The 54,712-nt window shown below is 40.0% G+C and overlaps 1 long non-coding RNA gene across 3 annotated transcripts; it reads right to left on the bottom strand.

The window, feature by feature from the left end:
• Positions 1 to 9,182: 9,182 nt before the first annotated feature.
• LOC148225117 (uncharacterized) lies at positions 9,183 to 51,772 on the bottom strand. 3 transcript variants are annotated; one of them, XR_015802606.1, is made up of 5 exons: positions 51,601 to 51,772; positions 39,711 to 39,867; positions 39,374 to 39,543; positions 26,263 to 26,654; positions 25,639 to 25,706 (listed from the first exon to the last, which is right to left on the bottom strand). It is a non-coding gene; the product is annotated as an uncharacterized LOC148225117 (long non-coding RNA). The 3 variants fall into 3 exon arrangements; XR_015802604.1 differs by lacking the exons at positions 25,639 to 25,706; positions 26,263 to 26,654 and adding an exon at positions 9,183 to 10,407; XR_015802605.1 differs by having other exon boundaries at positions 23,080 to 26,654.
• Between the last annotated feature and the right edge of the window lie 2,940 nt (positions 51,773 to 54,712).

Here is a 54,712-nt window from a genome sequence, read left to right as displayed (position 1 = left end):
ACATTTACTACTCTTATCAGAACTCAGTGAGAAGAGTAAATGCTCAGGACTTTTGAAATTCTGATATTTTTTGTCCTTGATAATGTGTTTCTGTAAGGACATTATGCAATTGATCAGCTTATGTTTCAAACAAGACAGAACTCACAGCCAAAATCTATAACTTTAGAGGCACAATACCCTAGTTTATATTCAACACATTAACAGGTTTTACAGGAAAATGCAAAAGAAACTTTTTCAGCCTCAAGTAAATGCACTGGAATTTTTTAAAATCACCATATCCTTCTTTTCCTGATATCTCTTTCAGCAGCAAAGAAAGTCAACGGGAAAGTGATTATGGGTTGCATCAACAAGGGCATCACCAGAAGAAATAAAGAAATCATTATTCCACTCCACTCAGCACTTGCCAGCCCACACCTGGAACACTGTGTTCAGGTTTGATCCTTGTTATTCAAAAAGGATGTGAACAGGCTGGAGAGGGTTTAGAGAGGGCTCACAAAGATGACCAAAGGACCAGGAATCCTGTTCTATGAAAATGGCTGAGAGAGCTGGGTGTGTTCAGCCTGGAGAAAACAGGGCTTGGTGGACACCTTATCACCATGTTCCAGTATTTAAAGGGTGGCTACCAAGAAGATGGAGACTCCCTTTTTATAAGGAGTCATGTGCAAAATACAGGGGCTAATGGGTCCAAGTTTTTCCTGAGGAAATTTCAGTTGGAGACAAGAGGAAAATTTTTCACAATGAGAACTACCAGACACTGGAACAATCTCCCCAGAGAAGTGGTGGATTCCCCAACATCAGCCAGTTGTAAGATCCAGTTGGACAGGGTGTTGGGCCATCTTGTCTAGACTCTGCTTTTGCCAAGAAAGGTTGAGCAAGATGATTCTTGAGGTTCCCTTCCAACCTGGTACTTCATGATTCTATGAAATTCTTAAATATTTTCATTATTTATCCTTTCTGCCTGGCCACAGTCCATAATTTCTCCCCATTGGCCATGCTCTACCAGGTTAGCAGACACAGTACCTGGCTGTTTTTCAGTCAGGTACACAAGATCTGAGGGAAAAAGGAGTGAGCAGCCAAAGACAAAAAAAATGAGAAGATTCCTAGCCTCTTCCACTGCCCTTTAGCACATAGCTTCCCTGCAGCAGAACATCCTATTATTCTGCTTCATAAAGCAAAAGTGGATCATTTTCCCTGGTGTAATATTCTCTCATTTAAAAATATGCTTAAGGCAAGGCTGAATATTCATATAATGAAGAATTTAATTCTATTAATGAGATGGTTTAACTCAATTTATTTTTGCTTGGGAATGTTTAGCATTTTAAAACGAATGGCATTTCTAAACACGTTGAATCTTATATTGGAAAGAATGGAAAAAGAAGACGAACTGAAGGAAAATATATAACCTTACTTACCTCCTATCCAGCCTTCTCCTCAAATATTTTCATGTGCCATTTTGTTCTGCTTTAGAGTGAAAACAAGCTTCAAACTAGTGAAATTTCCTATAAAACTAAAATTCTGGTTGCCACCTTGCTTTACTATTTCCCTATGTCAAAGTGCTAAATAAAGCCTTTGAAGCCTTCCCAGGGACACTAAAGTGAAACAAACAGTTGTGGTTAAAGCAGGCTCTTCTCCCTTACTAATTCTCTTGCATAGTTAATCCAACTTTCCAAATAAGAGAAAAGCAAGCAAACAGCATCTTGTAGTGTTATTGGCACTTAATTGATGAAGGAATATTGCATCCCTCTCCATGAAGATTTGTGTAGTGCTGGCAAAGACAAGGATCATTTCAGAGGCAATATGTGCTAGACAGAACTGATGTTTCTACTATATATCTTTTCCTCTGATGACAGAAACTATAAATGTTATGAAATGTCCCCCCGGGTAATTTTGGTGAAAGAAGTTTGTTCATACAAAGAGCACATATATCAGAAAAGCAATAAATGAAGGGCACAGTGTCATTAAGCTGGGTTTTCTTGTTGGAATTATGAGCTGTTTGTAACAGGATCTAAACATAGGCATTAGCCACTGATGGAACCATCAGCAGAAATACCACTATTTGAAGGCCTTTTAGCAATTTTTGTAACACAGATAATAAGAGAATGTACTTTAAATGCTCATTTCCAGTCAAACAAACTCTTATACAAATGGCTATATACCTTTAATGGCACTTTTTGATTTTCCAGGCTTGCTGCAGCAACTGACCCTTGGTGAAGCAAAACTGACCTCAACAAAGCCAAAGCTGGTAAACACAAATGTACTGCAGACATAGAAACTTGTCACTGAATTTCAGGTACATCAACTTTTCTGTGGCTTCATCATGATTGGTTAAGACAACTTCAAATCACAGAATAGAATTCACTTAATTCGTACATTGCTTTGTATCATGATCAGAATTTGTTTAAATTACATACTTCAGGTTAAAGGCATGAGCTGGGTGAAAGAGGATTATTCAGTATTGATGGGCTTGGTTTACCTTATATCCTTTCCCATTTTTAAATCGTCTGCAATTTGAAGTAGTAGTTTTATGTGGGGGAAAGTGATTTCTGAATCTTACTGTCAGATCAAAGCTAAAATGGGTCATCGATTACCAAAGGATAAAACAAGCACATAAAAGCGACCAAGCAACTCCTCATAGAATTGATTTAGAGTTATTTCTGCCAAGGATTTGTATATCCTTCATAGCTCAACAGGGTTGATCTGAAAAAAGGCAACCTAACACTGTCTTAACCACAAATCTTCACTTACCACTTGTTCTGTTTATTCTATGACTCACAGAGATAAGATAAATAGGATAATTACCAGAGACCATAATGCTGTCAGCAAGCTGGAACATGCTTCATTACACCACAACACAATCACAACTTTGCACTGAAGTAGCTGTGATAGTGCCTGTAATGAATAGAGTTAAATTGTCATTTATTATGTTGGGCAGTCAGATTGGTCATAGTTTGCAAAGTGGCAGTTTAGAGGAAATATGGAATAATCTCAGTTCATTTAATATATGCACATAAGTAAGAGTGATACGTTTTGCACCAGGGACAGCTGAAATCTGTGTAGTCACGTAGCCCTTAGGCTAGAGCAGGGCTGAGATATTGGCTCGTGATTTTAGGGGTTGCTGTAGGTCCAGAGAGGCTCTGAGACCCTGTGCTCCAAAGCTTTCCCACTGGGATCATGGGGTGTCTGTGTGTTTCCAGGGACTTTTGCCTCTGGGACCCTGCTGGATCTGGGTGCCTATCAAGCCCGTTGCTGGATTAAGCTGGCACTTCATAGCAGTGTGAACAGTTTCAATGGTGAATAGTCTTTCTTCTCTTTAATTTCTTTTCTAAGTTTAGGGTGTGCTAAAACAGGAATGCACTGAGGGCAGCAAGTCTAAAACTAATACAGTTTGCAGTGCAGAGTCAGTAGTGACATTGTGACTGGATTTGGTGAGAGGATTATTCATTTTACTAAAGTAAGCCCCTCAACATCCAGGAGAGTGATCCTTCATCTCTATTCCTTCCCAGTGAGACTACACTTGGAGCACTGGGTCCAGTTCAGGGCTCCCCAGGATCAGAAAGACATTGCCACACTGGAGCAAGTACAGTGGAGGGCACCAGGACTGGTGGGGACTATGTCACATAAAGGGTAAGGAGAGGTGGGGAAGCTCCTGTTGGAGATTAGACAGCTACAGAAGCTGAACTGGGTAGTACCACAGACCTTTTGGCCCTGGTACAGTGAAAGCTGAGGGAGAGATAAACTCAAGACAAGAGCAGAAATGAAGATATTATATCTGGTCGCTCTGATCCTCTGACAGTGACTGCTTTGACAAGGGAAAATGCAACAAGGAGTTTTCTGGTGAAAGAGATACTAGCATAAGAAGAATAATCAGAAGATTGTGTTTCTAAAGATGACCAGGACAAAGGGGTCTGAATGGAAAATGTTATACGAACATTGTAACCTATAAATGTGGGTAAACTGTGTAATAAACTGGCTTTGCTTTGCTAGAATAAGCAGAATCCGTGTCTATCAATCCTCACAAGCTCCCAGACATTAAAGGAACTATTAATGATGGGAGCTCTCTCTTCTCTCAGCTTCAGCTGCCCACTTGGAAGAGACACAGAGGCAGAGACTCTTCCCAGAGATGCACATGACAGAACAAGCTATGATGTGTGAAATCCGTAAAGTAGCAGCAGACACCTCTAACCATGGGGCTCAATTCTAGGTATAAAAAGGAAATAAGGAATGAGCACATACTCCATTTAATGTCCTGTGTGGAAAATGGACCACAATGATGAGAATATGGCATATAGTGCCCAGCTCTTGGCTTTTCTTCCTCTCATGACAATGCTTTGGAAACCGTGCCAATATATTAGCAATTGAAATAGTGTTAATATTGCAAAAGGGGGTTTTATTGAAAGCTACTCACAGGCATCCCAGCTGTAGTGTGTCTGCCAAATGTATAGCTTGTTGATAAAGTAAAATACACTCTGGACAATGGGAACCCACATGTCAAGCAAGATATCCTCTCTGCCTATGGAAACATGGGTCTGAGCTGGGGTGCCTCTCCTTTACTTCCAGAGCAACACACAGGAGCAGAGGAGATACAGGGTGAGAAGTGAAGGCCTAAGAAACTATGGGAGGACACCAGGAATCTATCAACACCACCAAGACTGCAGAAGGCTGTTGGGGAATGGGTCTTCATATAAAACCCATGCTGCAGCTCTACCTTCAGCCTAGTAAGTCATGACTGCAAGCATATAAGCCTGGTTCAGATTGCATGTCTGGTAGAGAGATGCTGATCTACACTCATCTGAGTGTGCTGAGCTTCCTCCCATCTCGAGGGAGTGGTAAACCTGCCCTTGTGACACAGCTGGAAACAAAGAGACTTTGATTTCTTTCTCTGCATGCTGTGCAGGGTGAAGCAGCATGGAACACTTGGCAGAAGTGGGCTGGTTACCAGCCCCATGTACAGCTTCTCTGACAACTTCTGCTGACCAAGGAGAAGAGGAGTCATCTTCCCTCCACAGAACTCTTCCATTTGGCAGTCCTGTTTTTTGGGAAAGGTACCAATAGCATTAGCCTTTTTTCTAGCCTTTCACGCTTAATTATTAAAATGCCTTGAGCCACACTGAATAATTAATACAGACTTTGTTTATGTCATGAGAGAGAAGTTGTTGCCTTGGAATAATGGTGTATAACTTCCAAAAAACAAGGACTCGGTAAGGAGGACATTTCTGAGTTTGGTCAGTTACACGAAGCAGGTAGAGGCAGCTGGTGTTTCTGCTCTTACTCTTGTTTGCACTTGTTTGAAGCTAGAATACCATGCTGAAGGAAAAAGTGAAAGCAATGGCAGTCTTCCTCTAATCCTAATAAAATCAGCCTCAAGTGATCTTTCACAGGGAAGGTAGAGAGGATTTACAAAACAAGGAATTTCTTCACTATCACTACTTTCAAAACAATTTCAATTTTTGAAGGAAGCTCATTATTGACAGCAGTATATATTTGACTCTGTGGAGACAGAAATCATTCTGATGTGCCAGTCCTATGTGCTGATGAGCACTCAGCTTTGCCACCCCAGTTACAGCAAGGAAGACCTTGCAGGAGGAGGAAAAAGATCCAGTGAGTTTTACCAAGCCAGAGGTCAGGCAGTGTGGGCTTCGTCAGAAATAAACCAATGGTGCTGGAAAAGTTTTCCTGAAAAGTCTCATGTTCCAGAAAATACCCTCTTCAAGCCACACTTTGCCTGTCCTCTCCTCTTACCCCTCCTGGTCTTTCAGCCACCACTTGCTGCTGCCATACCCCTTGGACCATCTGCTGTGTTCACCATCAGACCTTGAGATGGCTCCTGCTGCCCCAGTGATGGACAAGTACCTTTGATCCTTGCTTGCAGAAGAATAATCTCCTGGGAAATGGATATTCTCTAGCAGCCAGTTGGATTAAAAAAAACCTCTCTCATATTTTTGGAGAGTAGTTAGGTTCCTCCTGGCAGTGGGAAATAATGTACCAGTAAGAGTGGGAAAATCCATTGTCTTGGGAAGGGTCAGGAGGAGCTCAGAGTCTCTCAGCAGCTCTACAGTGCTTAGGCTGATCTGGACAGACAGCTCCAGAGCATTTCTGACATATTTCATGCAGTGGAGAGGCAAGCAGGAGCAGAAAGTATCCCTGACAGAGACCTCTAGAACACTGATGGGAAGTAGAAGTGTCATCTGCAGTCCTGGCAGTAAGAGCCCCTATGGGGAGAGCTGGAAACCTGTATCAAACCAGCATCAACCACAGTGGCCTGGGCCAGCTGTGAAACAGACTCTGTGTGATCCTCTGCCCCTCTGACACCTTTGTCTGTACCTGTTTTCTCACACAAAAAACCAGCAAGTGGCCAGCACTACGAAGATTTTTTTGAGGCGGCCTTTGATGCATGGACAGAAACAAAGAACTGCATTTGCTGCAGCACTACAGTTCCTAGTTGCTGATTCCTTGTACCTGCCCAGTTCATTCTCCACCATCTTTCCAAGGCAATTTTTGCAGAGGAAGGAAACTGACATTTCCCTGGCACTTCTGATTGCCAGGGAATGTCTGCAAGCTGTCCTCCAGCTCGGCAGGGTAAGGTGACTGTCAACAATCAAAGCAAAATGTTAAATATCGAGTGATCCTGGAGCGAATAAAATGAAATTCAGGATGAACCAGTTTGAAGGATGACACGAAGAGACCTCATGTATGGTGGGAAGGTGTTTCCCAGACAATGGCACTGCTGAGGAACACCTCACAAAATTATAAATCTGCATCTGGAGCAACAGCAGTGGAAAAGGCACACACTCTGAGTGAGCATCATTATCACATGTTGCACCATGAGGGAGATATTTCCTCCCATTCACCACTGATGAGATTGCACATAATTGCCTTCTGGCTGAGCAGAGGATTCAGGAACAGGATACTCCAATGCTGAGAGGTTTGGGAAATCAATCACCCAAAGATCTTTCCACTCAGCTTAACACCGACAAGGCCAGATCCTCATCCAGGCAACACTTTCATTGATTTTACTGGGGTGTTTTGCTTGCAAAAGGTTTTTAGCATGCAGGAGACACAGCCTGCTGGAGCTAGGGGACATCCCAGTGCTTCATGGGGAATTTACAAAGGAAAGAAACTCCCAAGATTTTTTTTTCTGGTCAAGAATGCAAAAATAATACCTTTCTCTATCAAGCAATATGTTTGTCAGCAACTGCTGGTCTGAAACCTGACTTCAAAGCCACAGGCATTGATAAAAGCCCTTTTCTTACCTGTCTGTATGGCCATTAGGTTTGCAGCTAAAAGCTGATGGATGCACCAGCCAAGATTAGTAAAGCTGTCATGCAGAGTGAAAATTCTTCCTGTTGCAAAAGCCTTTTTTAGCCCATTTTGCCTTTGGGAAACAGTCCAGGCTTGGGTCTTATTTTTTGAAAGAGAATTTCACTGAAGATTTGAAGGTAGGTTCTCTGGGGTTTAGGAGCCGAGCAAATGTTCCCTGATCCTTGAAAAATATTTCCTGCAGGCCTCTTCTGCCTCAGAAGGCTTCTCATTTGAGAGCTAAATCCTTTGCCATGGCTGGGGAGCGAGAGGAGGTGTATTTGCAGGAGGCTGATGCTGTGCTCTGTGTTTGTGTACACAGAGTTTCTGCACACAGCAGATGCCTGACCTCGCCCTGGCAGCTGCTGAGCGCGGATGTGCTGACGCCTGTGAGCTCTCACCAGCTGTGCCCTCCTGCCTTGGAAGGGGCTTACCAGGGTGAGGGGCCAAAGTACAGCCTTTCAGCAAGTGTTGAAGCTCAGGACTGGTGTGTGAGAAGAAAAATAGGCCCTGAAAAGACTTTGTTTTTAATTGAAATCGGAGGAAACTGATAGTACAGGAATACCAGTGATGTCTGTACGTAGAACACAACAACATCCTGCTTTAAGCTGAAGCTTTTCATCTTCAACAGCTCTGATTTTTCTCAGTAGATGTGAGAGTTGCACTCGGAGCAGCCTCCATATGCTTAATTCACATGGCACATTGATGTTCAGAGTGCATTTCTGAGCTGCCCTGCTGAGAGCAGGATGCTAACACTCAGCCTGAGTAACAGCATCACGTCACATTTTTAATGTTATGGCATAGTTAAACCATTCCTAAACTGTGGGCCATAGGTCAGCTGGCACTTACTAACACAGTAAGTTAGATGGCATCCACCTCATCTCCATCCTGCTTTCAGGGACAGACTTGAAAGTAAGGGAATCTTTTGGCTGATGAGAAGTATTAATAGATGACACTGGCCCACTGTAAGAGGCACAAGGTAATATCATGTTTGTGACCTTCACTAATTTTCCCAGTACATCAATTGTGCATGCAAACCCTATGCTAACAGTCAGGGGGAGAGAGCTTTCAGCTGTGATGTCTCTCATCTGCATTTTTTTCTCCCTGTGTTAGGTAGGTTGTGGCAGGGGGGAGCAAAGCATCCTTTGGCCATATCAGAGTGCTGTTCCTAATTCAGCTTTGGAAGTTACATTGAAGAAGCAAATCTATAAATCCTCAGCACAGGACTAGCTGAGTGAAAGCCTTAGAAGGGAGTTAGGCTGTGAGCTCCTGGTAAAGGAACATCTCACTACAACTGGCAGTAAGAGTTTAGAAGGTAATAAAGAGTTTAGAAGCAGTAAATTACAGAGTACTTTGAGGAGAGTTTTTTACAGCTGTGTTGTGTTTGGGGAAGAACCAGAAAGGGGAAGAATATCCTCATAGAATATCTATGAGGACACAGACTAAAAAAAAAGAACAGGGCACTATTGCTAAAATGTTTTCTGTGATCATATGAGTAAGATCAATGCACATGACTTGCAAATAATAGAGACAAGATCATTCTTTCCCTCCCTCCATGTTTTCTTTGGTTATATTTATTTTAATTACAAATTATTCTCAAATGAGAACTTATTAAAATCGTAATGCATCAGACAGTGGATGTTGACCAGGGTAGACATGGCAGTTTAGCTTTATAAGCTCTTTTTTAGGGGCCAGCCATGCAGATTTTCCCTGTCTAAGTAGTGCAGTTTTTGCTGAGGTACCTTACAATGTCTGGTGAGCCTCTCCAAGCATGAGGGGAAATCCTGTAAGCCTTTTGTCTGCTCTGGCTTATAAAGGGCAATGTACACCGACCTGCTTGAAGTGGAGAGATGAGAAAATACAAAATGTTAAAACACTCTTTTTCTTTTAATTCACAGATATTTTGCAGTGCTTATGACCAGGTATCTGAAATGCACCCACAGAGTATCTATTCAGTGCAATGTTATCTGGCAAAGGAAGTGGACTCAACCAAAGCAGAGTATAATCCCTGCAGTGCTGTATCTTGGCAAAGAAAATCTTCTTACTTTGGGCTTAGAGATGAAGGTTTAGTCAAGCAAAATCTCTTCCTTTGTTTATTACTGTTCTGTGGGTCATAAAAAGGGACATACTCTCAGTGTTTTAAACTATCCACAGAATGTCATAGCAATGCTCTACTTTGTACACATTAATAGATTAGACTGAATTGCCACCAAAAAAAAAAAAGTAAGAAACAGCAGCCTTGGTTCCATAGAATAATTATTCTCAATTAGATATAACATTCTGCCTAAACATATTCTCAAAGGGGAAAATGTATAAGAGATCTTTCCTCTTCCACTTTAACACTAGTCAGTCCTAATGGGGAATGAAATTCTGCAGAACCCTGTAATTTCCCTAAAAGCTCTCTGACTGAAAATGCATCTCATACTGATGTCTTCATGCTTTCTTCGTGTACTTGGCACAGCAAGCAGACACAGAAAAGACAGGAGAGGTTTTTCCCTGGCTCCTTACTTAATCATTTAAACAGATAAACCAGCTACTGTATTTTATTCAAAGCTTGAGGTTATTTATACTATCATGGGTATGAAAACATAATACGTCGGAATTTTCTGCTGGCACAAAACCCTCCATCAGGCTGTGGTTGGGGCTGCTGGAGAGCTAAGACTTTTTCACATTTAAAAACTATTACTATCTCTGTCACCAGGAACCTCCAGACCAGCAAAGTCACAGGCCAGACTAAGTCAGCCTTCTTTTCGTCTGACTTTGTAAACAGATTTTAATTATTATAATTAAAAGGCTGTCAAGAAGTGTTTCATAGACACAATATTTATAGCATTTATACATCCAGTGATGGGTACTTGAAGTGAAAGAGAAAAAATATTCCCACATTTTAATAATAGTAGCAGAAGTTCAAGTCACTCTGGGAAGTCGTCTTGCAAAAATGCCATCAGAGGGACTTGACTTTAACCTCTTTGAACCTTCTCAGCTTCTATTTTCATGCTTTTCTGAAGATCCTGGTGTTCGCAGACAGCATTGTCCTTGCCAACTTCAGCAGCGAGTACAGGCACTTTCTTCCAAATGCCTGTGCAAATGCTACTCCCTGCAGGAGGAAGCCTTTGAAAAAAAAAAAAAAAGATATATTTAATATTGTGGAATAAAATAATTCCATTCCTCTTGCTGTGTGATTATAGTTAGTAATTTTATTATTAGCTGATGTTTCTTTGGAGGCTTTTGTGCCATGTTTTGCAGCATGTCAGGGGTGGGTATAAATCACTCCCTTAAGCAACTACTCTGTTGCTCTATGAAGAATGTGTACAACCATCAAACATGTCCTAAGGCTGCCAAACTTCTCTTTTCATGCTCTGTTCAATGATTTTTGTTCAAACAGAAAAAGAGAAATTGTGCTTCCTGAACCAAGCCAGAGCACATAAGCCCAACTATTTCACAGGATTTAAGGAGAGATGCTTTGCTCCTTCCCTGCTCCCCCAGGGCTGTTTCTCACACCTCGTTTTTGGGTATAAACGGTGCCATTGTGTGGTTGCTGCAGCAGGCTGCCTGCCAGGAGGTGCAGCACACCCAGGAGAGAGCTGCTGGGCAAACAAGTTGGTCTGCTGGGACTCCAGTGGACAAGATTTCTCACCATTCAGTGCTAACTGACTGGAGCTGGGATTTAATTTTGTACAGTGGACATATGGGAGGCAGGGCAGCATCTGCCTTATTGCTTCTGTTCTCTGTCAGCCAGGCAGCTACAGCTTTAATATAAAAAAAACTGCAGCTGAACATTTTGAGGTCCTCATTATCTTTCTCAAGTTGGTCTCCACAGTTTTCCAGTTGGAATGTGGGATTTGCTCCCACTGTTTCTTATGGGTTTTTTAATGAGAGAAGCTCAAACAAGAAGGCATCCACTTTTCCTGAAGCCATTTAAATGAAGAACTACAGAGTAAGCAGTAGTGGCTATAAAGTGCCCATCACGAGATGAAGTCCCTGCTTGGTCCTCAAGCAAGAATAGGGACAGCAGTAAATATTGTCCTGGATAAACACAGACCAAGAGTGCAGCTGGCTTCAGGCATTATTCTGGGAAAATAATAGATGAAAAGCTGAATGAAGTGGTTTTCTTCTCCCTCTGATGAAAGAAAGGGTGTGTGGCAGGAGGAGTAGTAAGTCATGCTGTTGCTGTTGTCACCACAGGACATTTTTCAGAAGCAGACATTCACTCTGGGAAAAACAGCCTTGGAATCCAGTGATGTCATGATCACCAGACTGGGACCCTTCCCAGGGGAACACAGACATCTTCATTCCACCAGCTACAAGTCTCTGGTGTGATGCAGATTCTGCTGTTTATTCTGGAAGGGCTGCACAGTGATTTGGAGAATTCAAGCTGAAGCACTTTTCAGAATGGCCTCTACTTTCAGTAACTAAATATTGTCCAGACTTCCTCGCTTTATGTGAGCATAGTGAGGCCTCAGAACCCAGCTGAGTGGTGCAATCAAGACCTGGAAATGGTGTTACCCACAAATCAGCCAAGCCTTCTAAAATATTCTCTCAAGTCTTACACTGTTCATTGGACAGAGAAAGTAATAGATTCCTAGAATGGTTTGGATTTGGAAAGGACCTTAAGGATCATCTAGTTCCCACCCACCTTCCATGTGCAGGGACACCTTCCATAGACCAGAGTGCTCAAAGCAATCTTGCTATAAGGTCTTTCTGCTACCTTGATACTCAGTCATCACCAAATTTTAATTTCTTCAATTTCAGCCCATTTAATTTGGACGTAACCTGAAGTGATGAGACCTCTGAATGAGAAATTGACAAATTCCTGCCAGAACAAAAATTTTAAAATTCTTCTTAAGAAATAATAAAAATCAATTAGAAGGACTTGGCAGACGTTTATGTATTAATGCACATGAATTATGTATTTAAATACATGGCACTTACATTGAAAATTTATTAATCTTCATTGAACCTATAGGTAAAAATAGCAGCCCGTATTTTACCCTTTAATTTTAAAGCATCTCAATGAGATGTGTTTGATACAATACAAATTGACACCACTCATAGGTCTTCTGGTATCTGTGGTACCAATGAATAAATACAAATTTATTTTATAGAAATGTACAAATGCAGCCAGCATTATTGAAACTACTTTATGAAGTGAGAAGGCAGAAGGAAGGCAAATATAAGGAATAAAACTTTTTAAGTAGTCTTCACATGCTCTAAAATTACTTTGGAAAAAATTTTTAAAGACAATAATTCACAGTTCAAAATAAAATAAGAAATCCAGGTCACAAATGATGAAATATCAATGACTTCCCACTCTGGTAACATAAGTCAAATAAAACTAATAAATCTGCCATGTAGTAATTTATTTCAAATGTGGTTTATGGTAGGCTGAATGTGAACAAAGACAAATGTAGGGTAGAATGTAGTTGGGAGGGAGAGAAAAGATTTACTGTCCTCTAAACCAATGAACTTAAAAAATTCCATTGATTAAATTGTTGTGTTTGCACCTTAGAAAATGAAAGTGAGAAGAGATCAATAATCTTGGTGTCATGTCCTAGTGACACACTGAATTTTGTAAGTCTATAGGCCCATAAAGTTGTCCAGGTGCTTATTCAAATCTCATTTTAAAGGTCAAGTTTCACAAGTCTGAAAGACTAATTTGGAAATTTTGCAATTCCTTGCAAGACTCCCAGTAGTTTCTGTTTGTAGTTAGCAGGGAATAAGGACTGTAATTAAAGATTGTCTACCAGTAACAGTGCTCTGCCTCCTGAGCACAGGTCACACATGCACATATATTTTTAGTAATTTTCAGTCTTAGCTCTTGATGAAAACCTATTATAGAGTTTGTGGCTAGAATTGGATTCTGGTTTTAATTTTAAAGAGAGAAACCAACTCTGTTGATCTCGGTAGGGGTAGTGATGCTGCTGCAGAGCACCATCCTCCTCTGCCACACGGATCCCAGAGCCGCGTTATCCTACTGGATCCATACAGACAAACGAAGACCATTGCCTTCCCAGCAGCTACCAATAAAGATGGGATCCATCCCATACAACTGCATTTTTCTGAAACTGAATTGTGTACTCTGATAGAGCCACCTAGCATGTGAAGAAAGAGCAATACCTCCATAGGGAGATCAGTTCAGTTCTGCTGCTCTCACTATAGAACTGGCACCTGTTTTCCTCTGTTGATGACAGCAGTACCCAGGCTCCTGGCTCAGACTGAATTCCTACCCTTTGGCCAAGTGCTGTTAGGGAAGATGAACCTGTTGGTGCTTATCCAAACAGTCAGGGTTCCTATTTTTTCCTCCCATCTCACTTAAGGTGCAGCAGGAACCAAATTCCCATCTGATGCTTTCAGGCTACATTACCTGCATGTGAACCATGCAAGAATTTACCCATGTGTTTACTGCCCATTAAACATCAGGAAGCAAGGTCTTACTGGCACTCACAGAGGAATCAACCTCAGGAAATTGCTCCATGCTCAAAAATGGGCACTGCCTGCACATCCCCACCCAGGTCATGCACAAATGTATTTAAATTGCAGGCATCTAAAGTGTGTCTGCTTAGAAAGAAAAGCCAGTAATCTTAGTACAACACAGCAGGTCACTGAAGAATGACATACTCCTGGTGCTCATTAAACTTAAGGTAAGGGATCAACTGCTTTTTTCTGTACTGACATCTGATGAAAAATGAGACAATGATCTGAGGCCATTTAGCTTCTTTTTCACTCTTAGTATAATTTGGTTTTGTAAGAACTAACTACATCCCATTTTGACATTTTTCACGACTTGCAATAGCAAACAATGTCATCCAAAAGTACACATTAATGTCACTATTTTATTGGATCAGCATTTAAGTGTTAAAAAAATGTTAACCCCTTCAGATATTAGGCAAGGGTTCAATGAATACACAGCTCTTCAGGAGATGTATAATGACTGAGAAGCATCTCAGTCAATAATAAACTTTTGTACTCTGTGTAGTTTTGTTAAAGCTTTTGCTTTGCATACTTGATTGACTTACATCTCTGTCAGTGTTAGAGCTTCTAAACTTGCTTTTGCAGGGTCAAAAATACATTCACTTCCACATTAGACAGGTTTAAAATGCGTCAACACCTCATGCCACTGTGAGATGAAGATGAAACTTCGTGCCCACCAGCTAAGAAGTTGTTCTGTTTGCCAGAGTGGTACATAGAGTTACAGTCAAATTTGAAATTCCACTTAGGTTTCAGAAACAGCAGGAAAGGAAGGAAAGGTAGCAGAAAACCAGAGATTTGCAAAGGAGTTCAGTTACTCAGTTCTTTTTGAAAATCCCAGGAAGTCTCTGTCTCCTGTTCTCAAGGTGACAAAACAGCCTTAAAAATTTGAGACTTTTAATCCAGATGCAGAGATGTTTGACTTTGAAGCTAAAATATCTTAATGCATGAAGAATTCCTTTATTTAATTTACAAAACTTTTTCTAAATAATAATAATAATATAATGGTAATTGATAAAATTAGTCTGGAAATTAGCAGCAGATTCTATTCAACAGAGTGGTTGATCTTAGGAAGAGTGATAATTAATAGTGAATGAAAAGAATGAATTTAATTGGCTTGTGGGAAGAATTGCATGCCAGGCTTCCTTGGTAGACCCAGTTCCCATCAGCAAGAAGGACCTGTGCAGTCAATGGTCTCTAGTAGTATTTTTTCCTTTTCTACAACTCACAATACGAAAAGAATCCCAATAATTACAATTGGAGAAATGTAGAAAGTAGCATACATAATTAAGATCCTCTTAATCCTCAGGCCTCTCCAAATCATTGCTAAAAACTTTTTGATCTGAGCTGGGCTACTTGAAGAATAAAAAGTGCTGTGAGATGGATAAATAACTTTGCTGATTGATGTCCTAGTGCTATACTGTTTCTGATTTTGTGGCTCTCCAGAGCTCCCCTACTTTTCCCACTTCAGGGAGAGTGTCATCTGGGGAAGCAGCTCTCGTAGCTGGAAGCTGGGCAGCAGGGCCAGGGCTGTTCCTGTCACCCCATGAAGCCTTGCTCTCTGTGTCCCTCTGATTGCCCCTCGGAGAGGAGAGTCTGACACTTTGCTCCTGATTAATAGCAGAAAAGAAAAGCAATGTAAAGCCTGAGTACTCCTTTTCCTGATTGACCTGTACGACAGAATTTCTCATTAGAAAAACTGCCAAACCACTCCACGTCAGGCTGTGATTCAAGAAAACATGGCCTCAAAGTCAGAAGTGAGAATAAGATTGCAACCAAGAGAATTAAAAGGCAACAGTTCCTGTGCTTCCTCTGTCCCTAACTCATCAGGCAGCTGCATCACTACTGATGGTCTGTCGAGAGGATGTCATTCTTTCAACAAATCCAACATCTACGCATTTCTAAATATTAGTGTTTCCTACCCTCCCGGAGTAATGTCCCACACAAAACATAAATCATGTTTCTGACATTTCATTATTTATTTAGGCAATTTCAATAAAGTGTATCTTATGTAGATTCTTAGCTCTCTAAGCCACAAGTTAATTTTGTGAATAGATGAACATTTAAAATATACATTGTATATTTTATTATCTCACTATCAGCTGCAAACCTTCATGGTCAATGACTAGAAATTTCTGAAAGTAATTCATTACTGAAAGTATTGTTAATGCCAGAGAATGTGTCTTGAGAACACGCATATAATTTAGGTGTTTGAACATTCGAAACTTCTTTTAACATTTGAGCTAAAATTTGATACTCTTCCTTGGAATCATCCGTTCCCAATCTCACCTTCCCTTAATCCTCACAACCTCCCGCTTCTTTTGTGCCACGTGCATTTTTTGACCTGGGAGTTTAAAAGAAATTTATAGACACAAACATTCATGTTCATGTTTGTGACGTTCCATCTCAGAAGCATTCTAGACACAGGGCTCTAATGTGCACACTTCTCTCCCTGAGGAGGGGAGGTGAAAGCAAGGACATTACAGAAGTTATCAAGGTTCCTTGAAAGTACCCAAAAATGTTGCATGGATGAGCACAGCAAAAGAACTTTATATAAAGAAGAAAGGAAATTATTCCTAGGAAAATTATGCCAGAATTTCTTTGAAGGAAGATTCACAGAGACAGTATACCAGTAAGTATAAACCAGAAAGGAGAACTGTTTGAAATTAGCCACTTTTGCTATGTAGTAGATGTCAGGTGGAGGAGTAAGAGAGGTTTCAATCAAATCAAGCATGGGCTGCTCTGATTTTTTGCCTTCTGAATCCTGTCTGCTGAAGTAGAGACATATATTCTGCAATAGTGATGTGGCTATCTAGTTTTCTGAGTCTTATGGAAAATTTCTCTATTTAGCTGATTGCTTTCAAAAAAGCACAACTATGCTTTTCAAAGCATGCAATCAAAGGCTGCCAAAGAGAAGGCGCAAGAAACCTGCTCAAGAGGGTCAGACTAACAGGTAGAGCGCAGTGTTTATAATAAAACATTTATGAATAACAATGTAACTACAGTGTTTTGAAAACGGGTAACAAAGTAAGTAGTAATATAGTCATTTTACCTCCTAATCCTGCTAAGAGGGACACTCAGGAGAGCAGGACAAAGCGGTAGAAGTTTCTGAATACGAGTGAGAATAGCCAACACAATAGAATTACAACCATCTATTAGCAATTACATATACTGTGGCTTTACTGCTGTTTTCACGGTCAACACTATTTGTATTGAGCACAGTATACTCAACACAGCACTCCTTAGAACAGAAATCCTTTAAAAAAAAAAGTTATCAGTTTTTTTCCCCTGCTGTTTCCATCACGGAAGATTCTGGTAGTTGCTTACAATTATAAAGATGCAATTACTATTGAAAGTGTTGATATGCCATTAACTCTTAACCATTATTATGAAAAAACCCAAAAGGTTAATGTGTATATAATTTAATATAATTATGCTGCTTTCTCCATCACTTCTAATGTATCCACAGTTTTCATCATTGCTAACAAATCAACATCTATTCCAGATCTTTCATAATTCCCATTTGAACACAGTAGTGACACAGTAAGAATCTAGAGTAGAAATAATGTTTTCATTAGTTATTGATGCTGAAGAGAATTCAAGGCCCCACAGCATGGGAAGCCTGTCTAAACCAGAAAGAGGTAAGGGAGCAAGCTCAAGAGAGTTTGCACAGTGAGGATCTGTTCTGAGCTCAGGAAGAAACAATGGAGATGGGAAAGAATATGGCAGGAGAGGAATTTGAGATGAAGCCTGTGTGAAACCATGGCCAGACCTGCAGGGACTGATAGGAAAGCAATTGGCTTAGTTTATTATGTTGGATTTCTCTTTGCTTGCCCGGGGTTGTTTCATAAGACTCTTATGTCTCCTGCTGAGCTACGCCTCAAAATCCTGTATTTGCTCCACAGAGTGATTTAGAGATTGCCTCCTTATTTTCTGGTAGGAAATAACATACTAACAGGCCAAGACATTGCTGATAAGAAGATGACCAGGTTCTTTTCTCAATTCAGAGATCATAAGAGCATTCTTTCCACAATTTAGTCTTGATTACTTGAAACAACATTCAAATAGAATCAATCACATTGGCAAAGAAGCAATGCAACCATCGGAGCAGTGAAGAGTTAATTCCTATTCATGACAAAATTCCCTTGCAGCCTGTTCTCCCTCATGGATCCCTCACCCTGACCCCTGGCACCTTTGTACAGGCAGGATGCACAGAGCAGTTTTACACAGTGCTGGCAGCAAAGTGTGGCTGAAAAATGCTCTCTAGTTTGGGGCTTTAAAACTAAACTGTGTCTCTTTCTCTGTGAACCAGGATCACACGGAGGTCAGGTGCAGGTTTTCAGACTGGCTCTTCTCTAGTCACCCGATATGACATTTGTGAGCTGTACAAATAAGACATTTCCTTGCCTGCTTTCAGGTAGTGATAGACATGAAGTACAGATACTTTGAGTCTGTCAATACATTTGTCTTCCATGAATTCCCTGTCACCCTGACCTTGTGAAAGTCCTGTGACACTATGGGATGGCCAAAGAGCTCTGGATGCAACACAGATATGCAGGGTGTCCATTAGGGGCCACTTCAGCCATGCCCCAGAACATATGGCCCAAAAGAAGATGGAGATTATTTCCTTTTCTTCCCCATCACTTGCCCCTGTTTCTCTTTCTGTTGTCAGGTTTCCTCAAGTGTAGGGACTCCTGTTAAACACAACCAAAATGCACACACAAGACCTGCTCAGGAAGGTCTGCAGAAAATGACCAGATTTCCGGAGTAATACACATACTTCCAGGAGAGATGGAGCACGCAGTAAATAGTAATTGGTACCATATCCACACACACTCAGTAATCTGGGGAGCTCAATTAAATTACTGTGCTGTATTAAGAAAAGTATGTGATCACACAGTTAATGACATAGACCATGCACAGGGAGAGGAGAAAATCTACAGTCACATTTTCAATGTCTGGCTTTTCCTACATTCTGAATGATTAATGACATTTAGGATGCCTTAATGCGTCATTTTTGTCTTGAAACTCACAGGTTGTTTTTTCTCTTGAAAAAAGAGACTTGGCTGCTGCCCCAAGCAGAAAGGACCCTGAGTCAGCTTCGTGATTAAATGTACACACAGGGTTTGAAATATGGCAATAGGTTCACCTTACAAAGTACAAAAGCCAGGAATGGATGCTTTAGATGAAATTTTTCAGACCTTTGTCTTTGCTATGCCATCTTTGTAAGCTCTGAAAACAGATCAGCCAGGTTATTGGTGATAAGCAGTAAAACCTGTTGATAAGTTCTTTATTCCCCAAAGCTCTGCTCTATCCAGGAAAAGCATATATTGATCAGGAGATTCATGATATTTAATATACAAAAGATGGATTTGAAATGGCTGTGGTTGTTGGGGCAATATTTGATCACCCCACGAGTACAGATGCTGTATGTCATTGCAGATAACATGTCCAAAATGCAGCATGGTAAAACAATGTCACAGAGCGTGGCAGGTTTTTGTTCTAAACCACTGTAAACACAATTGTTGTAGGATGATAACATGGACTACCTCAAGGGAGTATGTTTACACCTATATTAATATCTATGGAAATATCTGATCCATTCTAGTCCCTAAATTTTTTACATATGCTAATCATTCAAAGAAAGTTGGAGCAAAGTTAGTAACAGACTTTTTCCAACTCAATTGCTGTCTGAAAAATCAGTACCCCACTAAAATGCAAATTACTCCCTTTCATCTCTGAGTCACGATATGATAATTTAATATGATTTGGTATGGAATATGACTCACTGCTCTTGAAATCATTGGGATTGACGTTGGATTGAAAATGTGAGCATGCAAAATGTAAGGTTAGCTCCTGGAATAATATAGCAAAGAAGCTCAGGTTCTGAAGGGGGAGCTAGACACCACAGTGACTTATGAAAATTGGCTTCTATTATTTGCAGCAGATACATGTGTCCAGTGGGGAAAAAGTTGGCTTACAGAAAGAAAGGTAGCTGTCATACCAGGTGAAAGCTCTTGTCATGATTGCCCATATACAGGGAGTGTTATCATGCTTTGGGGATCACCTAGCCAGGAAACAGACTGTGTTACCAAGTAAGATGGGATAGAAGACACTTAAAACAATCATTGTAAATGGATGGTTGGCAGCTGTTACTGAAAACAAAAAGGAAGGGAAATAGCTTTCTTATAACAAAAGGATCTCTTAGGAAAATATTGAATGTGATGCTGTTGCAGCATTCCTATGTCATTCAGCATCATTAATGAGGGATGGAAATTGATATTGATGTTAGCTAGCACCCATGTGCAGGTGCAGAATTTGGCTGGCCAAGATGAAGATGTTTGAATTGTTTTTGAGCAAGAACTGGCACAAAAAATGCACAGAAATTGAACCGTTATAATGATATGGACATGCAAATGTGGGCACTTGGACCAGTGAACATCTATTGATTTGTGATCACTGGAGAGTGATGCATAATATCAAATTTCTGTCCAGGAATACAAATGAAACTTGCTTAAGCTTCAGGGAAAAAAGCAAGAGGACAAAGAGGATGAAGAAAACTTGAAAATGCAAGTAGAAATTCTCCTTATTTCCACTAAAATTAACAAGTTTAATAAATCAATTTTTATGTATGAAAACTCAAAAAAACCTTAGTTATTTTATGCTCTGGTTTGGCTTTAAGGTGGATTCTGCATGCCATTCAGCCAGGACTGTCCCAGGTTAAGCTAATTCCTACAGTGATTTACACAATTCCCCAGAGATCTTGTCCTACAGAGAAAGTTCATCTCTCATCACTTCCCATTTCATTATTTGGGGTGAAGTTGGATCTCATCCTTGGGATTTCAATGGATTTTGGCAGGTGATTCAACTTGATAATACAAGTTGATATCTGCTACAGTAGTGTTTGCCCTTTTGGACAGGGGCTCCTGTGGTGTTGTGGAAGGATGATCACAGTGTGTCTCTCTTTTTGCAGCAGACCATGCCAGGAATAACTCTTAGCAGGCTATAAACAAACAAAGAAAATATGCCTTCCTGGCAGACATACACGTGGAAATGATTTTATGCATTTGGAAAATTTCAGAAATAAGTAGAATATAATTTGAAATTAATGTGCAGATGAAAGAGATGAGCAAGGCTTTTGGTCAACCTGGATACAGCTAGACATGACGGCAAAAGGAAGGAACTGGAAGATGAGAAGGTGAATGAGAAAGTCAAGTGTTAAAAAATTTTTGATGAAAATGGGGGGCCTCAGCTAGCCTCACTTCCCTGCCACAGAAAAGCTGTGTGGCTCCTTGTTGAGATTTCAGCTCTACTTATTGGTGCTGACTGTTGGACTATGGGCTGGGAACATCTCAGTCACAAAATGTTTTTGCATAATATCTTCATCTTCCTTACAATGCACTGAAAAACCAAATTCCAGCTTTAAATCCTGTGAGATTGTTGGGGTTTGTTTGGTTTTGCAATGTAAGTTATAAAAAATCAGCAGAATTAATGGGTTTTAAAAAACCCACCTATTTAGTCATGCCAGAAAGCAGAAAAGTTTTTAGCTGATAGTTTAAAAAAAACCAAACAATGAAACATGACAGGTTTCATCCCACTATTTGATCTCTCAGGATACTTACAAAACAAATAAAAATAGTGATTTAGAATGAATAGACTTAATGTAGTCTTACTCAGTGTTGTTTTTACTATGCTGTTCTGAAATCACTGGCAGCTGAAAAAAGAGACATACAATGAACTAAAATGTCACAATGTAATATGTCAATAAAATCTTCCCAGCAAAATGAATCATTTCAGATGTCTTTAAAACAAAGTGGATTGACTCTTGTACACTGTTCAAACATGTTGTTTCCCAACATGACCTGATGCTATGTGCCTGTGCAGGAGCAAACTATGGTTGTTTTACACATTATTTGGAATTTTTTCCTTGCTATTTTTTGTTTGGGTGGTTGGTGGTTGTTCAGAAATGCACTGTAGATGCCCAGTTTGCTCCATGAAGATTTTGTCTAGATGAGTGGAAGCAGTTGAATTGCTACAAGTTAAGAAGCTGTTGTCTCCTGGCTGAGTCCCTCAGGCAAATCCTCTGGTTTGTGTATTAAGGCACACATCCACATGCACTCATGCAGCAAAAGTCATTCTAGAGGTTGCTTTCTTCAGTAACAAAGAGGCAAACAATTCTAATAGATCTCCTCTTCTTCTTTGCACATTCCCTAGCAAATCAATCTGGATTTCATTCAGGAGATGTGGGAAACTGGTTTTAGTTAAATTTGTTAAATTCTATTAACTGTAAAACAGCATAGTGGTAAACAGTTAGACAAAAGCTAATCAATAGAAAAAGCAATATATGCTATATATATACCGAGTAGGTGATTTCTATTTTATAGATATATCATTGAATTTGTTTCAACTTGTGAAGCACCTGTGCTGAAAATGCATAACATGGTCATTATTCTTCTGAAGGAAGAAAACACCCATGCATACAATAACTGAAAGAATTGCTACACATTTTATTAAAACAAGGATGTGATTGCATTGAAAGTGTGATTGTAAGTCATTAGGTGTGTGTGAAATACTATTCTCAGCACATACGTCTGAAGTAAGGTGACAAAAACTTTGTTCCCTTGCCTCTTTGCTTAATAACACTCCTATGGTTTGATGAGGCCAGGAAATCTTAGCTCCTCCTGAAGTGCTTGGTTCCTTGAATACAGCAGGCACTTTCTTATCATTCCTTTCTTATGCTGTGTAATGGACATTTCTGAGAACTGAGGTGTGCTTAGAAAATAAACAGCAACAAATTCTCCCTCTCTCATTTCTGGTGAAACCAAGCACTTGGGATAAGGAGTAGCCAGGTCAGCAAAGCCCTATCAGCAGTGTGGAATGGAGTACTCACATTTTAAAACTACATCTTCTCACAACTTCACAACACAGAATTTGCAGCTGTTTAGATACTCCTGTATATCCTTCTTACCCAAGAAAGAAAAGATGTCCAGAAGATTCAGGTGACAGGTGTCCAAGAGTTATCAGCCCTGGCTTTGCATTAGTATATGATAGGAGAAGTAATTTGTATTTAAATAAGGATGCTCTATATTTCTTGACCAGGAAGGTAATTCAAGTACTCAAATTTCATTTACGTTTGGCTGAGAATAGCTGTTATCATGCTCTAAACTACTATCATTCACTGCAATTAGTTCCTACTTTGGTTAAGGATTACTTTATGTTTGAAAAAGCAGTAAGGTGCATATCTTGTTTTCCAGAAATTTATTTCCTTTTCTATAATAGCATATGTCATGAATTTTCAATTTACAGTCTAATACTTATCCTCTGAGACATTATAATGATTGTTTAATGCCACAAACAGAAAAGTACAGGCACAAAATTACTATGTTGAAGTGAAAATTGACTCTTGGAAATATGAGTCCATTGAACAGAAGAACATTGTATTAAACAAAGTAGGGTTGGTCCCAAAGCATATTACAAATATTCTCTATAAATGAACCAGCAAAATAAGACAGAAGGTGAGTGGGAAATAACCACATTTTCTTATTCTGTATTGCAAATAATTAATTTCTTTTAAATATGCATGTATAAAACTACTTACACCAGAAAAATTTGTATTTGAACAAACACTGAATCACTAATGTTCAAATTTGTGTTACAGCCCAAAGCAGAAAAATGTGGGAAATGTTAAGAAAGAGATGCTCTGTCTGAGTCAGGTAGCCTTCTGACATATAAATTGATTTGATGAAACAAGGGCTTTCACAGAATTACAGAATCAATTTGGTTGGTAAAGACCTCTGAGATCACCGAGTCCAATCTATGACTGAACACCCCTTGTCAGCCAGACCACGGCACTGAGTGCCACATCCAGGCTTTCCTTAAACACCTCCAGGGATGGTGATTCCACCCCCACCCTGGGCAGCCCATTCCAATGCCTGATCACCCCCTCTGTGGATAAATTCCTGCCAATGTCCAACCTGAACCTCTCCTAGTGCAGCTTAAGACTATGTTCTCTCATCCTGTTGATAGTTACCTGGGAGAAGGGACTGAGCCCCCATCTGGCTCCAGCCTCATTTCAGGGAGCTGTAGAGGGTGATAAGGTCTCCCTTAAACCTCCCTTTCTACCAGCTAAAAAACTCCAGCTTTCTCAGCCATTCCACATAAGACTGGTGTTCCAGACCCTTCCCTAGCTTCATTGCCCTTCTCTGGACTCCTCAAAGGGATGTCTTTAAGTCCACCTCAATATTCTTTTCCATCTGCATTTCTTCTCCTTCACCCTGAGCAATGATAACTGTTTGCTTCTCTGTCCAGATCATTGCCTCATATCACCCCTTGCTTACGGCTCAAAGATCCCTCTGTAGCACTTGCAAACACTGTATTTTCCTCTTTCAGATTTCTCCTCAAGCCTCACATCTGATAAATAACACTTGGGGATGAGGGAATACTGCCAATAACTGGATTATCAACAATTACAGCCTCCTAACATTTTAGCATTAACACCAGGTTCAGCATGTTCAGCATCACGTTCCATTTCATCCTGAAATAACTTTGCCCATAGGATACAGTGCAAAGACCACAAAGCTTGTGCCACCTATAAACACATTCACAGGAGTCACCATTTTCCTCTCCAGCACATAACAGAGAGCCTGCAGTGAATCACATACAACTCCACTGAAAGAAAAATGAACAAGGCAGTCACAGAGTGTAGATAACCAAAACGGTGTTGAGTTTCTATAAATAATACATTACAGAGATGAATTAATTATGGTTCAAGGGAAAGGTTTAGTACCATCATATATTATTTCCTCTCTGATTTGGAGACTGCCCTCTGGATCCGAAAAGAAACAGAGACATGGCATCTGTTTGGCTATCCAGGTGTTGACATTCTTTTGTATTCATAAAGGCTTATTCTCTCTGATTCTGTACTCTCATGTGATCACAGTTAGCATTTCTCCACATCCAGAGGAATCCTCCTGGGGATTAGCTAATGAAAAGTGCTGTAATTCAAGAAATGCATCCCCTTTGGCTGCTATTATTTGCTTTTCTATGGCAGCCAAACAAATATTGATATTTGGGGGCCTCATCTACCAACAGAAATTTCTTTCATTGGTGTCTCACATGGATGCAAATTAATAGTGCATATAATCCACTCACAGTCAAGATTCAGTTTTTTGTTGCAAAACAGTTTTTTCTAATTACTTTTTTTTTTTTTCAGTTGAAGATCATTCTTTACCATGGCCTTATGCTTCTACTGATTTGCAGAACCACTGGGAATTAGATTAGTTGGGACATAGTGCAAACCTGATTCTATCTATCTTTTATTTATGGTAACAAACCAGACAGGGTTTTGTACCCACTGGGAGATGTCTGAGGGAAAATGGGGAAAATGCAGCTCTTCCTAACATAGTGCTAAGATGTATTATTTCTAAAAACCATTTAAACAAACAACAGACAAAACCCACCAGAAACCTCAGCCAGTATCCCAAACATCCTGTAGTGTTGCTGCTGCACCAGAGCTCCTGTAGCAGACCTGTGCAGCTAACACAGCTGCAAGGACACTGCTCGGTCCTGCACTGACCCAGGGCTTGCTGCTTTCCACAGATCACCTGTCCCACCCCAAAGTCATCCAACCCCTGCACAAAGCTAAAGACACACAGGTGGCATTTAGAGTGATAAAGACCTGCAAGGTCACAGACACAGACATTCGTGTTGATGGATTTTTGCTGAAAAACACCTAAAACAGATTTGGATAGAACAGCCAATCATCTTCAAGAGGAGAATCATATTGATTAAGGTTTTCATATAAGCACTTTGGTACCATTTTTGCATGTTCATTTTCCCTGCAATCTACATTCAGATTGAGGTTGTAAAACTTACAGTAGCTACAGGTAGTGTGCTGTCAGAACAAGATGATTACAAGGAGGTCTGCCATGTTGAGAACTTCCCTGGAAACAAAAGAAAGCTCAGATCTTGGGGAAACTTTCAAAATCAGCTGAATTAATTCTGCAAGATACATGGTTCAAAGAACATTTGTCATGTTGAGCATTTAAGTAGCACATTGATTTTCTTCGTAGTTTATTTAATATTCTGAATATGTCAGATCTGGATTTCATTTGCATTTGAAAGATACTTGATATGGTCAGAATAATATTGAGAGGAATTAATTCATCTCATCCTGCATTAGGAAGGCTTTTTCATTACTTCAGATATGAAGTCTGTATTCAGATGTAACAGTGATAGCTTCCAATTAATTGCTCTCAATGACATTTTCTTGTTCACATATCTTTACATAGAGAAAGTTCCTATAGCCTTTTTACAATTATCTGATCTACCTAACAAAGCTGGACAATGATGTCTAATACTACAATATATGAAAATTACTCAGTCAAGACAATACCAATGAATTTTTGAAGCTGATAATATTTGTTATATCTCTTCAGTTTGGGACAATGATTTCTGACATCTTTGATTCCTGAAAATTGCAGGGGAAATTGTTCTCACCTCTAGTGTGATCAGGTGGGGACTCACATGGAGAGAAGGCAGGAGAGGGGCTGAGCAGGAGCCCAGAACCAAGTCAGTGCTGCATACATTCCCCAAGCTGGATTCATCATAGAACCCAGCTGCAGATGGGGTAGGAAAAGGCTTTTCACCCAGAGGGTGTTTGGGCACTGGATCAGGCTCCCCAGGGAAGTGACAGCACGTGACAGAGTTCAAGAAGTGTTTGGACAACACTGTTAGACACATGGTGTGACTCTTGGGGTGTCCTGTGCAGGGCCAAGAGTTGGTCTTGATGATCCTGATGGGCTCCTTCCAACTCAGCATAATCCATGATTTTGTGATTCTTCCTAGGATAAGGCAGTTCTGACGGCACTTCAATTATCGTGGAGGTAACACTGGAGAAAATGTTAGGGATCGTTTTCAGATAGAAATAGTCATGGCAAATGAGATTAATGACATTCAGGGCAGTTTCTGTGCTTCCTAGGGACTACTTCATCATAAATAACTGGATACAAGATTCACATCCCTGTATTTTTCATTCCTTACATTTTTACATAGAAGAAATCAGCTGAATGAGCTATTGACAACTAGTTGTTATTTTCCTGTTAATTCTTCTCTATATCTGCAGAATAATAATGAAACCAAAACAATTTTGTGAGTAATGCAAGAATTAAAGTTTTCAAAATACCACTGTATCGTAGCTCATAGACAGTTGAGATACTCTCAAGTGCAGGAATTTGTGTTTGTTAAGAAGGTTTTCAAATTATGTTAAGACTAAATCAGCTGCTTAGTTCTTCCACTGAGATTCTCATCTACTTTGATTCACCAAGCTCAGGGAGAGGACTTTTGCCTGCTCCAAACTTCGGCTGCCTTAGCTTAAATACAAGATGAACACATCCAAATGTTACAAAGTAAAGCTTAAGTTTCACAGTTAATATCTTAATTGATACATTTAGAAAATAATTATAAGCTCACAGAACTGAGAGAAATTATTTCTGAAATAAAATTACTTATGCTTATTTATAAAAGTTTATCTCCTTAAAAGCATTATTGCAAAGAACTCTATTTTGAAGTAGCTATCTACTCTTTATTAAACTCAAAAATGAGTGGTTATGTCTCATGGCAGGAGGCTTGAACTAGATGACCTTTACAGGTTCCTTCTAACCCAAACTACTCCATGATTCTATGATTAGGTACTTATAATTCTTCTAATAAATTTATTTTCAGTCATTTAATAAAATATCTGAAAAATGTAAACTTTATAAAGTTATTTGTTCCACAACACAGGTGCAAAGCTAGATTGGTGTTACTATGAGCTTCATTTCTCACTAAATTGGCATTCCAAACCCCCAGGATATTGCTATTTATAGCAATCTATGTTGCAGTAATCCTTAAGAGCAAAAGAACTGAACAAGCAGTGTGTTAGATGCGTCCACATGAGCAGTTTAATGTAAAAATTTCACCATGTAGACAAGTGATAAACCAAAAGGGTGACTTAGTTACACACGGTTGGTAGACAACCAAGAAGGTATAAATGAAAAAGGACTTACCCCTAAAAAATGTGGTAGAGCCAAGAACTGAACTCACATTATGCAACTTGAATGCAACTGAAACACACTGAAATTTTACTTCTAAAAGAAAAGAGTTTGTGTTTCATCTCTTGTGTTTTCTAGTGTGGATGGAAAACAAGGCCATCCTAAGGGCTCTTAAGTAAGTACAATTACACCATGGAAGGAAAAGTCAGTTATTATTTCCTCTTGCAAATGCATGGTACTGGATTTTAGAAACAAAATATTTCGTAGTACTGAAAATGAATGATGGACAATTCTGGCACAACACCAGAATCAAACATCTAGTGTATTGACATAATTTTTACTTCTTCTAACTGTGTCTGCTGGAGTCTGATTTATTTCAGTCAACTCTTATTCCCTGGTAGAAATTGTTGACATAGTATATTACAGCCATCGATCAGTATCTGAGTAAATGAATGAAGCGCTTTCATTACCTTCAAACCCAGATTGAATTGCTGCAGCCATAATGGGAAGACAATATTTCACCTTGCTTTGAGGAACCCCCCATTCTGTTTCCAAGCCCTGATACTTATTGTTCAGCATGTTCAGCTGGGGAGGAAGATTTATGTCCCTGGTTTCCCAGCAGCAGTCAGGAGCAAAGGCAGAGGATTAACTGACTGTGGGACAGGTGTGGCATTGATTTATCTCTGAACTGAATGTGCACTTCAAATATTGGCTGCTAAGGAAGGGAGGAAAGGAGGAAGGAAGGAAGGAAGGAAGGAAGGAAGGAAGGAAGGAAGGAAGGAAGGAAGGAAGGAAGGAAGGAAGGAAGGAAGGAAGGAAGGAAGGAAGGAAGGAAGGAAGGAAGGAAGGAAGGAAGGAAGGAAGGAAGGAAGGAAGGAAGGAAGGAAGGAAGGAAGGAAGGAAGGAAGGAAGGAAGGAAGGAAGGAAGGAAGGAAGGAAGGAAGGAAGGAAGGAAGGAAGGAAGGAAAATATTCAAAATTGAGCAGTCTGAACCCAAGTGGTATTACTCCTTGTCTCTATTAGCTATGCTACATCACCAAAAATACAAGCCATTATGTTGGGTCTGTCGGGCATACCCTTCATCATTAGATTGCCAAGGACATCTGCACTAGATTTTTACCAGCTTCTGGCCTGTTATTATTTGGAGGTAGAAGAAGAAACAAGGTAGACTCCAAAACTGCTTTACAAACAGGATTCATTGATGATGTCCCAGTGGTTGGCTGGTTGCAGTGGCTGTAATTCTGTGCCCTCAGCAGAGATCTGAGTCTCTTCTCTCTCTAATTACAGCATGCACTAGCACTGCTTTGCTTCCTGTTTTTCTCATCTTTTCTCTTTCCCTGTCTCTAGCTTCATTACTGAGAAGAAATAATTTACCAGAGCTAATAAAGTCATTTTGCAACACAAGCACTGGTAAACCTAAAGGAAAAGGAATATTACTAGTCCCTTTGAAATAATACAAGCAGAGCTAATGAAGACTAACAGCCATAGCAGCCACTCACTCTTTGCTACTTCACCAGAGAGAAATATGGTCCTGACTTTAATTTTGTTAATGGGAGATTAAGAAACTGTATTTCCACCAGCCTGACAATCCTCGTTTGAGTTTTTGTGTGTCATAACACTGACTTTAGTAAGTCCCTTGAAACTATGCACAGAGGTATTTTGAAAATATTGTAAAGCCAGACTTAAATTAGCTTAATACTCTGCAGAGCTGTTCAGTGTTAAATCAAGCTGCTAGAAGAGAGATGTGCCTTTTTTTAGTTTGATTTTTGCACAGTCAGTCACAGCAGAGGTGTGGTGTTTTGGAGCAGAAGCTGTTGGAAAGTCTCATGCAGCATTTCCAGAGCTCTGCTTGGTCTACAGCAAAGCAGCGTGGCAGCTCCAGCTCCTCTGACTGGATCTGTCCACCTCCAGATAGAGAGTTCAGGCTGTGATAAATGTGATTCGTGCTAATTAAGTTGTAACTATATTAACAAAATTGTATTTAGATCAATAGAAGACAATTGTTACAGAGTGAGAAGGGGGAGATGGGTGAGACAGGATAAAAGACATCTTACAGATGTTGGGAGTCGAAGAAGGAGGTTGGAAGAAAGTCAGATAAGAATAGTCGAAGGACGAAGGTCTGATAAGCGGCATCTAGAAATACAGCTTCAACCTTGAAGCTGTCAAAAATGGAATGATCACAAGCATGGGACTTAATTAAAGTCATGTTATGGAAAACATCTGCTCAGTCACACAGGGCGCCTGCGCTACCTGCAGGTCACACCTCGGTCACTGATGATGATGATGAGCCTTCACCGGAAATAAGACCCTTAAAAGGATAAGAGACCCCCAACCCATTAGTAGAGCATGCGCCGTGCAGTATAGTTACATAGATCTTAGGAATAGAAACTAGGAGGAGCTTTCTAGAAACTTCTGTAGCCTACAGTATATAAGTGGGATTGTTAGCCTGGATGCTTTGATACGTGAGGAATGGCGAGCCACTCCCCGTATCCCCGGTCGGAGGGGGGCCCCTCCCCGGTCGGTTTTGCTTATGCTTTATACGAACCTCAATTATACTAAATTACTTACTGCCAAATTTTGTATATTCTTAAATATATGCACTTTGATTGTTTCATCTCCAATACTTTAATTGTCATCTCCAATACTTTGATTGTATTCATTTTGTTACTATTAAAAACTTACTATTAAATTTAATCTTGTTGCTTGATAAATTGAGAAAAATAGAAAATCATTCATAACAATTTGGTGCCGAAACCCGGGAACTCCAGTCCAAGTGAAGAATGGCTAGTTTTGGGAAGGAGCTCCCCACCAATTGTTAAGGTGGTCCCAAGGCTAGACCAGGCTCTCTTGGAAAAGGAGTTCCAAATTAAAATAAAGCATAAGCAAAAGAAGCTCGCTACAAGGAGGCGCGCCAGAAGAAGAAGGCTCCCGTGAGAACGCCGGCAGAAAGGGAAAGGTGCCCGTAAAACGTCTTGTGCACAAGAACCCTGTGCGAAAATGGGCTGTGTGAGTACCATGGGGTTGGGTAAAGGGGGCGGCTGTGTGCTTGTGTGTGAGTGAGGAATGTCTGAAAGGGGAGAGCGAGTGAATACCCCGGGAGGGACTGGGAGGGAAAGTCCCAGTCCGAGAACTCACGAGAAAAGTCTTTGAGAAGGGAGCTGATGCTCGAAAGAAGTGATTTAAGAAGGGAGTAAATGAACCAGGTTCAACTATCTGTTGGGAGGATAATAGATGGAAGATTCAGTACGTGATTAAGAAAGAATTGTGGAAAATAGTCAGAAAGAGAGGTTGGGGAGAGAATAAAAGGAAAAGAAGGAATTAGGTAGGAAACAAGTGTTTGGCAAAAGAAGTGAGATTGGTATATTAAGCGAAGGAGTTGAACTGCAGAACGAATGAGAGAGAGCAAGGGAAATGTTGCCGCCAGAGATGGGTCAGAGGAAAAGTAAAATCTCTGACCCAGGGGTTGTGAAGTGTGAGAAAAATTCACAAGAACCCAGTGTGCCTGGGAACCAAGAGGGGGTTCCCAGAAGGGGAGCGAGATTCCTCAGGACAGCCCCCTGAGGATAGTGTTACAATACTAAAGTACAAGGGAATCCCAAAGAGAAAAAGTAAGCAGAAAATTATACAGTACTGTATGTTTGAGTGGAGAAAAGAAAAGATTTGTGCAAATAATTTGTACTGGCCAGAGTTTAAATCATTTGAAGATTAGATTTGTCAGGTTTTAAATCTATATATGAGTTCAAAACAACGTTTTAATTAGGAAAAAAAGTGAATATGCTGCTTTGTGGCTTCCAAAAAGTGTGTGGGGGGTAAATTTATAGTTCAAAGGCAAGAAAAAGAAGGTTATTCGTTATACCCTTTGCAAACTAACGGACGGGCAGCAAGAAGGGACTGGCTAAAGCCATGGGAATCGTTAAATCACCTCCCACCCCCATACAGACAGCCTGTCCAGCCTGTTCAGCCCTTGGTCCCCGATGCACCCCTTATTCAAGTCGAGCCAGTAGCACACAGAACTAGAGGCAGAAGGGAACAAGAGGAAGAAAGTGACAAAGAGGGCGAGGAAGCAGGAAGGGAAAATAGATTATACCCTCTTAGAGAGGTTCCAATAGCAAATCTGGCCCCAGGACAGGGACCTATTGGTTACGTGAGTGTTCCCCTAAATACTAGGAACTTTAGGAAATTTAAGAAAGAAATGAGCAGGATGCCAGAAGATCATATTGAGGTAGCAAAGAAACTAGATCAGTTATTAGGACTGAATATTTACACCTGAGTGGAATTGCAGTCTATTTTAGAAATCTTGTTTACAGTGGAAGAGAGAAATGATTAGATAGTCAGGAATACAGGCTTAGAATAGAGATCATTAGAAGCCAAACCAAAGAGATCAGAAATGGCCTATGGCAGATCCAAATTGTAATAATCAGGAGGTAGAACATAGGCAAAATATGAGAGATTTCAGGTAAATGATTATCCAAGGTATTCAGGAAGCAATGCCCAGAGGACAAAATATAGGGAAATCTCTGAGTGAGCACCAAGAGAAAGATGAATGCCTGGCAGAATGGTTAAAGAGACTAAAAAAAAATTGGATTTGCAGTTATACTCAAGCATAGACCCCGATACACCAGCAGGGCAGGTCCTTTTGAAAACACAATTTGTAGCTAAGTCTTAGGGGGGGAACATCAGGAAAAAGTTAGAAAAATTGAAAAATTAGCAGGATAGGAGCTTCAGGAGTTGTTAAAAAAAGCACAATAAGCGTATGTTCGTAGAGATGAGGAAAAGAAAATTAAAGCCAGGATTCTAATGACAGCAATCCAAGAAATACAAGCAGCCACAAACACAAAGAATTTATCAGGAAAGAATAAAAATAAGAAAGAAAAATCAGGTCCTGCTTCTGAGGACACAAGACCTATGTGCTTTTCTTGTCACAAAAAAGAACATTTACAAAATTTTTTTTCCTGTTTCTAGGGGTACAGGACACATTTGTTTCTATTGTCATTAAAAAAAAAAAAATATTAATTCAAGAAAACTAAGGAGGGGTCAGGGGCTCATTTATTTAATATGAACCAAAATACCAGAAGACCCCTTGATAAAGCTGAAAGTAGATTCTCAAAATGAAGAAATCATATTTTTAGTAGACACAAGGACTTTGTTTTAGTTTAAGGTAAATTTAGAAAGAAACTTTTGAATAGAATTTTTCTGAGAAACAAATTTAAGCAATCTTTTTTTAATTAGTTAAAGAAAAAAAAAATATTTCCTCAGAGAGAAGTGGAAAAAATAACTATTTATTTAACAGGCAAAACACTTTTCAGTATAAAAATGAACAATATTAAACAACAAAACTTCTTATTGTTTCAAAAAGATGACAGATTCAAAAGAAGGTTTTTTTGTAAGTTGCAGCTTAACTTACTTAGTCTGGTATCAGTTCCTTCAGTACTGGGAAATGCCTTGGCCCAGGCCAGGCTAGGTGGGCTACGGTGTGAGCTTCCAGTGCTTTCTTGGGTTTTCAGTCCAGAGCAAAATTAAATAATTCAAGAAAAAAAAAGAAGAAAAACACACTCCAGGGAATTTTTTACTTTAATTGGTTAAGAAAAAAAAAAAAAAAAAAAAAACCTAACCAAAAAGCAAAAGAGAGTTCTCTCCCGCTGTCCACTGCAGACAACTAGGTCTGTGAGCAGGAATGCGGGGGAGTCAGTGTAGTTTCTGATAACTAATTCTGCACTTTTTCTCTCCTCTTTCACTCCTGGAATCAGTCTTAAAGCTGCAGAATTCAATATTCAACACCAACTGAACAGACTATTTAAAGATACAAGCATCATAAAATAAAAAGAAACAATTTGGCTGATAATAAAGCAGGGGGGAGCCCTAGGAAAAAACGGCAGTGTGAGTGTGGCTTTTCAGGAAGCAAAAGCACAGGGTGGGGCAACATGCTTTTCCTTGGCAGAAGTGGAAGCTGTGAAGAAGCTGGGGGTAACCCTGAAAAAAAGGATAAATTCTTCTGCCCAATAGTAAAAGAGCGGTGCCAGGACTTTTGGCCCAGCAGATCTCAGACAGCTCACATGGGGGGATTCACTGGGGCACGAGAGCACTTTGTGACCATTTTGTAAAATTTTATTAAAAAACAAATTACTCAAAAAAAAAATGTAATAAATCAAATGAAACTAAGGAGAGTACTGGGTGCCAAAAACTACAGTCCATATAGAGTTAGCATAGAACCACTGTACTTTGGGACCAAGGGAGAATGTGATTTTTGTATGTGCAGTGAAAAAAATATTATTTTACTGCTGTTTGAAATACCAGTTTAAAGTTGTTTTAAAAGGTGCATTATCAAAGTCTGGACATCCTGAATTAACTGCCTGCTGCAACCTCATTGAACCTGAAGGCAGAACAGCGCTGATGAGAAAGAATCAGACACCTAGTTGATCAATGAAAACAGCCCAGGAGGATTGAAAAATTTCTCCAAAAGCCTCCAACAGTCAACATTAACTGATTTATTTGAAGAACTACCACTCAAGAGAAAGAGACTGGTAACACCTATTATTGAGGAGGCCCAAAAACAATTAGAACATTGGCAATGTCGTACTCATGGCTTAGAATGCCGCCCATGGATTTGTATTCTTTGCACTTGCTGTTTTTAATTCATGGTGGAGAGTAACTAGGGCAAAAGAAAAAGAGAGACAAATGCTTTGTTTCAGTTGTTCAGGGCGTATGCATGATCAGCTAACAACAGAAAGATTTTTTAGTGACTTCTATGGGAAACCATTAAGACATGAAAACGGGACCTTTTATGCCGCAATACAACTAATAGAGAATCAGGACCAATTACTCCTTGCCATATTAACTTTTATGCAGGCTAAAGAACAAGCAATCCAAAATATTATAAATCAGAGTATCATAACTGGCAATTGCTGTGGAGAAGAAGTCTATGTGCCACGTAGTAAATACGTCTCACCAGCAAATTGGCATCGCGAGTATATCTATTGGTGGAAAATAAGGTTTAGAAAACCAAAAAGAAGAATTATTTAATTGAAATAGTGTAATTTTGTTGTGGTTGGCATATCTCCGGAGCTTTACTAAATTGGAAAAAAAAAAAAAAAAAATTATTAGCTAATCAATCTAGGGAAAGAGATAAGGCAGTGCTGCAGAACTATAAATATTTTGTGCCATCTTTGGAACAGAAAAAGTTAAAATAGATCGTGCGAACCTTATGAGGCCAAGGGTACCAAAGAAAAAGAAATCCCAGGATAAAAACTTTGCTACCGAGAAGATGGACATCTCGGCCCTTGGCTGCAACCCAAGGGGCCTTGAGACAGGTAGAAAGTTAAAATTCCTGAGGATTCTTTTCATGGTGCTTACAATAATACCCCTAGCAGCTGGCCAGAACCGTAAGACTGCATGGAATGGAAAAGAACAGGCCATGCAGGAACAAATTACAAGACGACAAACCACTCAAGAAGCAGAAATAAAGACACGAACCCTTCCTGATCCCTGTGACAAATGCAATCAATCCATGTGGGTCAAGAATAAGATGGAATCAGTATTTGTGGCACACCCATATATTAGTGCAGCTTGTTATGATCATAACAGCTTCTTAGAAATTTGTGTAAAAAGTTCAAAATTGTATTGGGTAAGAAAAAATTTGGGATTCAAGGGACGAGCTCCTTACCCTAATGATAATCAACTCGGTCCTAGATACGAACATTTTTTGTGTTTTGAAAAGGATGAAAAAGAAAAAGGGTCAAAGAAAAAACTAATTGGAAAACAAAAAGAAACAATGAAGGATAGGGAAATAATCAAAAAGAAAGAGTTAGAAGAACTGGATGAGCTGTATAAACAATTAAAACAGCACTATAGCGACTGGGATTTGCCAACTTCAAACAAAAATTTGTTTGTAGATCTGATGCAAGAAATTGCCACCGAATTAGGGTTATCTAAATGTTTTGTTTGTGGAGGACTTAGGATGGCTGAAAGATGGCCATGGAGAGGTGAGGGTTTGGCTCCAGAACAATTTTTAAAATGGAATCATACACAAATTTCTAAGACCCTAAGACGGCCTGAAGGCTGGGTCCTGAGTCATCAAGTCATTGGAACAGTTTGTATAACTCGGGAAGGGAGAAAATACACTGAAGTGGTAGGATATACTCCTTGCCTATCTACTTTAGTAGTAAATTCAGACAATAACACAAAGACCTGGCGACCCAAGAGTCCTACTGGATATTGGGGAATAGCAAAAGAAATGAATTGCGAGTGGAATAATCAAACTAATTTGTGCTGGCATAACAGTTCTGGAGCTAACCCCTACCAATCCATAAAAGACTTGAAATCTTATTGGGAACAACCAGAAAATACAAAAGAAAGATGGAAAGCCCCTGATGGAATATATTGGATTTGTGGGCAACGAGCATAGTGAACTACCCTGAAAATGGGAGGGAACTTGTACCTTAGGGATTATACGACCCTCCTTCTTTGTCATACCAAGGTCTAAGGGCGATGTACTAGGAACACCACTTTATGAAACCTTAGAAAGAAAAAAAAAAGAATTAAATCTCGACTTTCCGATGGCGGGAGGAAACCAAAAATGGAAAGATGAAGAATGGCCTGCAGAAAGAATTATAGCATACTATGAACCTGCTACTTGGGCTCAAGATGGGTCTTGGGGATATAGAACTCCAATTTACCTATTAAACCGGTTGATAAGGCTCCAGGCCGTAGTGGAAGTCGTCTCAAACCACACAGCGGACGCCTTAAAGTTGTTGGCCAAACAGCATTCACAAATGCGAGCATTTGTATATCAAAACAGAATTGCCCTAGACTATCTGTTGGCAGAAGAAAGAGAAGTTTGTAGGAGGTATAATGAATCTGAGTGCTGTGTGGAAATGGATGACCACGGGGAAACCATCACCAAACTTGCTGGCGAAAAAGTAGCACATGTACCAGTTTAAAAATGGAATTCTATCCTGAAAGCTGACTGGTGGAATAATCTTTTTGAGGGTGTGTGGTGGAAAAAATTAGGATTCATGCTATTGTGTTCTAAGTCTATTGTTTCTGCCTTGCATGATATCCTATCTAATCAAACTAATCCACTCAGTAATTCAAGGAATGCAACTTACAGCCATGCCCATGGATCTAAAATCAACAGAAAAAAAAAAAAAAATTAAATTCCTTGATAGTACTGAAAGCACAATCCACTTGCACTCGAAGGAGAAAAATCGAGAAAATAGTGACTGAATGCAAAGAGAATACCCTGGCATGAGAAATGTTAACCAAATTTGAGAAAAAGTGTGAAAAGCTGAATGCCACATGAAAAATGTTAGAAAAATTAGAAGCTAGTATAAAGAAACATAGACGATACCAAGTAGCAACTTTTTAGAGCACGAATCAATATAATCAAAAAGAGAAATGGGGGAATTGTGATAAATGTGATTCGTGCTAATTAAGTTGTAACTATATTAACAAAATTGTATTTAGATCAATAGAAGACAATTGTTACAGAGTGAGAAGGGGGAGATGGGTGAGACAGGATAAAAGACATCTTACAGATGTTGGGAGTCGAAGAAGGAGGTTGGAAGAAAGTCAGATAAGAATAGTCGAAGGACGAAGGTCTGATAAGCGGCATCTAGAAATACAGCTTCAACCTTGAAGCTGTCAAAAATGGAATGATCACAAGCATGGGACTTAATTAAAGTCATGTTATGGAAAACATCTGCTCAGTCACGCAGGGCGCCTGCGCTACCTGCAGGTCACACCTCGGTCACTGATGATGATGATGATGGGCCTTCACCGGAAATAAGACCCTTAAAAGGATAAGAGACCCCCAACCCATTAGTAGAGCATGCGCCGTGCAGTATAGTTACATAGATCTTAGGAATAGAAACTAGGAGGAGCTTTCTAGAAACTTCTGTAGCCTACAGTATATAAGTGGGATTGTTAGCCTGGATGCTTTGATACGTGAGGAATGGCGAGCCACTCCCCGTATCCCCGGTCGGAGGGGGGCCCCTCCCCGGTCGGTTTTGCTTATGCTTTATACGAACCTCAATTATACTAAATTACTTACTGCCAAATTTTGTATATTCTTAAATATATGCACTTTGATTGTTTCATCTCCAATACTTTAATTGTCATCTCCAATACTTTGATTGTATTCATTTTGTTACTATTAAAAACTTACTATTAAATTTAATCTTGTTGCTTGATAAATTGAGAAAAATAGAAAATCATTCATAACAAGGCTCTGTTCCAGGTAAAAACCTACCCCAATCCTACAGTCTTGGTTGGGATTGCACGGGAGAAGCCTGCTTCTGGGTCTCCTTTTACAAGAGATTGTTGCTGGAAACCTTCAACTTTTTCCCACTGGCCCTCTTGGCTGGGTGTGACTGGCCAAGGGCTGCTCATACTTCCAGTCCCAAGTGCAGCAGTCCTAGGAAGGAGAGGGCTCCCTGCCATGGAGGAGGCACAAGCTGAGCATCTTTGCAAGCTCACTGATCTCCTTTTTCCTACTCTAGGAAAAAGCAGCAACCAACATAGACACCTGTGCAGACTTCCCAATGCAACTGAAGCCTGTAAATCCCTCACATGTTCTGCAAATCCCACGGAAGGCTGAGCAGCTCTTAGCTAGTGGCACAGCTGGGATAATTTCTCCAGTGTCCTTGACCTCTATTTCTCATGGCAGTGCTGTCATCAGTGCAAAAATATACAGCACTTTTGAGCAGCAAGAGATATTTCCTATAGGTACTAACTAGCCAAGGCAGCCCATTTTCCTGGCTCTAGCTGGAAGTCAATGTGTCTAGGGGAAAGTACAGCACTTAATCACCCACTTTGGGTGAAAATTTAGAGTGTGAAACTCTTGCCAAATTGGATCAATTATTTTATTGGCTGAAATAAGTAATTATGAAGCTTTCTTGGCATACAATTAGCTCTTTCTGTTTCCTTTTCCAAGCATTGTGAACCTTTTAGGAGAAATAGCAACCCAGATAAAATGATTCAAAAGAAAATGATTCCAAAGATCATGTGGCAATTTTTATACTTTAATGTTATCTCCACTGTAAGAAACATGGCAGGCTCCACATTTTAATTTTGAGGAATCAAAATGAATGCTTTTAAGAACTGCCTTTTATGCTAAGTGAAAGTAAGAGCAATGACTGACTGTAACAAGGGTAAAGCATCTTCCCAATGTCAGAGACAGATTTGGGGTTAGAAGATGACCCTTAGCTGCTTTTCCTGATGGTCTTTGTTCTGCAATAATAAGATTTAGAAAAAACTTACCTAAGGCAGTTGAAAGTAATTCCACTATATGCAAGACATGTCAGGGAACAGAAATTATGAGATTTATGGACAGCCAAAGAAAGGAGTAATACTTCAGAAAAATTAAAATGGCTCCTTCCTATCATCCTTCAGCAGCAGAAGATGTAGCAACAAGGGATTAGACTTGCAACCCTTCCTAGTTTTTTACAATTTTAGGAGACACTGTGGGTGCATTATCTTACACAACCTCCACTAACCTTCACAGCGTTATAGATTCAGGCTGTGATGAGTCTAGACAGAGAATGGGAAACAGAGGACAGAACTCACAAATGAGAATACTTTACCTTTGGACAGACTTTGTTTTGTCCTTCTAAGAAGTGAGCATGTCCAGGAACTGCATCCCTCTTTTCCATGGGACAGGCCTGTGCACAAGCTGTTTGCTCTCTCCACGTGTTTGCTCTCTCCTGTCCCATAACACTGCAGAGCTGTGCCATGGCTGAAGGGAGGCCAGGATCTGCAGGGGAGAGCACAGTGGGCAGCAGCTCTGCCTAAGGCATCTGATGCCACCCATTCTCATTGCAATAGGTGATGCCCCAAGCCTAGTGTGATTTGACAACCTGTTTCTTACTCTATTCTGCACTTATTTATAGATTAAACCCATCAAGACACAGTCATGCTTACTTGAATAAAAAAATTTAAAAAAGGATATGTGAGGATCTGACCACTGTGACTCCAGAGAGATCTTTGGTTTCATCATCATCCATGTTGCTTCCTACTGGCTTATTGAGGCAGAAGCCAGAGCAGGGGTTGATGGTGGTGACACTCAGGAGTACTGGAACTGGAATAAAACAAACCACTTGTACTGCTCAAAAATACATGAAACTCTACTAAAGATTACAGAAATCATTTGCTTTCAGTATCTTAAATACATAATTGCTAATGCATGCAGTAAAATTCCCTATGGGAAACCTAAGTGATGTCAAGTATTATATGCAAAGCAACCAATTTCTTGCACATTTAATCCATACAATAAAATAAATAGTGCTTTAAGATTGGAATTACACAGGAGATATTAATGCTTTATGTTAAATTATTTTCATCATGTTTACAAAATTATATGAAACATATTTTCTGAAAGCACTAACAACTTCTCTGTACAGTGAAGATTTGTAATGTACCAAATAATTTGAATTATTTTACATTCAGAAAGCAGAAAAGATTTGAAAAAAGAGTATTCAGTTATGTTTCAGCAATGTGCTGTAGTGGTGTGGTGTGGTGGCTAATTGTTCCTGGGAATAGTCCTGATGAGATTGATAGGATTGGTCATGTGAACTAGTTACTAGTCAGTGTCTAAGTAGGAAGAACCCAGGTCCATCATGCTTTGGCAAGGACATAGCAGCTCCTCAGTGTCTTAAGGAAGAAACTAAAACAAATCTCTTCATTTGGACGGACATAGATCAAGACCATCTAGCCTCTATACTATCACCTCAAGTGTAATGAGGTGATAAAAAGGATGGTAGCATTGACCTTTGGGCCACCTAATATAAACCATGTGGTTGTTTGTCGGAAAAAAAAGTAGAAAGTGTGTGCATAATGATCTTGGGTCACTCACTCTCTGCTTCATCTCTTAAATATATATGACCGTATCCCTCCACAAAGAATGTACATCAGCCTGTGCTGCCTTCTTGGGCATGGAAGAAACAGTAACAAAACTTCTGTTTTTGAAGGAATGATGTGGAAAGACAGAAAAATCTGTTCTTCTCTACATGAATGTTTCTGAAACACAAAGGTATATGTGATAGCATAGGGTTAAAGTGTTTCTAAAAATCATGGGAATTGCATACAATAGATTCAGGGGGGTGGAAAGGAAGATTGGGTCTGGTAGGCCTGGGAAAAGGAACTAGGCCCTGGGAACGAATATTGAGCTTTGTTTTTCTAGATCATGTGAAGCTTCACCTGTGTAATCATCATATGATAAATGATATGATTTTTAAATCTAACAACTGTTCGGTAATTGATTATGATTATTGTTTAATCGTAATAAGAATCATGAGAAACTATGTAATCGCAACAAAAATAATGAGAAATAATATTTGGGGGGGCCTAATGAAAATCACAAGAATGCATGTTTGGATAAGATCAATATATATATTACACAACAGAACATTATGGGTTTAATAATTAATATATAGTTATATAATTAAAAGGGTATAAAAAAATGCTCATCTCAGAGTCATGTTGGAGTCAGATTTGGGTCTGCACCCCTGATTCCCAGAGCTCTTCAATAAAGCACCTGCATGTAATCATTCTGTGATTATGTGTTTTCAATGCTATCATATGCTATAGAGCATCTTTGTATTATCTTCTTTTGCTAACTTTCAGTTTTTCCCCAATTTCAAACAGAACAGAAAGGATATCCCTGTGACAAAGAAACTGTGCTGTAGAATAGATTAACTGAAGTCAAGATCAGCTGAGCTTATCTTCATCAGCCAGTCTGACTTCATCTGGATGTAATCTTTTGACCTTGCTTCAGTAGCATTGTATCTGAACTGGAGGGAGCAGTTCAAAACACAAATCCTTTGCATTCCCCTGACTCAGAGATGTTGCTGGTTCCTTTGTGAGGGAGGGTCCCTGCTTTCTGCTCATTGACAGAGTCACTCTGCTGGAGGAGGTTCACTTGACATCCTCCTTATGTGGACACATTCTCATGTCAAATATGAGATGCACAGAACAGACTCCAGCTGAACCCTGCATGGCACTGCTGTTGGTACTTCAGGGCAGGGTGACCGTGGGACTGCAGAACAGCACAGGCAGACTCCCAGGAATTATTACCCAGAAAATTAAACACCAAACTGTTTTTATTTCTGTGTGCATCTTCTACACAAAAGCATTGCAGCATGGATGGAGGGTGATGATCCAACAACAACCTGCGAGTTCTCAGTTTTCAAACCATTTACCAATTGTCAGCTGACTGATCAATTATCCAGTACACCAAGGATTTGCAGGGGCACAAACATTACAGGATGATGGATTGTGGTTTTGCCTGTCTTTGGGTTTGCCTTCTGCTGCAGAGAGGTGGGGAAAATCATCAATGGTCTTGCATGGACAAGAAGTGATTTCTCATAGTCCAGAGAATTCAAATTGAGCAGTGGCTCCATTTAATGAGCCAGTCTGGCCTTCTTACTATTGAATAGCAATAGCCTGTGCTAAGATTTTGAGAAAGAAAAACAAATAGAAAGAAAAATCAATTTTGAGCAATTGCATCTGTCAAGATACTTTGACTCTCATTTTTAGTTTTATCATTACGCAAAAGATGTTTGTTCCAGTCTCTCCCTCTCCAGGCTGGGCTGCCTTCCTTTGTGGATTTAGATGCTCAAAGCAAGAACTGTAATCCCCAGATGGCCACAAGCACTGTTCAAGCTGCAGTTTCCAGAGAGGACAGAGGTAAGTGCAAATGCTACAGAAAGAAATGTTTCAGAAGAGATCCATACTGGGCATAGAGACCTGTGATGTACCCAGGGACAAAGTGTTAATGGGAGGCACAGAGAGACAAGTCTGTCAGGCACAGAAGCAGGGGCACAGCTAAAGCCACTCAAACACAGCCTTGTTTTATGTCTAGCCAAAAGGACAGCTGTCCTTCCTAGAACCCTTTCTCTTCCTGGCAGCCTGTATCTAAGCCTGCTTGAAGTAGGGGCTGGACAGTTATAGGTAAACAAGGTTTGATTCAAGACTGGCTACTTTCTTTAATTCTAGAGAGAATGTTTTGGTTGAGAAATGAGGAACAGACAGGGTTGAGTGCTGTGCCTAAAGGCTCAGAATTTAAAAGGATCTCTATACCAAGGTGTGCCCTCACAATTCTAACACCTACCCCTCAGCCATCAGAACTGCAGCCACATAACCATAATACAGACATAACCCTTTATTTATGAATCAAAATCTTTCTCCCACTCAACTTTTCTACCAGATATAACCAAAACCTGCTTGTTCCTACAGTGGCTGACATAGCCTGCCTAGCACGCCCGACTCAACTAGGAAGAGAGGATTTTACACCGTGCTTCTCAGGCTGCCCCAGGCATCTATTTCAGATGTTTCAAATAGGAATGGAAGGAGTCATTGCAGGACTTCCTACTGTGCTGAAACTGAGCCAATATGTGCACAGAGCAAGCTAGTGAGGGAAACCAGTAAGGAAACTGCACTGTAGTTTGTGCTAGGTCTGGCTGAGATGGATTAACCTCGTTCACAGCAGCCCCTACGGTGCTGTGGATCAGATCCGTGCCCAAAGGAGCGTTGGTGTCACACCAGTGTCCTGGCTATTGCTACACAGTGCTCGCAAAGAGACTTTCTGTTTGTGACTCTGCCCCCTGGGAAGTGCCCTGAGGGTGGGCAGGCAGTTGGGAAAAGACACAGCCAGAACAGTGGATCTCAGGCAGCCAAAATGATATTCCAAATCATTTAAGGTATATTGGATACCCCATAACATCATGGGCAGCAGCAAAACCAAGGTTTTGTCTTTCCAAAGAAGTTATTGCTCAGAGACCGGGGGGCTGTCTGCTTGTGGGAGGTGGTGAGTGATTGCCTTTGCATCACTCGACTGTTTTTTTTCTCTTTCCCTCACTTTAAATTGTCCTCACCTTGACCTATGAGTTTTTCTTGCCTTACTTTCCTGATTCTCCCTTATCCCAATAAAGAAGTGAGTGAACAGCTTAAGCTTAACTATTGGCTGAGGTCCATGCACCTCATATTATAGAAGTCATTTCCTTTCTGGACCAGTGAGATTGCTCTAGTGGATTTTCCTGGATGTTTTACTGGGTTTTCTTGTAATAATTTCAGCAGTGAGTCAGCTACTTATGCTGCAAGTTAGATGAGAACAGTAAACAGGCTTAATCAGGTAATTTTATTGGCAAACACAGAAGCTTGTCTGAAGTATTGCCATTCATGAGGGGTACTCTTCATGGGTTTTTGTCTTTGAATAACTTTATATTGTTTTAGAAAATTAAAGATGAGATGTGAACTAAAAAACAGCAGTACAGATCTGTTGCAACATTAGGAAAATACAGTTGTGGAACAGACTCCCCCATCTGAGGAACTAGATTAAAAACTTTAGCTTAGGACTTGAACAAAGAATTGCATTTTCCCATTTCTTGCCCTGAAAGAGAAAATTAAAATTCAAGCTTCATCATTTTTTTCAGTGATTACAAAAGATTTAATGATGCTGTACATACTCTGCTTAAAAGAGACTGTTTCAATTAAACATGATACACGTAAGAAAAAGAAAAGATTGCTGTGAGTGTACTTAGTACCATCTGGTCACAATTCTGTGCAATGTGTTCTAGGATGACCCTATCTTGAGTGGGGAAGTCAGACCAGCTGACTCACTGCTGTTCCTTCCAACCATAACCATCCTAGGATTCTGGGAACTCCTTAAAGAGGCTTGAGGCTCCTGAACACGATGACTTCTTGAGTTGGTGTTTATTTCTCCATGTAGAAAATGTATTTCTGTGCCTGGGCTTGGCTTCTGTGAGCAGGTCTGAGTGGACTGGCAGGTGGTGGAGCTCCTGCTGACCCAGCCTGCCCTGGCACAGAGGTGGCTGAGTTTCAGCCATGGCCCCAGGGTCTGGAGGGGCTGAGGAGCACCTCCCATCTCTTCCCTGTGCAGCAAGCAGTGCCCAGTCAGAAATTCAGCACTGAGCTCTGGGAACCTCAGCTGTTTGCTCCCCACTGCTGAGACTGAAATTTGTTCATCCTGGGGCAGTGCAAAGCAGAAGGGAAAATGCAGCTTGAGCTGCCACATTCACCATGAGCTGGCCTGCACCACTGCTCTCCCTGCCTTTCTGGGGTAGTTCAGGATGTCATACCTCACCTCTCCATCCTCATCCAAAGGCTTTGGTGGGATCTTTCCACCCACTTCCCTTCTCAATACCAAGAGGCTGCATTTAGCCACGCTTCTGCCTGCACGGCAGATGTAGCTTTAAAGCAGACACTGCCAGTCTGGGCATGTGAACAAGGGGTGTAATGTCAGCCCTGCTGTGTGACTCCAGCAGTGTCACTGCTGTCCAGGCCATGAAGCAAAGGAGTGTGTGTCTGCCTCTGCCCTGCAGAAACGTGGTAGGTGTAGTCAGGGGTAATAGAGAGGGCAGGGAGCTGCTCTGTTTTCCCAGATTTCCCTGTGTCAGATGACACAGGACTTGTGATGGATTGGGCAAGATTTAGGAGGAGAAGAAGGAAGGTGGTCTTTTGTCTTTAGGAAATCCCCAGGAAATCTATGCTTGAGAGCCTCCATTATTTCCAAAAAGACACATCTCTGGCACAAATTTGCTATGCTAAGCAAAAAATAAAAAACCCCAGTCTGCTTTTATCCAAAGACAAGCAAATTTGTTTTTGTAGATAAACTTGTAATTATAGCACAGCTGGTACAGAGATTATTTGGTTTAATTTCTCATTTGTTTATGACTGTGATTTAATTATTTCAATCCCTGTTATCAGCTCCTTTAAACTTTTAATTATTATAGGGCATCAAGAATGTAATTTATTGCCTTTTGACAGAAAACTGCTTTCCAGAAAGCGGCAATCCATCAGGTGAAATTGTGGCATTAATCAGTTTATTCCCAAATATAACACATATGAATAAGAATGACCAGAGCTAAATTGAATTAACAAGAGATCAGGAGATCACAGGATGTTACCTGGTTCTGGTCCAAAGTAATAATTTAGGATTATCTGTATAAAATCACATGAGGTTTGAATGAAGGTTTTTTCCTGCAGAACAAGTTTTTAGTATGAACACACTTGCCACCTGCCTGGGTCTGTGACGGAGACATGACATCAGCAAAATCAATGACATCAGCTTTTCAAATTATAGAATCACAAGAGGTTTTTGTGATTAGGCTGAATGTGAAGGATTCTTCTTCCTACATAAAATAGGCAAAATGTACAGGAATATAGAAGGGAGATGTTAGAGAAGTCAAAGCAAAACAAGGCGAGTACCACCTCATTTCATGCCCAGGAGACAGAGAGGTTGATCCTCTCAAACTGAGATGACCCGTGGATAGCTTTGCTCAATATCAAACTTATGTGTGCATCTGTAGTTTATTAAGATTTCGAGGTAATCCTTGTGTTTCTGTTTTAAGTGTTACACATTGTTCTGCTGTGCATTTGAAGTAAATGTTTGAGTCAATAGGCAGAGAGCACTGCATAATCCCTCCTTTCAAAAATTTTGGATCGTTTTGACATCACTCACAGAAACTGTCTCCATAACCAATGTGTACCTACAGAATGTTTTTCTCTGTGTAATTCTTCCTGCTGTTGGCTGGAATGTTTCACATTTTCTCCTCTGTAACTATGGCAGACTATTTTAAATTCAGATCTCCTGAAGTCTTTATCCAAGGTCCCGCTAAGACTGGTGTGGAAACAACTGCTGGAGGCCACAGGGAAGTGTAAAGGTGGATTTTGAGGCTGAGGAAGAATATAAAACATGAATTTTACATTTCGGTATTGCTCCTGGCTCTGCACAGAGTCTGTGGATCTCCTGCCCATCACATTTCTCGTGGATTGGGACCATTGATTTATTCTGAAAGATATATCTGACTTGCTGCAGATGAACAGATTAAACTACACTTTAGAAACTGTTATATCAACAGTTCTAGAAGGCAGATATTCAAACATATAAAAATACCAGTTCTTTGGTAGGAAAGAAAATGGACATATCCATTGACAGTTGTCATGTAAGAAAAAGGTGGCTAAACTTAAAATTTTATAATTTTATCAGTAAGCACCTTAAATGCATTAAAGTTTGACCAATATTAAAATTGCAATGATCCAACAATATAATGTCATTTGTTTTTCTTTATGCTCAACATCTGGGCACATATCACCAGAGCCCCCTGTGCAAGTCAGAGTCTTCCCTGATCACACACAAACCTGGATGATTTGCAGCATCCTCTGTTCAAATTCTTTGGGTTTTTCTCTGGCTGTTTTTGCATTTTCCCCACAAGTTTTGAAAGAACAAGCACTGCTATAACAAGGTATGCCACCATTACTTAATGTAGAGTGTAAAACAGGATCACTGAATAGTTTAGGTTGGAAAAGACCTCTAAGATCATTAAATCTAATTGTTAACCATTAAACCATGTCCCTAAATGTCACATCTACACATCTTTTAAATACCTCTATGGATGATGACTCAACTCTCCTGAGCAGCCTGTTCCTGACAACCCTTTCACTGAAGACATTTTTCCCAATATCCAATCTAAACCAGGGATGACAGCCATTTCTTCTGGTCCTACTGCTTGTTACTGCTCCATTCTATGAAATAGAGAGACTTGAAGCTTGTGATTTATGTCTCTTCATATGCATGTGTGTGCACACACACACATGTGCAAAATTATTAGATGCTTCAGTCAAATATTTCTGAGATTAAAAAACTATAGAACATCAGATACCCAAAATATCAACTGATTTATGTATCTATGACTCTTAATTAAATCCAATATGAATTAAGCCTACTGGAAGGCTACAGCCTATCGTTGGAGAAGAGTGTTATTTATTTTGAGTGCCGGAATTAATTTCACAAGGTTGCTTAATGGTGCTGTCAAAACAAATACATTTTGCAGAAGAAAAGAGCTGCCAAAACAGGAAGTGACTGAAGAAAAAAATACATATTCATAAAGAATTCTTCTATTCATTTTTATATTAATTAATTAATTAGAATCCCCGCAATTATTGTGCTCCTAAAGATCTGTTGCCTGTTTGCTAAGCTGTACAATGTAATGAGCTTATTATAAAATTAATGCTGCTATGATTTCCTGAATGACTATCAGACCTCATTGATATGAGGTATCTTATAGCTAACATATGGTCCCAATTCACTGTTAAAAACTAAAAGAATTCACCCATACACATGAAAAGAAAAAGAAACAGAGCAAAAGAGTTTGAAAAGTATTAATTTGATTTAGATTTCTTCTAAGTGCAGCCTTCTTTAAGGGCATAAATACTTAATTCTGAATTTTCCAAAGTGACAAATTATTTCAGACATCTTACTGTGGATACCTTTTATGTCAACACTGTTCTATGAATATACAGCAAATCCTATTCAAAAGAGTAGTATTTTTTGGTAGCTATCATAATGTTAAGCTTGAAGTGGAACAGGAATTTTCTATATTGCATCTTCCAATGGTCTTGAACATCTGTGATTTTTTTCTCAATGCTCCCTCACTGACATCTAGTGAGAAATTCAAAGTTCTCAGCAGTTGATTTAGATGTCTGTCAATGCTTAAAATTTTTGAGTTCCAGAGAAATTTGGTTAATTTCTTTTTGTTTCCTTGATGGTGATAGCAGGCATTGTGGGCATCAGAAACAAGAATGAAACCAAGAGATAATAACTGCAAATCCCATTTCTTCACTCTGGCTATCCTCAGCTTGGAGGATACGTAAAAAGGGTTCCTGGAATTGTAACTTTTTTCTTCTATGAAATCTTAATTCTCTAGGACTTGGTTTTGCGAAGTATTGAGCCTTCTGAAACAACTACTCATGACTGGGGAGATAAATGCCTGAGGACCACAAATTTCAGAGTGTTGTTGCTCTAGATGTGCCTTGGGTGCCACTAAGGAGATTGTCACCTCAGCAGCTCAGTCTCTCCCATTAGATGTGCTGCAGAGCACAGTCACCTGTCACTGCTGGCAGCTGTGTGCAGGGCAGGAGCTTTGGGCACCTGTCACTGCTGGCAGCTGTGTGCAGGGGAGGAGCTTTGGGCACCTGTCACTGATGTGTGTAGTGGAGGGAGCTCTCTCACCCTGCCTGCATCATTCCCACCTGCTGTGTCACAAGTGGGATCCAGCTCCTAGAAGGAGCAGAAGGCTGGGTGGGGCTATCAGAGCTTCTCAGATGTATCTTTCATGAAAGATTTCAAAAAATAAGCCAAGAAACCTGTTCTTCTATATGCTTGAAGTGGCTCCTTGTCTTTTAGTAAAACCTGTGAGAAAAAACTTGTGATTTTGTGTCCTGTTGAAAAAAAAAATCAATTTACAGCATTCTCCAATAATAGCCTGCATGGGTTCATAACAAAACCCCACAGTAAGTCAAATCACATCTTCCTCAAAACGATGGTCTCTGCATTTCCATCAAGAAAATGTAATCAGAGGAGGACTCTGCTGCCTTCCCCAGCAGTGGTAGAATGAATGGTCTCTGCTAAGACTATTTGTACAGGAAATTTCATTGCTAAAAAGCTTTAAAAGGTGATTTTAAAATGTTTTGACAATGAAGACTACCAAGATCAATAGAAAAACTGATGTTCTGGAAAACCAGATCCAATTAGATGGAGATCTCAATGCACTGATCACATCTGCTGTGCACAGGCAGTGCATCACAGCCCAGCAAATTCATCCAATTCACTCTTCACAGACCTACCTGTCCCCACCTCCTGTCATGGACAGACCTGCAAGAAAACATCAGAAGTGCCCAAAAGAGCCCCAGTCACTGAAGTCTCCTAATGAGTGAACACTGGACAGGGAAGATGAGCAGAGCTCATGCCTGGGGCCACCACCACAGCACTGTGCTGGCACCAGGGCTCCAGGAAGGCAAATTAATCAAATAACCATGCAAACTATCAAGAAAGAACAATTTCCTCACAGAGAAAGAACAGAAATACCTGTAACCACGGATGCTTAAAGAAATAAAAGTTGATACAAATACACAAAATTATTCCCTACCTTACTAGATTCCCTAGTTACTTATCCAACCACTCTGTCTCCTGCTCAATTTTATTGTGTTACACACAATATTTCTACCTCTAGTAAAATGCATTTTGAAGAAATAGAGAACAGTTAGTGTACCCTTATTTTTGCCTAGAATATATCATCAGATTCTTTCTGCCATAAAGTGAGAACTGCTGGTTGAGACTTGGAATGGAAAAGGTAGAAAAGTTAACAGAATCATAGTTTATTAATATGAAATATATATTCCTGTAATAATAATTTTTAGTATAGAGGAAAGATAGAAAAAGCATTACAATAATATTTGAGTATTATTTTAATATGAGTCCATAAAAATAATCTAGCATAAGCTCAATCTTAAACGTGAGGCTTTTCCTGATAAAACATATAATATACTTTGCCAGATCAAATATTATTATAGCAAGACATTAGAAAGAAGAAACATGCAACTTTCATTCAAATTAAAATTTTGAATTTTTCTTTCTAGTTATGCCCCTCAAAAATTATTTGTAAAACATAATTTAAAAGATTGTAATTTCTACGGGCACAGAGATTAGTATGGCCTGCCTGGGTAAGAAAGGAAATCAAATTCTGCAATGTCTGCAGTTATTTAAATTATGCAGAAAGTTTGTGTATAAAAGTGAAGATGGAATATTAAGCAAATTAAGAAACAGAACCTGTTTGTCATGTTGTACAATTGACTGAACTAAATAGAAAATAAAATTGAAAATTCTCACTGTCTTAATGCTATATTTTTCTAGAATTTAGGACACTTTTTATACTTTGCAGTGTGAGGTTTTCTTAAGAAAAATTGCAATGATTTAAACTCTAACTGAGAATTCGTTTTCCTTTATTTCTATACAAATTCTGCAATGCTGTTAACAAAAACCCTCTGCTTCTTGTTCCCTCTGTTTCCTTCAGTACAGCATAGCACCATTTTAAAAATCATCTCAGGATATTTTCTCCTGGTACAACTAACAAAATACAATTCTGAAGTGAGAGCTGCCCTCAGAGACCCTCCAGGCTGGGGGTGGAAGAGAACAGTTTCTGTAGGGGAGATGGGGTTCTTTAGTAAGCAGGCTTCCTCAAGAGCTTTGGCTTTTGTTTACTTTGTTTTTTCTATTCTGGGGAAAAGAATAAGGTGAGAATAAAAGCTTAAGGTGCTCTGAGACTGGTTAAAAGTTAGGTTTCTCTAGCAGTAAAAATAGAAAATCCATCTGTTGATCTGTTCTTTGATGTGACAGAGCTCCTGATAAGGGAGCCCCAAATTATTATCACTTCATTTGACATGTTAGAAACACTGACATGCATTAGGTAAATATTTACTTCAGGCAAGAGTGTTTTTAAGAAAATTATGAAGAAAAAGTTAAGTTAAAAACCAGTCAGTTCAAGTGAATACCAAATATTATTTATAATGGAATGAGAAAGCAGAAGGGAAACATTATCTATGTGCAGACAGCTCTTTTGAGTGTATGGAAATTCAAATGAAGAAGCAGAACTGAAAAAAGCATGATACATTATCTTTTAAGATAAATCAAAACGTGAATGAATAGTGATCTCCCTGTAGTTTTCCCAGGAAAATCATGGTGTCCATGCATGCTCCTGCTAAGCAGTTTAAGGAAAATAAGCATTGTGGCTGCATTAGTTTCAGCATCCCCTGTGCTAGAAACATGCTAATAAATAGCATAGAAAAAAGAAAGAAACCAAACATTACAAGACTGAAAAGGATCTCATTTGCAGTTTCTGTAGCATGGCTAAATAAAGCTTTTTCTCAGTGTTTCAAAACAGTAAACAAAGATGTAGGAGCTGACAGCAAGGAGCACAAGTGAGACTAAATGCAGTTTTTATCAATGAGGGTAGCTTACCTTTGCAGTGACCTCCTAGGAGAGTAGCAGTCTTCTGGAAATTTCTTTAGTCAAAATGAGATTATTTTTTCTGAAAATCATGCTGCAGTTTACATTAGGCTTTATTCGGAATGTTCTAAGGCTTTTTAATGTCAGAAACCCTAGTCAGTAGTTAGCAGATTTCAGATGCAAAGTGCTGGCTAAGGTTGTTATATAAATAGAGGCAAAAGCTGAGGCACACTGAGTGTTTTTATACTTACTGAGTTTGGGACTCTGCTTCCTTCAGCCCAGGATCTTGGAGAAGTTGTGGACTGGAATTAGGACCAAAAAATAGCCTTTGCTTATTTATGATTAGATTATGACTTTTATTGGTATCCCTGATGAAAAGGTCTGCTGGTCCAGGTACTGCATCACACAGAAAGCTGCATCTGCCTCAAAGGCAGAGGATGATGTCCCATATCTTAAACAAGCACAGCATCTGATGGCACACGTTTAGGATGCAGAAGATAGCCAGAACTCTGACCTCAGCCACTGCTTGGGAGCATCTAGCACTGGGCAGAGACATTACAAGGGCGACAACTACACTGGAGGGTCTGTGGAGTGTGTCAGGGTGGCTCAGGACTGTTTTCTCTGAGCCAGCTCCAGCACATGGACCGAGTTTTCTGGGGCAGCAATGTCACAAGCCAGGAGCACTGTCCTGTCAGCTCATCAGGATGGTGGCCTTGGCTCTGTCCTGGAAGCACAGTAATGATGACTCCACTGCTTACTGAGCCTGCAGATGCTGGATGAATTCAATCTTTGACTCAGCATCTTCCACAGTTTAAGACCCAGTTTATGTAATTACTTCAATGAGAAAGTTTGTTATTTCATTAGTAGGCACAATCAAACTTTTAACCTAAGCCTCTCCTTCCCAGAGAGTTTTCCCTCTACCATGGAAGAGTTGTATAAGCTCCTAAACTTGGCACAATTTCAGCCAGCAGTATTGTTTGCACATGGGTGGATGGAATGATGGATTTCCCTTAAATAATGGGCCTCCTGTTCATCGACCAGCATGATGGTTTATGTGTCGTTCCCCTGGCAGCTCTGAGATGAGGTGACAGCCTACCATCCATGCAGCAAGAACTTGGGCTCTCTTCAGTGACTGTGATGTTCTTACTGCTAACTTCACATACTGCCCCGACTTACACTTAGTGGGACCTTTCCACTTGTTCCAATACTCAAGTCTGGCTGACTATGCCCAAGGCTGGTAGCTCTCCTATGGCTGGGAGGATGTAAAATAAACCCCTCAGCCAGTGCCAGAATTCCAGCAGCCATGCAGCCTTCACAGGGTGGAGAGAGACATGTGCCTCTGAAGGAATGGCAGAGCAGCTCAGCTGAGCTCCAGGCAAAGGGCAGCTGTGTTTCCAGGAGTCCTAGTCCTGGAGTGAGAATACAGACTGCTCCTTGAGCATTGCTTACACAGGTAAGGCCAGCCTGTGTGCCAAAACAGTGGTGTCAGTCATTGCATATCTCCAAAGTGATGTCCTGTGTTCAGGTTCTGCTGCAGTACTTAACTGCAGATATGTGGATGCTCAGTGTCAGACAACAAAAAATCCTGTTCCCATAAAGTGCCAGTGAAAATGTTTGTCCCCCGTATAGAAGGTGCTCAGCAGTTCAAATTAAATATACCAAAAATGATTTATCTTGCTCACAGTTGTAGAGCAGATTAATATTTTAAGCAACACAAACCACATTTAAATTTGGATCTGAAAACACACACAAGGTAGCTTTGAATGGTGTTGAATAAACAGAACAATTTTTCTTAATTATTTTTGAATAATTTGCTTGTTTACACATAAGTGGAACTTAGTTCACTGGATTTTTATAAAGTAGAAAGTCAATCACCATGAAAGCAAATGTTTCCATTCTCACACTGCTTTATTGATACATTTTGAAGGCAACATTGCCAGAATTGGCAGGTGAGTAAAGAATTGAACAAAAGCCATCAAAATCAATCTTTCCTTGGACTTCAATAATACAAATTATTTCTCAAATACTTTAATATTGATATATCACTCAAGAAAATCCTGGGTAATGAAGAGGGTCTGGGTGACTTCTGAAGCCACAGCTCTGCTTCTAAAAGTGTGGGACAACTCTGCATGGAGATGGTTTCTCCAAGCAAGCAGGGAGCCTTAAGCTTCTCTAAATGAAGTCCATAAGGAGTGTTCATAAGGAGCAGAGAGTAGTGGAACTTCTTGGGACATTCCTGGTAGTGCTTCTCCTTCAGGAGATGCCACCTCTTCAGATATGAGGTGTTTCACATGAAAAAGGTTCGTTTTGCTGAAGTTTTGCTGTAACCACAATGTTTGTTGAGTGTGGAGGGGCCTGGGCAGCCTTTGTGGCTGTGGATCCAAGAGCCAGGGACCCCGTGCATCTGGGAGAGTTGGGATAACTGGCAATAACTGCATGGATAAGAGACAGATTTTATCAGGTATTTCTACTCTGAGTTAATGTTGACTCCAAAAACTCTGGAAAATCTATCTGCTTACTTGAATAAGTACTATTTTTACCACTGGTAGTTTGCGTCAATCAAGGTACATATGAAGTGATAATTATCATCTCCTTATGGAAGAAGGACACATACCATGTTTTTAGCATGCTTTAATATCTGGGGTTACATGAAGTTGAGCAGGTGAAACAGCAAATAGTTTATGCTTTACTCTGAAAGTCAATTCCATACAAAATTTATTTTCTAAGTAGGAAATTAAAGGTTATGCTTTCTGTCCTTTTTTCCCCGTGTGGCTAAAGTGTGAAAAATTGATCGATCATCATTTCTTAGGCACTTACTAAAAGAACCACTAATGGCTTCTGACAAAAGCTGTGCTGATTTAGCCCTACTTAGGAATGTCCACCCATGAGCTTTCCACCTGGCCATAATCCCACCATCCTCAGGCAAATTCACACACACCAGCCACCACCATCTGTGACCACAGCACCCCAGTCATGTCCCACAGGGCTGCCTTTCTTCCCTGGCTGCCAGTGCTTTCCTTGGAGGGAAGGGTCTCACCTGGCAAACAGCATCCTTTGCTCTCCTCAGTTCCTTCCTCCCTCTCCCCTCTTCCCCTGCAGCAGAACCTGGTTTCTCCAGTAAATT

Source organism: Sturnus vulgaris, chromosome 1 (assembly GCF_052056855.1).
Source record: "Sturnus vulgaris isolate bStuVul1 chromosome 1, bStuVul1.hap1, whole genome shotgun sequence".
In the NCBI taxonomy this organism is placed as follows: domain Eukaryota; kingdom Metazoa; phylum Chordata; class Aves; order Passeriformes; family Sturnidae; genus Sturnus; species Sturnus vulgaris.
Note: the sequence above shows the minus strand (reverse complement) of the source record. Positions and strands in the feature narration are given on the sequence as shown.